This window comes from Aegilops tauschii, chromosome 1 (genome assembly GCF_002575655.3).
Source record: "Aegilops tauschii subsp. strangulata cultivar AL8/78 chromosome 1, Aet v6.0, whole genome shotgun sequence".
Classification (NCBI taxonomy): Eukaryota; Viridiplantae; Streptophyta; class Magnoliopsida; order Poales; family Poaceae; genus Aegilops; species Aegilops tauschii.
The window spans coordinates 197899488-197971576 of NC_053035.3; positions in this window are offsets into that span (position 1 = coordinate 197899488).

Sequence of the window (72089 nt, forward strand, 5' to 3'; positions counted from 1 at the left end):
AGTCAGAAGCATTCAAGGTATACCATCGTCCACTCGACTAGAAGCATTCCACTCAGAAGATTCAAGTTCACTCGACCGTAACAAGAATCACTCGACTGCCAAGAGACTTAAAGTCACTCTGAATAGCAACGGTCGGACGTTTACTCTGTAGGCTTAATTGACATTTATGCACTTTATTACTGGCGTTACCAGAAACGCCCCATCTTTATGTACCTTAAACCCTGTGTAACTGAGGGCGGGAGGGGTCTGGCGAACTCTATATAAGCCACCCCCTCCTCAGGGACAAGGGTTCACAGCCCCTGTAACTCCACACACATATAATCCAGTCGACCGCCTTCGGGCACCGAGACGTAGGGATTTTACTTCCACTGTGAAGGGCCTGAACTCATAAATCCTGTGTGTACAACTTCGCCATAGCTGGGATCTTGCCTCCTCATACCTACCCCCATTCTACTGTCAGCCTTAGAACCACGACAGTTGGCGCCCACCTTGGGGTAGGTGTCTTAGCAACTTTTTGGTGAAGTTGCGATTTTTTCGATTCCCATCATCATGGTTTCTGGCGGAGGATTGGCTGAGGGCCGCGAGATCCGTCTCGGCGCGCTCGTCTTTGTTGCCGACGACTCCACCTGGCTTCAGGAAGCTCCCCTCGACGTCGAGACGCTCCCCGTCCACGGGGCGACGCACTTTCGCGCGTGCGTCCGCGGCGTCCTTCTCCGGCATCCGTCGACCCAGTATCGGTCAGCTCCTGTGGTGTCCTCGCTCCCCGCTGTTCGCCGACGCAAGCGATCCGGTTGGTCGCGGCTTCAGCGGTGGGTAAGACACGCGGTGGCCCGTCAGTCGGCCACCCCACAAGTCGCGGCAATCGAGCCCGATGAAACTCTCTACGGCCTGTTCGACCCGTCGACTAGCTTCGTCGAGACCGCATCCGAGTGCGATAGCAGCGATCCTACAGCTGAAGTCTTGATGGTCGACGGAGCACGTAGTCCTCCTGGCTTCCCCCGTGACGACGGCGGTGATGGTGGCGGCGATCCATCACGCATCCATGAGGAGTACCGCCCCGAACCCCTTTCTTCGTAGTAGAGGGAAGAGCTTCGCCGCTGCAACATGGATGCACTCCACACGCCCATCGTTGGAGAAACCCCCGAGGCCCGGGCCTTGGAGGAGGCATGCCTGGCCAAATTGGCTGAGCGCACTCGACTATAGAACCTTCAGCATGCACTGACGAGCGTGCTCGGCAGCGGATTCCTGAGTCCAGTCGACGACAGCTTTTTCCGCCTGAACCTCAGGTATATCGCACTCCGATTCAAAATCTCACAGCTGCAGCCCGTATCGCAGAGTGAATTCAGCCTTCCCAGTCGGGGGCTGGCAGAGGTTTGATGCAGATCTGGGCCTTACTCCGGGCAGCTGGAGAGCAGAACACAGCAGTGTCTCAGTCGCGGCATAGGATTCATAGCAGATCTGTGATGGCAGATATAGTTCAGTCGGCCGCTCCGCGGCGTGAGGGACGTGGGCACCGGCAGGATCAGTACAGGAACCACGAGCAGTATGATCACCGACTCGGCCATGATTACCATCGTCGAGTGCCCACACCTCCTCCGAGGAGTGGATCATATGCACCTTGGCAAAATGATGACAGACGCCCTCACAGTGGCGAGCGAAGAATACCAGTCGACCCAAGGGAGCCAGGCTTTGATGCGAGATCTATTCTCATTCAAGGTCTAGTTGACAGGAACAAAGCACACAGAGAGGGCCTTGACAGAGATCACCCGACTGGCAGCAGAGTTCATGTTTCAGGTCCAGAATGTTTCAGCAGAGCCATCAGGGCCGCAGTGATTCCTCCCAACTTCAGGTTGGCGACTGGAGTCAGAAGGTTCACTGGTGAGTTCAAGCCTGACACTTGGCTTGAGGATTACCGAGTGGCTGTACAGATTGGTGGCGGCAATGATGAAGTTGCCATGAAGCACCTTCCCCTGATGTTGGAAGGATCAGCCAGAGCATGGTTGACTCAGTTAGCACCTGTCAGTATATTCAGTTGGGAAGAACTTGCGCGAGTGTTTGTTAGAAATTTTGGGGGTACTTGCAAGCGGCCAGCAGGGTTAATAGAATTCCAGCATTGTGTGCAAAAACCGAATGAAACTCTGAGAGATTACATTCAGAGGTGGACCACTTTTCATCACACAGTGGAAAATGTGTCCCAACATAAAGCAGTTCGTGCCTTCAAGGAAGGCGTTAAGTATCAAGAGCTGGTCTTGAAATTCGGTCGGACGGGGGGATGATGGAAATAGCCACTCGATACTCAAACGGACAAGAAGAAGATCGACTCCACTGTGGAAAGGGCAAGCCAGTCGCCCAGGACACCGGAGGGGGTCGGAACCAGAAGCGCAAAGCCGAGCCAGCTGCTCCTGGTGAAGCTTTAGTCGTGGCTCAAGGAAAGTTCAAGGGGAAGCCCAAAGGGCCCTGGACCCCCAAGAAAGTGAAAGATCAAGCCAGAAATGATGTGTTGGATTTGCCATGTCATATTCACACCAAGAAGGATGAAGAAGGCAATCTGATTTATCCTAAGCATACCACTCGACAGTGTCGGGTTCTGATCCAGCAATTCCGAGAGAAACAACCTAATGAGAAGGAAAAGGAATCGGACAAGGATGAGGACAAAGAGGAAGATGGCGGTTTTCCCAATGTCAATTCCACCCTAGTGATTTTTGCTGATGTTGAGAGCAAAAGTCGACTGAAAGTGATCAACAGAGACGTGTATATGGTTGCTCCGGCAACGACAACATACCTGAAGTGGTCACAAACAGCTATCACATTCGACCAGTCTGATCAACCTGCTCGCATAGCCACCCCTGGGAGGCAAGCGTTGGTGGTCGACCCAGTTGTTGGTGGCACTCGACTGACCAAAGTGCTAATGGATGGTGATAGCGGCCTGAATATCCTTTATTTTGAAACCTTGAAGGGGATGGGCATTCCGATGTCCAAACTTAGTGAGAGCAACATGAGCTTTCACGGCGTCATCCCTGGCAAGAAGGCCGAATCACTCAGTCAAATAACCCTTGACGTGGTTTTCGGTGATTCCAAGAATTACCGTAAGGAAAAGTTGACATTTGAAGTAGTGGATTTCCAGAGTGCTTATCATGCTATTTTGGGGAGGCTGGCGTATGCACGATTCATGGCTCGACCATGTTACGTGTATCTCAAGTTGAAAATGCCTGGTCCCAGAGGAGTGATCACAGTCACTGGCAATCGGCAGAAGGCAGAAGAATGCTTCCAGAAGGGTTCTAAAATCACCGATGCACAGATGGCAGCAGTCGAAATGCAAGAATACTAGAAGAACGCATATCCGAGTGATTTGCTGCGAGCCAAGAAGCCTGCCACGGATTCTGCATTTCAGTCGTCCGGTGAAACAAAGCCGATTCATATTCACCCGACCGATCCTAATGCTGCTCCTACACATATACCAACATCACTCGACAGCAAATAGTAAGAAGCGCTCATCCAGTTCCTCCGTGAGAACTGGGACATCTTTGCATGGAAACCTTCTGACATGTCGGGTGTACCCAGGGGACTGGGTGAGCACCGTTTGCGAGTCGACCCGAAAGTGAAACCAGTCAAGGAACATCTTCGACGGTCCGCCGTATAGAAGAGAAAGGCAATTGGTGAGAAGTGGCTCGGCTCCTGGCAGCTGAGTTCATCCGAGAGATTTACCACTCCGAGTGGCTCGCCAATGTTGTCATGGTCCCCAAGAAGGACGACTCACTTCGCATGTGCATTGACTTCAAGCATATCAATCGGGCCTACCCGAAAGATCATTTCCCTCTCCCCCGCATCAACCAAATCGTCGACTCGACTGCGGGGTGTGAGTGTTTGTCTTTTCTGGACGCCTATTCCGGGTATCATCAGATCCGACTCTATGGACCCAATGAGATAAAAACAGCTTTCATCACCCCATTCGGGTGCTTTTGTTATGTCACCATGCCATTCGTCTCAAGAACGCTGGTGCCACATTTATGAGGATGATTCAGAAGTGTCTCCTCACTCAAATCAGTCGGAATGTGGAAGCATATATGGATGACATTGTGGTCAAGTCGCGTAAAGGTTCCGACCTGCTGACTGACCTCGCTGAAACCTTTGCCAACCTGAGAAGATATGATATCAAGCTTAATTCATCGAAATGCACATTCGGAGTTCCAGGAGGAAAGTTACTCCGTTTTCTCGTTTCCGAACGAGGGATCGACGCGAACCCAGAGAAAGTTGGGGCCATACTCCGGATGAAACGCCCTGTGCGTGTGCATGACGTTCAGAAGCTTACTGGTTGCTTGGCCGCCTTGAGTCGATTCCTCTCTCGCCTCGGTGAAAAGGCATTGCCTCTTTATCGACTGATGAAGAAATCTGATAAGTTCAAGTGGACTCCTGAAGCTGACGCAGCGTTTGCAGAACTCAAAACTCTGCTTTCCACCCAGCCGGTGCTTGCTGCCCCAATCAGCAAAGAGCCTTTACTGCTTTATATTGTAGCCACTGGACAAGTTGTCAGTACAGTGCTGACGGTCGAGCGAGAAGAAGATGGAAAAGCCTATAATGTTCAGCGCCCAGTGTACTATATTTTTGAAGTCTTGACTCCATCCAAGCAAAGATATCCACATTATCAGAAGCTTGTCTATGGAATTTACATGACCACGAAGAAGGTTGCGCATTATTTCTCTGATCACTCGATTACAATCGTCAGCGATGCACCGTTGTCAGAAATTCTGAACAACAGAGATGCAACTGGTCGAGTGGCAAAGTGGGCGATTGAAGACCTTCCCTTGGAGATCAAGTTTGAGGCAAAGAAAGCTATCAAGTCCCAAGCAATAGTAGATTTCCTCGCCGAGTGGGTTGAGCAGCAACAACTGACTCAGATTCACTCGGAGCATTGGACCATGTTCTTTGATGGATCAAGATGCTGAATGGTTCTGGTGCTGGGGTGGTATTGGTATCCCCCCGAGGAGACAGACTCAGCTATGTTCTTCAGATTCATTTTAATTCCTCCAACAATGAAGCTGAATATGAAGCACTTCTGTACAGGTTGCGTATGGCCATTTCACTCGGCGTTCGTCGCCTAATGGTCTACGGCGACTCAGATTTGGTGGTTAATCAAGTAATGAAGGAGTGGGACGTCAGAAGCCCGGCTATGATTGGTTATTGTAATGCAGTGAGAAAACTGGAAAAGAAGTTCGAGGGGTTAGAGCTCCACCATATACCCCGACTGAAAAATCAAGCTGCTGATGACTTGGCAAAGATAGGTTCCAAGAGAGAGACCATTCCCAGCAATGTGTTTTTGGAGCATATTCACACACCTTCAGTTCAGGAAGATCCCTTCACTGAAGAGCCCCCACAGCCTAAGAGAACCATTGATCCGACTGAAGTCGAAGTCCCAGCTGTGGTCGACTTGATCATGGAGGTTTTGGTCGTCACTCCCGACTGGACAGTGCCATACATTGGATACATTCTTAGGAAGGAACTCCCAGAGGATGAAGAAGAGGCTCGACAGATCGTCCGTCGATCCAAAGCCTTTACTGTGATAAGAGGATAGTTGTTCAGAGAAAGTGTAACTGGAGTCCGCTAGAAGAAGGCCGAATGATCCTCAATGATATTCACCCAGGGACCTGTGGTCACCATGCGTCCTCTCGGACCATCGTGGCCAAAGCATACCGAGCCGGATTTTACTGGCCACATGCCAATGAGATGGCGAAAGAAATAGTAGACAAATGTGAAGGCTGTCAGTTCTACTACAACATGTCCCACAAACCTGCATCAGCCTTGAAGACCATTCCACTCGTCTGGCCTTTCGCTATTTGGGGACTAGATATGGTTGCGCCCCTGAGGACTGGCAGAAGTGGTTTCACTCATGTGCTCGTAGCAGTCAACAAGTTCACCAAATGGATTGAGGCTAAGCCCATCAAGAACCTCGAAACGAGTACCGCTGTCAGCTTCATCAGAGAGTTAACTTTCAGATATGGAGTCCCACACAGCATTATCACGGATAATGGATCAAACTTCGATTCAGATGAATTCAGAGCTTTCTGTGCTTCACAAGGCACTCGGGTCGACTATGCTTCAGTCGCCCACCCATAGTCGAATGGACAAGCAGAAAGAGCAAACGGATTGATTCTCAAAGGACTGAAACCCTGATTGATGCGTGACCTCAAGCATGCAGCTGGCGCCTGGGTCGATGAACTTCCATCAGTGCTTTGGGGATTGAGGACAACTCCTAATCAGTCGATTGGCCGAACTCCATTCTTCTTAGTCTATGGGGATGAAGCTGTACTTCCGAGTGACTTGCTTCACAATGCACCCCGAGTCGAACTTTTCTTAGAAGATGAAGCGGAACAGGCTCGGCAAGATGCAGTTGATCACCTGGAGGAGGAAAGAGAGATGGCCTTGATCCGGTCGACCATTTGTCAGCAAGATCTCCGTCGATTCCATGCTAGAAACGTGAAAGGTCGGACATTTCAAGAAGGAGACCTGGTTCTTTGAGTGCATCAGCAGAAACCACACAAGTTCGCTCCTGCTTGGGAAGGCCCCTTCATCATCACCAAAGTTCTCCAGAACGGAGCGTATCACCTCTACAACGTCGAGAACAAGAAGGACGAGCCACGCGCTTGGAATGCAGAGTTGCTCCGCCGTTTTTATACTTAAGCACTCAGTCTTTTGAGATGTAATAAGAAATTATTTTTAGTTTGTTTATCAAAGACAGAGTTTTAAAGTCCTCTGAAATGATTGTCGTTACTTATTCATATGTTTAAAATCCCCCAGTGGGTGGCTTAGCTGCGAATTTGTTTCGCCTAAGTCTAAAAAATCCTACCGAGTGGTGAGCAAGTCTCTCACTCGGGGGCTTAGCTGCGAATCCGTTTCGCCTAAGTTTAAAAAATCCTACCGTGTGTTGAGCAACCCTCTCACTCGGGGGCTTAGCTGCAGTCCAGTACTCGCCTAAGTCTAAAAAATCCTACCAAGTGGTGAGCAAGTCTCTCACTCGGGGGCTTAGCTGCGAATCCGTTTCGCCTAAGTTTGAAAAATCCCACCGAGTGAAGAGCAACCCTCTCACTCGGGGGCTTAGCTGCGAATCCATTTCGCCTAAGTTTGAAAAATCCCACCGAGTGAAGAGCAACCCTCTCACTCGAGGGCTTAGCTACAGTCCAGTACTCGCCTAAGTTTGAAAATTCCTACCGAGTGGTGAGCAAGTCTCTCACTCGGGGGCTTAGCTGCAGTCTAGTATTCGCCTAAGTTTGAAAAATCCTACCGAGTGAAGAGCAACCCTCTCACTCGAGGGCTTAGCTGCAGTCCAGTACTCGCCTAAGTTTGAAAAATCCTACCGAGTGGTGAGCAACCCTCTCACTCGGGGGCTTAGCTGCAGTCCATTACTCACCTAAGTTTGAAAAACCCTACCGAGTGGTGAGCAACCCTCCCACTCGGAGGCTTAGCTATAGTCCAGTACTCGCCTAAGTTTGAAAAATCCTACCGAGTGGTGAGCAACCCTCCCACTCGGGGGCTTAGCTGCAGTCCAGTACTCGCCTAAGTTTGAAAAATCCTACCGAGTGGTGAGCAACCCTCCCACTCGGCGGCTTAGCTGCAGTCCAGTACTCGCCTAAGATTGAAAAATCTTACCGAGTGGTGAGCAACCCTCCCACTCGGGGGCTTAGCTGTAGTCCAGTACTCGTCTAAGTTTGAAAAATCCTACCGAGTGGTGAGGAACCCTCTCACTCGGAGGCTTAGCTGCAGTCCGGTACTCACCTAAGTATAAAAAATGTTCCGAGTGAGAACCGATCTTCTCGCTCCATCCCGGTCCGCAAGGACGACGAGGTGCAGGTCGACTGCGACCTTCTCCTCAGAGCTGCGCCATAAGTACAATGTGCGCTTCATCCCGGTCCGCAAGGACGACGAGGTGCAGGTCGACTGCGACCTTCTCCTCAGAGCTGCGGCATAAGTACAATGTGCGCTTCATCCCGGTCTGCAAGGACGACGAGGTGCAGGTCGACTGTGACCTTCTCCTCAGAGTTGCACCATAAGTACAATGTGCGCTTCATCCCAGTCTGCAAGGACGACGAGGTGTAGGTCGACTGCAACCTTCTCCTCAGAGTTGCGCCATAAGTACAATGTGCGCTTCATCCAGATCCGCAAGGACGACGAGGTGCAGGTCGACTGCGACCTTCTCCTCAGAGCTACATCACAAGTACAAAGAATATTCCGAGTGAAGAGCAAGTTCCACTCGGAGACAAACACGAGCATATTCAGAGATAAACCAAGTTTAGATAAATCCTAAGGTTCCAGACCATGGATTAAAGTACTCGGGCATCAAGCCCGAAGGAGTTTTAGTGATTACAAAATCACTCGGCATTCCGAGGCAAATTTAAGGCGAGGAATAAAGTTTGTTCACTCCGCAGGAGGAGGGCTAGCAGGCTCGACGAACTCGTCCAGGTCGATTCCGTCAGCAATCCGAGTGGCAGCAGCAATGAAAGTTTCCATGAAAGATTGGAAGTCGTGCCTTTTGGTACTGGCAACCTTGATCGCCGCCAACTTCTCTTCTCGGGCTTCCTTGCAATGGACTCGAACCAGGGACAGAGCCACATCAGCACCGCTTCGAGTAGAAGACTTCTTCCATTCCTGCACTCGACCAGGAACCTCATCAAGTCGAGTCATCAGACACTCAAGGTCATTTTGGAGCATCACCCTTGGCCAGAGTGCTGTGTTGATCCGCGACACCGCGACTTTCAGTCGAGCAAGGTAGTCGACAACACCAGCGACACGGGATTCCAGTCAAAGCACGTTCATGGCAGCTTTGTCCTTCACAGGAGAGGATGGGGTCCTAGCTTGTCTCAACTCGCCCAGTTTCTTCCTCGAAGTTCTGGCAAAATTCTGCACACACGATGCAACAATGAGTCAATGGTTATATATTGAGTCGACAGCAACAAGCCAGTCGAACAGAGAAAAGCACCTTCAAGCATGATGAACAGCTTCTTGGCAAGCCCTCCCAGATATATCTCCAGATCGTCCCGCTTGCGAGCAATGCCTTCCATCTTTTCAGTCAGATTGCTCTTGTCCTTCTTCAGACGAGTTGCCTCCTTGTTGGCTTCATCAAGGGCAGTTTTCATCTTGGCATTCTCGTCCTCCAGTTTGCCGACTGAAGCTAGCTTCTGGTCAGCGAGTGCAGTTTTCTCTTCGGCTGCTTTCTGCGTGGCTGCGAGGTCCAGATCCTTCTGTGCTAGAGCCTGGTTCATTGTTTCTGAAAGAATTGACACTTGATTCAGAAAAAAATAACACCCGGATCAGAAACAAATCAGTCGACAAGTTTTTCGTACCAATGGCTTCATCCTTGGCCTTCTGCAAGTTTGTCTTGGCCAGCTCCAGGTCAAGATTGAGCTGAATCTGCTTCTGATCCAGGTCAGCAAAACGGGCTCCAAGCTCACAAGATTTCTGTAATCAAAATACGATCAGTCGACGGATGGAAAGATTGGTTACTTCAGAGCAATAGAGTGATAAATTCAACAAGTTCTAAGACTACTGTAGAATCAAACATCCAACAATAGTCTCGGGGACTACACCCAGTGGGTGCACTTAGCGTGCCCCCACTTGTCCAGTTTTCCACTCGACACGATCCGTCGAGACCGAGTGTAAAAAAAGAAGGAGGTTGTTCTCGGACCATAGTCGACTGCCCGCAGTCAACCATGGTCTCGGGGACTACACCCAGTGGGTGCACTTAGTGTGCCCCCACTGGTTCAAGATCCACTCGACATGGTCCGTCCAGGCCGAGTGAGAAAATTCCGATTCTCAGACCACAGTCGACTACCCGCAGTCAACCATGGTCGGGGACTACACCTAGTGGGTGCACTCAGCGTGCCCCCACTAGTTCAAAGACTCAATCGACACAACTTAGTCGACTCAAGATACAAATTTACTCAGTGGCAAGTCAAAACACCCACTGGGTGTACAAATGCAAAACGCAAATTGATAGAAAGACCCCTCAAGGAAAGTTTTCAGGTAGCATATCCTAACAGAACAAGCGACAAGCTAAAAGAATCAGTCGGTGATAAGCCTACCTGGACGTTGCTCTGGAGAGCTGAGCTGGCATCATAAGCAGCTTGGCTGGCTTCCCGGACCACCTTCGTCTGCTCCATCATGATGCCCGTTTGGTGTATGGCCACCTTGGCAGCACCCACTTGGTCCTCTGGGATGTGATGTGCAGTAAAGAGTGAAGGTGGATCGGCTGGAGTCTGCGCAGTCGATGCTGAGGGCTGCGCAGTCGAAAGCCACCTGGATTACCGGTTTCGTCACCGGTGTAGACTGAGACGCTTTGCCAGTTGACGTCTTCCTATTTCTTCTTCCCATAGGCCTGAGCGGCACATCCTCGTCGTCGTCTGGAAGGTCAATGACATTGGGAGGAGCTGCAAAAAGAATCAATCACCAGAATTCAATCGACCAACAAAACGACCGAGAAAGTAAACAAGATTACGAGAGTCATACCCGGGTTAGAGGTGACTTAATCTTCTATTTCCTCGTCTTCATTCCTGTAAGCAGAAGTCCCAGAGGTAGCAGCACTGCAAATCTCAAGATTCAGTCGATCAAGTTTTCCGAAATAAGCCGACCAAAGGTCAAATCATGCCAAACCAAGAAATCAAGTCCAACTATTACCCGGAAGCAATGGGAATGACCACTTTGATCTTGGGCAAGGCCTTCTGCGGTTTTGACGGCGTAGCTTTTGATTGCTTCGGGGCCTTCTCAGTCGGCACTGGGGAAGACGTCCGAGGGCGCTTTGAGCTCCGTCCAGTGTGCGCAGTCGCTTTGCCACAGATACTTGCCGGGTCCTGAGTTTGTTTGGATCGCCTTTTGGTGCGAGGGGGTGAGTCGACTTCTTCACCGTCATTAGAGTCATCGCTTTCATCGCCTACTCCCCCATCAGAGTGCCACTCGCCGCTCTCGCCTCCGCTCGCCTCCCCTTCCGGATCCTGCTCCTGCTCTCCGTTGGGCATCGAGTACATCTCAGTGTGGGCCTGAAAGTAAACAAGTGGAACAAAAGTCAGTCGGTTGGCAACAAGCAATTACATGATAAGATCAAGAAAACACTCGAAAATTTAGAGTTGGACCTTGTCTGGTTCATACGAGTTGTCGAGTGGAGGGATCCTCCTGGACCCGCTGGGGTTATCCTTGTTGCTAGTGATGCCCCTCAACCACTGCTCCACCGTATCCTCGTCGACTTCCTCTGGATGGATCCGAGTGGTATCATCGATGCCCGAATACATCCACATCGGATGGTCACGAGCTTGAAGTGGCTGAATGCGTCGTTTGAGGAAGACTTCCAGTAGATCCATGCCAGTCACGCCATCACGAACGAGCTGGACCACTCGCTCGACCAGCACCTTCACCTCCTCTTTCTCTGCCGGAGTCACTTTCAAGGTAGAGGGTTTCTCTACTCGAGCCATGGAAAAGGGGGAAGCCCAATCGACTGACTTGGAGTCGGCTGGTCTTTGCAGGAGAACCAGGTCGACTGCCACCCTCTGACTGACTCGGGAAGAATCATGGCTGGGAAAGTACTCTTACCTCTCATTTGGATCCCAAGAACCCCACACATATGGATCACATGCGTCCTCTCGTCACTCGGCTTGGCCTTTTTGACCGACTGAGAACGACAGGTGAAAATGTGTTTGAAGAGACCCCAGTGTGGTCGACAACCCAGGAAATTCTCGCACTCGCACATGGACACGAATGCAGCGAGGTACACGATGGTGTTGGGGGAAAAGTAATGAAGTTGTGCTCCAAAGAAGTTCAAAAAGCCTCGAAAGAAAGGATGGGGAGGCAAAGAAAAACCACGGTCGACATGGGTGGCGAGGAGGACACACTCACCCTCCTGCGGCCGCGCCTCGGTCTCGTCCTCCGGGAGCCACCCCGATCCATGGGGAATCAGTCCCCCCTCGACCAGATCATCGATGTCGTCTTGTCGGATCGTTGACCGAATCCAATCGCCCGAGTGGCTGACTTGTGGGTCCAAGCAATCCCGTCAAATCCCGCAATAGTCGCGCGCGCGGTACGTGGCGAAAAAGGTGGCACGGGGATCGAGGCGCCCCTGCCTAATCATCTCCGATTACCGCGGCCTCCTCCGCCCCGTGCACTTCCCGAAAATTCAAATCCCGCAAGATCCGCGAGCAGCAGAGCAACCTGTCAGACTGAAGATTTTTTCCATATCAACACTCGAAGCTTAGCAGTAAAAGTTGACTCGACGAACTAAGAATGGATCAAGGCGACTGAAAAAGAAGTTGAAGTCACCATGTTGTTCATTGATCCCAGCGTAACGCATCCGAAGCGCAAAATTTGAGTCGGAAGTATTTTCAACTCCTTCTCCACTCGAATCCTGAACCATTCGGGGGCAAATGATGAAGCTATGTACCTAGGGTAGGGTCATAGGCCTGACCTAGACGCCCTCCCCTAGGACATTACCCAAAAGTCAGAAGCATTCAAGGGATACCATCGTCCAGTCGACTAGAAGCATTCCACTCGGAAGATTCAAGTTCACTCGACCATAACAGGAATCACTCGACTGCCAGGAGACTTAAAGTCACTCTGAATAGCAATGGTCGGACGTTTACTCTGTAGGCTTAATGGACATTTATGTCACTATATTACTGGCGTTACCAGAAACGCCCTATCTTTATGTACCTTAAACCCTGTGTAACTGAGGGCGGGAGGGGTCTAGCAAACTCAATATAAGCCACCCCCCTCCTCGGGGACAAGGGTTCGCACCCCCTGTAACTCCACACACATATAATCCAGTCGACCGCCTCCGGGCACCAAGACGTAGGGCTTTTACTTCCACCGTGAAGGGCCTGAACTCGTAAATCTTGTGTGTACAACTTTGCCATAGCTGGGATCTTGCCTCCTCATACTTACACCCCATTCTACCGTCAGCTTTAGAACCACGACACTGGCTTAGCCAGGAAGCAATCCTGGACTAGCTCGGAGGCGAGGACGTACTTGGTAACCATGTAGCAGGACACGAATGTTGCTACCACATTATTATCAAGCGGACGGAAAATATCCGTACTCGTCCAAGAAATAAGGATAGTGGGGAAACTGAGTCTGCTGGCATAGCCCTTTCTTGATGACTGAGACCATTAAGGGTTGCCAACACGACAAGATAAAAAGAACGATCCGGGGTAGCAACATGTCTACCACCAAAACGTTAGGCGGGGCTGAAAGAATGAAATCGGCGCGATACCTGAGCAACATTTCTGCAAATAGTGTCGGGATCACTTGGCATCAGTCAGCTGGGACAGAAATGACGCCAAACACCAAAGAATGAGAAAGAAAATAAACTGGAAGAAATGCAGGGGCTAAGCTGTAGTGGATCCGAACCGATACCAGCTACACACACCAGATAAACCATTAGCAACAAATAATAAGGCTATATGCATGATATGCAACAAACAAATGCAGCAACCAAATGCAACAATCAAGGCAGACTCTATACTACCGATTTCTACTAGTTTCTACCGCTCGCGCTGACTAGGACGTCCTACAGCCAGACCTGTTCTGATACCAAGCGTTGTGGCACCCCGGCTCAGAGAAACCGGAACGCCCCGTATTCCAGCCCAGAGATCGAGGAGAAGTCTCTAGAATACGGCACGGCTTAACGTAGAACAAATCAGCTCTTATTACAAGAATAAAAATACAAGGGTCTGATGTTACAAAGAAGCACATCAGCACGGCGATACTACGCCTGTGATACTACATTTGCTCTATGCTAGCAACGGAACAACTCGATGCAGTGGAATACTTCTAGCAGCGGAACAACGACAAAGGTGGTGAACTCCACTCCACAGGGACTCTGGCTGGGACACGATCTAGGTCGCACGCACGGCAACCTCGACAAGCAATCAAGAAATCATGACATCACCTGCAATCTGGCATGACACGCTAGGTCAGCACATTGAATGTACTTGCAAGCTCACAACAACCAAAAACATCAAGGCAAGACAATCACATAGCATTAAACAGGTTAACTAAATTAGCAACTACTATGATGAAGCAACTACTAAGCATGGTATGAAACTACTATCATACTGATAAACCAACATCTTAGATCTCCATAACCATATCACTCTTGGCTAACTGGCCAAGTAATATACCATCTCGATCACCTCGTGATTAAAACCAAATGGTGATCACTCATGGATCACAAACGGAACCACACTTAGTTCAATGGGTTACCTCATAACCAAATGGTGATCATTCATGGATCCCAAACGGAACATCCACATGATCACCTCGTGACCACAACACAAATTGAATGATCATCCTCAAGATCATCCCAACATCATCATCAACATCCTGCCAATCTGTACTGCTCAATATATCAACATATAAATCACCTATAAGTCATTCCGTCATGTGAGTGTTGATCGAATGGCGTGACCTAGTACGAACCCATGCCCATGACTGAGGACACGGCTATCGATAGATTCAACAAACACACTCTGCAGAGGTAGCGCACTTTACCCACAACACGGAATCCATGGCCTCGCATTCCCATTTCGATGGACCAACGGCATTCCGACAAAACCGATCTACTGCCATGACACTCTCCCAGCCACTCCGACCAACACCCCCTTTGGGTTCAGTCCTGGGTGGCCCCGTGCCTACCAAAGGCACCAACGGACACCGTCGTGGCATGTCAGGACCCCGATTTTAAGTCACACCGATCTAGCCTGTAACACCTCATATCGCTTTGCGGCCTCACGCACGGTATTCCCACGGGTGTCGCCTTACCATGGCCCGGGATCGTTTGCGCCTTTTGGCTCACGTATATGATCATGTTGCTAGCATCCATATGACAGAGAACCCGGGCCGACATGACTAGTCGTGAACCCAAAGTGGCACTAATTTACGGGGACAGGCATACATGAATCAACATCGAGCATGTCGGTCAGCAGCGTGCGAATCCGGGCTGTAGCACCGGGCTAACAGGACTCCGGGAACCCGGGCTGTAGCAGGCTAGGCAAGACTCCGGATGTCACCGCGTGACATTTCCCGAAGGGACAGACACAGGAACGAAGTGAAACACATGCCGGCCAGTCAAGTGTTCCGGAACAGTAGTGCTGGGCTAGCAGGACTCCGGTGAACCGGGCTGTAGCGGACTACTATGGCTCATGGAAGCACAGGACTACATTTCCCCATAAGAGAGGCTACCAAGGATAAACAACTAGGTTGTCGGATCCCACACATACCAAGCATTTCAATCATACACACAATATGCTCGATATGTGCAAATACAACATGGCATCACAACAAGACTCTACGCCTCAGAGTATTTATTCATTAGGCTCCGAAGAGCCAGATATTACAAACATGGGTCTCATGACCCATCATTCAGAGCATACAAGAACAAGCACATGCGGAAGCTTAACTTGTCTGAGTACAGACAACTACAAATGAAAAAGGCTGAGAAGCCTGACTATCTACCAAATCCTGCCGAGGGCACAAGATCGTAGCTGAGGTAACAAGCTAAACGTCGAAGTCCACACGGAACTACTAGCGAGACTGACGTCTCTCTAGAAAACATAAAATAAGCAAACGTGAGTACAAATGTACCCAGCAAGACTTACATCAGAACTATCTACATATGCATCGGTATCAACAAAGGGGGTGGTGGAGTTTAACTGCAGCAAGCCAGCTTTGACTCGGTGGCTATCCTAAACTACGACTGCAAGTAACTCTTTTGAGGTGGCGCACACGAGTCCACAAATTCACCATACCAATACACCACTATGGATCCGCTCCCGTCTCCCTACGAGAACGCCATCCATAGCACTCACGGTTATCTTGCGCATTTTACAGTATCCACTTTCACTTGTCTATGAACTGTTATAGGCAACCCAGAAGTCCTTTACCGCAGACACGGCTATTCGAATAGATGATGTTAACCCTGCAGGGGTGTACTTCGTCACACACGCTCTCACCACTTACCGCCGTTTACACAGCATGTACTCAGCAACCTTCAAGCGGAAGCCCAGCGAGGGTGTCGGCCACAGCCTACTTAAACGCTCAAGTCTCTAGTCCAGGATTATCGCCTATTCAGGTTCCATCCGCAGGGAGTCCGGCCGAGGTTTCCACATACGGCCCCGAACGATGTGTGCAGGATTCCCGAGACACCAAACGGGCGCCCGGTACACCGTGCCACGTGTCTACCGCATCACAGCCCACCCCTCGGTCAGCGCTGTCCATGGCCTCCAGCATACTACAAACACCAGAAACTACTTGCAACTCCTGGACAGAGGACAAGGGTGATTAAGAAGCCGAGAGGGTCCATTGGTTTCGGGCCCAATGCATGGTAGTAACTGTATCATGGATCACAAAGACAGAACTCAGTTCCTGAGGACGGCTTCAATGAGACAACCCACCATGTACTCCTACATGGCCTCTCACCGCTACCTTTACCAAATCGTGTTGACACACTTAGCTCACACGTAGTAGGACATGTTCATCACCATTCCAATTCATCCCCGATGAATCAGACCTGACACAACTCTAAGCATAGCAGGCATGACAAACAATCATGAATGAGTAGGCACATCAGGGCTCAAACAACTCCTACTCATGCTAGTGGGTTTCATCTATTTACTGTGGCAATGACAGGTCATGCAGAGGAAAGGGGTTCAACTACCGCAACATGTAACAGTTGAATCGATGTTGTCCTAATGCAGTAGAAGAGAGCAGGAGCGAGAGAATGGGATTGTATCGGAATGAACAAGGGGGTTTTGCTTGCCTGGCACTTCTGAAGATATTATAGTTCTTCATCGGTGTCATCGATCACGTCATCGGAGCATCGGCTACTGAGAGGGGACGGTTACCGGCAAACAGAGAAGGACACAATCAATGCAATGCAACAATATGATGCATGGTCATGACATGTCAAGAATGTTATGATTTACACTAATGCATCTAGCAACAGTTTAAATGAGGTCCATATGAACTAAGGGTTCATATGCAAACTCCATATTTAGCATTTATAATGTCATTATCATGTTTTCACCTATACAGCAGGTATAACTTAGTTTGACATGCATGAAAATTATACATATGGACAGATTGCATTTTTCTGATCATTTTTCATATATAAATTATTTCATTCTGAGCTACGGTTGATTTTATATGATTTTTAGAAGTTTATACTATTTTCTGGAATTTTCTGAATTATTTTAAATCCAGAAAACCAATACTGCGTCAGCATGACGTCATCACTGCGTCAGCGAGTCAACAGGCTGGCTAGGGTCAAACCTGACCCGTGGGACCTGCTTGTCAGTGACTAACCTAACTAATCCAGATTAATTAGCGCTAAACTAATACTAATCTAGTTTAGTTAAGAGCATGGGCCCACACGTCAGTGACTCAGGGGGAGTCAAACTGGGGTCAAACCGGGTCAAACGAGGTCAAACCCGCCGGCGACTCGACGCCGGCGAGGCCCGAGACGGCGGCGCGGCTCGGAAAACGCCCACAGGGCACGGACGAGGCCGTTCTTGGGCTCATTGGAGAGCTCTTGCAGGCGCACGTCGGGTGGTGGTGGCGGCCGGGCCTATGGTGGCTGGAGCCGACGACGGCGAGCTCCAAGGCGGCGGCCGGTGTTCGGACACGCACGGGTTTGATGTTCCGGTGCGCAGCAGGACCAGCTGGTGGTCGGGATCGTCTCCTAGGAGCAACCCGAGCACGATGACGCGCCCAGGCGCAGGCTACGGCGTCGGTAGCCATGACGGCGTTGAAGCACGGCGCCGGCGAGCTTTGGAGATCATGGGGACGACGTCTATGGTGAGGGATAGACCACGGGGTCAGGGGAAACGGTGGTAGAGCTCACCGCGGTTCTGACGAGCAAGCTAGCTAGGTCGGGGAAGCACAGACGGCGGCGAATCGACGATGAAGTTGCCGGCGGCCGAATATTGAAGATGAGCTCAGGGACGGCGCTGCGGGGCTTCTAGCGGGGCGTGGCTCGGTGAGGTGGTCGAGGACGACGTCGCGGAGCTCGGGGATGCGTCGGAGAGGCGAGGGGTGGCTCTGGCTATGGGTACGGCGATTGGCGGCGACGAGCTCCGCTCGGGCAGAGAGGAAGAGGGAGCAGAGGAGGGGGAAGAGGTCGGGAGAGAGAGCGAGTGAGGGAGAGGAGAGAGGGGTCTCTGGGCGTCTCCGTGGCAAACTCAGGAGAGCCGGCGTCGCGGTGGAAGCAGGAGCTGGCGCGTGCGCGGCGACCACGCGCCCCTGCTCCTACTGGCAGGAGGAGGAAGGCGACAGGAGCCGGGGAGGTGGGCTGGCCTAGCCACTTGGGCTGCAGGTAAGGCGCAGGTAAGGTTATCTCTCTCTCTCTTATTTGTTTTGGTTCAGTTTTTCTATTCTGCTTTTCTGTTTTTGATTTAGTAATAATACTAAACCATTTTTAAAATTCCTGAGAAAATTTGTGGGCACTTTTAAAATGTTTACTAACAGCCCTCAAATGTTTTCAGAATTATTGAAGCATTTAACATATTTATAGCCATTAAATGCTCCAATTCAAATACTTATGATTTAATCCAAAAACCTGAAATGACCTAGGGAAAATATGCACCACATTTTGTCAGAGGTTTTCACCAATTTCAAAAATGATGGACTTTTCCTGAAGTCACTTGGGTTTATTGGAAGTGATTTTATTTGAGCCTATTTGAATACATTTGGTGCTAGGGTTTGGTCAGTCCCCATTTCAAGTTTCTGAGAATTTAAACATGATGCAAGTGTTGGGGAACATAGCAGAAATTCAAAATTTTCTACGCATCACCAAGATCAATCTACGGAGTAATCTAGCAATGAGGGGAAGGGGAGTGCATCTACATACCATTGTAGATCGCGAACGGAAGCGTTCAAGAGAACGGGGTTGATGGAGTCGTACTCGTCGTGATCCAAATCACCGATGATCCTAGCGCCGAACGGACGGCACCTCCGCGTTCAACGCACGTACGGAGCAGCGACGTCTCCTCCTTCTTGATCCAGCAAGGGGGGAGGAGAGGTTGATGGAGATCCAGCAGCACGACAGCGTGGTGGTGGAAGTAGCGGGGATCCCGGTAGGGCTTCGCCAAGCACTAACGGGAGGGAGAGGTGTCACGGGAGGGAGAGGGAGGCGCCAGGGGCTAGGATATTGCTGCCCTCCCTCCCCCCCACTATATATAGGGCCAAGGGAGAGGGGGCGCAGCCTTGGCCCTTCCTCCAAGGAAGGGTGCGGCCAGGGAGGAGTCCTTCCCCCCCAAGGCACCTCGGAGGTGCCTTCCCCCTTTAGGACTCTCCCTTTTTTTCTTATCTCTTGGCGCATGGGCCTCTTGGGGCTGGTGCCCTTGTCCCATATAGGCCAAGGCGCACCCCCTACAGCCCATGTGCCCCCCCGGGGCTGGTGGACCCCCTTGGTGGACCCCTGGACCCCTTTCGGCAATCCCGGTACAATACCGATAAAGTGCGAAACTTTTCCGGCGACCAAAATAAGACTTCCCATATATAAATCTTTACCTCCGGACCATTCCGGAACTCCTCGTGACGTCCGGGATCTCATCCGGGACTCCGAACAACTTTCGGGTTACCACATACTAATATCTCTACAACCCTAGCATCACCGAACCTTAAGTGTGTAGACCCTACGGGTTCGGGAACCATGCAGACATGACCGAGACGTTCTCCGGTCAATAACCAACAGCGGGATCTGGATACCCATGTTGGCTCCCACATGTTCCACGATGATCTCATCGGATGAACCACGATGTCGGGGATTCAATCAATCCCGTATACAATTCCCTTTGTCTATCGGTATGTTACTTGCCCGAGATTCGATCGTCGGTGTCCCAATACCTTGTTCAATCTCGTTACCGGCAAGTCTCTTTACTCGTTCCGTAACACATCATCCCGTGATCAACTCCTTGGTCACATTGTGCACATTATGATGATGTCCTACCGAGTGGGCCCAGAGATACCTCTCCGTTTACACGGAGTGACAAATCCCAGTCTCGATTCGTGCCAACCCAACAGACACTTTCGGAGATACCTGTAGTGCACCTTTATAGCCACCCAGTTACGTTGTGACGTTTGGTACACCCAAAGCATTCCTACGGTATCCAGGAGTTGCACAATCTCATGGTCTAAGGAAATGATACTTGACATTAGAAAAGCTCTGAGCAAACGAACTACACGATCTTGTGCTAGGCTTAGGATTGGGTCTTGTCCATCACATCATTCTCCTAATGATGTGATCCCGTTATCAACGACATCCAATGTCCATGGTTAGGAAACCGTAACCATCTATTGATAAACGAGCTAGTCAACTAGAGGCTTACTAGGGACATGGTGTTGTCTATGTATCCACACCTGTATCTGAGTTTCCCATCAATACAATTCTAGCATGGATAATAAACGATTATCATGAACAAGGAAATATAATAATAACCTATTTATTATTGCCTCTAGGGCATATTTCCAACAGTCTCCCACTTGCACTAGAGTCAATAATCTAGTCCACATCACCATGTGATTAACACTCATAGGTCACATCACCATGTGACCAACATCCAAAGAGTTTACTAGAGTCAACAATCTAGTTCACATCTCTATGTGATTAACACTCAATGAGTTCTGGTTTGATCATGTTATGCTTGTGAGAGAGGTTATTAGTTAACGGGTCTGAACCTTTCAGATCCGTGTGTGCTTTACGAATATCTATGTCATCTTGTGGATGCTACCACGCGCTATTTGGAGCCATTTCAAATAATTGCTCTACTATACGAATCCGGTTTACTACTCAGAGTCATCCGGATTCGTGTCAAAGTTCGCATCGACGTAACCCTTTACGACGAACTCCTTTTCACCTCCATAATCGAGAAAATTCCTTAGTCCACTAGATACTAAGGATAAGTTCGACCGCTGTCATGTGATCCTTTCCCGGATAACTATTGTACCCCTTGACCAACTCATGGCAAGGCACACTTCACGTGCGGTACACAACATAGCATACTGTAGAGCCTACGTCTAAAGCATAGGGGACGACCTTCGTCCTTTCTCTCTCTTCTGCTGTGGTCAGGTCTTGAGTCTTACTCAATACTAACACCTTGTAACACAGCCAAGAACTCCTTCTTTGCTGATCTATTTTGAACTCTTTCAAAATCATGTCAAGATGTGCGTTCTTTGAAAGTATCATCAGGCGTCTTGATCTATCTCTATAGATCTTGATGCCCAATATGTAAGAAGCTTTATCCAGGTCTTCCTTTGAAAAACTCCTTTCAAACAACCCTTTATGCTTTCCAGAAATTTTACATCATTTCGGATCAACAATATGTCATTCACATATACTTATCAGAAATGTTGTAGCGCTCCCACTCACTTTATTGTAAATACAAGTTTCTAACAAACTTTGTATAAACCCAAAAACTTTGATCACTCCATCAAAGCGTACATTCCAACTCCGAGATGCTTGCTCTAGTCCATGGAAGGATCGCTGGAGCTAGCATACCTTTTAGCATCCTTAGGATCGATAAAACCTTTCTGATTTTATCACATACAACCTTTCCTTACGAAAACTGGTAAGGAAACTTGTTTTGACATCCATCTGCCAGATTTCATAAATGCAACTAATGCTAACATGATTCCGACGGACTTAAGCATCGCTACGGATGAGAAAATCTCATCGTAGTCAACTCCTTGAACTTGTGGAAATACTCTTTGCCACAAGTCGAGCTTCATAGACGGTAACATTACCGTCCACGTCCGTCTTCTTCTCAAAGTTCCATTTATCTCGGATTTCATGGCTTCTAACCATTTGTCGGAATATGGGCCCACCATCGCTTCTCCATAGCTCATAGGTTCAGTATTGTCCAACAACATGATATCTCAGACAGGATCACGTACCACTCTGAAGTAGCACGCATCCTCGTCGTCCTACGAGGTTTGGTGGTGACTTGATCCGAAGTTTCATGATCACTATCATAAGCTTCCACTTCAATTGGTGTAGGTGCCACAGGAACAACTTCCTGTGCCCTGCTACACACTAGTTGAAGTGACGGTTCAATAACCTTCTCAAGTCTCCACCATCCTCCCACTCAATTCTTTCGAGAGAAACTTTTCCTCGAGAAAGGACTCGTTTCTAGAAGCAATTACTTTTGCTTCCAGATCTGAAATAGGAGGTATACCCAACTGTTTTGGGTATTCTTATGAAGATGTATTTATCCGCTTTGGGTTCGAGCTTATCAGCCTGAATTTTTTTTCACATAAGCTTCGCAGCCCCAAACTTTTAAGAAACGACAACTTAGGTTTCTCTAAACGGTGTCGTCTCAACGGAATTGCGTGGTGCCCCTTTTAAAGTGAATGCGGTTATCCCTAATGCCTAACCCATAAACGATAGTGGTAATTCGATAAGAAACATCATGGTATGCACCATATCCAATAGGGTGCAGTTATGATGTTCGGACACACCATCACACTATGGTGTTCCAGGCGGTATTAACTGTGAAACACTTTCCACAATGTCTTAATTGTGTGCCAAACTCGTAACTCAGATACTCATCTCTATAATCATATCACAGACATTTTATCCTCTTGTCACGACGATCTTCAACTTCACTCTGAAATTACTTGAACCTTTCAATAATTCAGACTTGTGTTTCATCAAGTAAATACACTCAGCATCTACTCAAATCATCTGTGAAGTAAGAACATAACGATATCCACTGCATGCCTCAGCACTCAATGGACTGCATACATCAAAATGTATTACTTCCAATAAGTTGCTCTCTTGTTCCATCTTACTGAAAACGAGGACTTTCAGTCATCTTGCCCATGTGGTATGATTTGCATGTCTCAAGTGATTCAAAATCAAGTGAGTCCAAACAATCCATCTGCATGGACTTTCTTCATGCATATATACCAATAGACATGGTTCGCATGTCTCAATCTTTTCAAAAACGACTGAGTCCAAAGATCCATCTACATGGAGCTTCTTCATGCGTTCTATACCAATATGACTCAAGTGGCAGTGCCACAAGTATGTGGTACTATCATTACTATCTTATATCTTTTGGCATGAACATGTGTATCACTACGATCGAGATTCATTTTAGGTGCAAGACCATTGAAGGTATTATTCAAATAAACAGAGTAACCATTATTCTCCTTAAATGAATAACCGTATTGCGATAAACATAATCCAATCATGCTCAACGCAAACACCAAATCTCGATGGTAGAGGGAGCATGCGATGCTTGATCATATCAACCTTGGAAACACTTCCAACACATATCGTCATCTCACCTTTAGCTAGTCTCCGTTTATTCCGCAGCTTTTATTTCGAGTTACTAACACTTAGCAACCGAACCGGTATCTAATACCCCGGTGCTGCTAGGAGTACTAGTAAAGTACACATTCATATAATGTATATCCAATATACTTCTGTCGACCTTGCCTGCCTTCTCATCTACCAAGTATCTAGGGTAGTTCTGCTTCAGTGACCGTTCCCCTCATTACAGAAGCACTTAGTCTCGGGTTTGGGTTCAACCTTGGGTTTCTTCACTAGAGCAGCAAATGATTTGCTGTTTCATGAAGACCCCTTTTGCCCTTGCCCTTCTAGAAACTAGTGGTTTTACTAACCATCAACAATTGATGCTCCTTCTTGATTTCTACTTTCGCGGTGTCAAACATCGCGAGTTGCTCAAGGATCATCATCTATCCTTGATATTTATAGTTCATCACGAAGCTCTAATAGCTTGGTGGCAGTGATTATGGAGAACCATCACTATCTCATCTGGGAGATTAACTCCCACTCGATTCAAGCGATTGTGGTACTCAGACAATCTGAGCACATGCTCAACGATTGAGCTTTTCTCCCTTAGTTTGCAGGCTTAAGAAACTTGTTAGAGGTCTCATACCTCTTGACGTGGGCACTAGTCCGAAATCCCAATTTCAGCCTTCGGAACATCTCACATGTTCTGCGACGTTTCAAAAAACGTCTCTTGTGCCACAATTCTAAACCGTTAGCATTACGCACTGAACTATCACGTAGTCATCAAAACGTGTATGTCAGATGTTTCGTAACATCTACAGATGACGCTGAGGTTCAGCACACCGAGCGGTGCATTAAGGACATAAGCCTTCTATGCAGTAATGAGGACAATCCTCAGTTTACGGACCCAGTCCGCATAATTGCTACTATCAACTTTCAACTAAATTTTCTCTAGGAACATATCTCAACCAGTAGAACTAAAGTGCAAGACATAATTTGTAAAGACCTTTTGACTATGTTCATGGTAATGAAGTTCATCTGATTATTTAATGAACTCCCACTCAGATAGACATCCCTCTAGTCATCTAAGTGATACATGATCCGAGTCAAACTAGGCCGTGTCCGATCATCACGTGAGACGGACTAGTCATCATCGGTGAACATCCCCATGTTGATCGTATCTTCTATACGACTCATGTTTGACCTTTCGGTCTCTTGTGTTCCGAGGCCATGTCTGTACATGCTAGGCTTGTCAAGTCAACCTAAGTGTTTCGCATGTGTTCCGAGGCCATGTCTGTACATGCTAGGCTCGTCAACACCCGTTGTATTCGAACGTTAGAATCTATCACACCCGATCATCACGTGGTGCTTCGAAACAACGAACCTTCGCAACGGTGCACAGTTAGGGGGAACACGTCTCTTGAAATTTTAGTGAGGGATCATCTTACTTACTACCGTCGTTCTAGGCAAATAAGATGTAAAACATGATAAACATCACATGCAATCAAATAGTGACATGATATGGCCAATATCATTTTGCTCCTTTGATCTCCATCTTCGGGGCACCATGATCATCTTTGTCACCGGCATGACACCATGATCTCCATCATTGTGTCTTCATGAAGTTGTCACGCCAACGATTACTTCTACTTCTATGGCTAACGCGCTTAGCAATAAAGTAAAGTAATTTACATGGCGTTATTCAATGACACGCAGGTCATACAAAAAATAAAGACAACTCCTATGGCTCCTGCCGGTTGTCATTCTCATCGACATGCAAGTCGTGATTCCTATTACAAGAACATGATCAATCTCATACATCACATATATCATTCATCACATCCTTTTTGGCCATATCACATCACATAGCATACCCTGCAAAAACAAGTTAGACGTCCTCTAATTGTTGTTGCATGTTTTACGTGGCTGCTATGGGTTTCTAGCAAGAACGTTTCTTACCTATGCAAAAGCCACAATGTGATATGCCAATTTCTATTTACCCTTCATAAGGACCCTATTCATCGAATCCGATCCGACTAAAGTGGGAGAGACAGACACCCGCTAGCCACCTTATGCAACTAGTGCATGTCAGTCGGTGGAACCTGTCTCACGTAAGTGTACGTGTAAGGTCGGTCCGGGCCGCTTCATCCCACGATGCCGCCGAATCAAGATAAGACTAGTAACGGCAAGTAAATTGACAAAATCGACGCCCACAACTACATTGTGTTCTACTTGTGCATAGAAACTACGCATAGACCTAGCTCATGATGCCACTGTTGGGGAACGTAGCAGAAATTCAAAATTTTCTACGCATCACCAAGATCAATCTACGGAGTAATCTAGCAACGAGGGGAAGGGGAGTGCATCTACATACCATTGTAGATCGCGAGCGGAAGCGTTCAAGAGAACGGGGTTGATGGAGTCGTACTCGTCGTGATCCAAATCACCGATGATCCTAGCGCCGAACGGACGGTACCTCCGCGTTCAACACACGTACGGAGCAGCGACGTCTCCTCCTTCTTGATCCAGCAAGGGGGGAGGAGAGGTTGATGGAGATCCAGCAGCACGATGGCGTGGTGGTGGAAGTAGCGGGGATCCCGGTAGGGCTTCGCCAAGCACTAACGGGAGGGAGAGGTGTCACGGGAGGGAGAGGGAGGCGCCAGGGGCTAGGATATTGCTGCCCTCCCTCCCCCCACTATATATAGGGCCAAGGGAGAGGGGGGGCAGCCTTGGCACTTCCTCCAAGGAAGGGTGCCGCCAGGGAGGAGTCCTTCCCCCCCAAGGCACCTCGGAGGTGCCTTCCCCCTTTAGGACTCTCCGTTTTTTTTCTTATCTCTTGGCGCATGGGCCTCTTGGGGCTGGTGCCATTGGCCCATATAGGCCAAGGCGCACCCCTACAGCCCATGTGGCCCCCCAGGGCTGGTGGACCCCCTTGGTGGACCCCCGGACCCCTTTCGGCAATCCCCGTACAATACCGATAAAGTGCGTAACTTTTCTGGCGACCAAAATAAGACTTCCCATATATAAATCTTTACCTCCGGACCATTCCGGACCTCCTCGTGACGTCCGGGATCTCATCCGGGACTCCAAACAACTTTCGGGTTACCGCATACTAATATCTCTACAACCCTAGCGTCACCGAACCTTAAGTGTGTAGACCCTACGGGTTCGGGAACCATGCAGACATGACCGAGACGTTCTCCGGTCAATAACCAACAGTGGAATCTGGATACCCATGTTGGCTCCCACATGTTCCACGATGATCTCATCGGATGAACCACGATGTCGGGGATTCAATCAATCCCGTATACAATTCCCTTTGTCTATCGGTATGTTACTTGCCCGAGATTCGATCGTCGGTGTCCCAATACCTTGTTCAATCTCGTTACCGGCAAGTCTCTTTACTCGTTCCGTAACACATCATCCCGTGATCAACTCCTTGGTCACATTGTGCACATTATGATGATGTCCTACCGAGTGGGCCCAGAGATACCTCTCCGTTTACACGGAGTGACAAATCCCAGTCTCGATTCGTGCCAACCCAACAGACACTTTCGGAGATACCTGTAGTGCACCTTTATAGCCACCCAGTTACGTTGTGACGTTTGGTACACCCAAAGCATTCCTACGGTATCCGGGAGTTGTACAATCTCATGGTCTAAGGAAATGATACTTGACATTAGAAAAGCTCTGAGCAAACGAACTACACGATCTTGTGCTAGGCTTCGGATTGGGTCTTGTCCATCACATCATTCTCCTAATGATGTGATCCCGTTATCAACGACATCCAATGTCCATGGTTAGGAAACCGTAACCATCTATTGATCAACGAGCTAGTCAACTAGAGGCTTACGAGGAACATGGTGTTGTCTATGTATCCACACATGTATCTGAGTTTCCCATCAATACAATTCTAGCATGGATAATAAACGATTATCATGAACAAGGAAATATAATAATAACCTATTTATTATTGCCTCTAGGGCATATTTCCAACAGCAAGATGATGATGCAATGACAAGCAAGGCCAAGCTAGGGCTGTGACAACTCACCCCCACTAAACAAAAATCTCGTCCCGAGATTTAAGACGTGAGGTGAGAAGACAGAGGGGATGCAAAGCTAACACGATCTTCACGATCCAGGTTGCACTTCATAAGAACGTTGATTCGATCATCATCTTTGTCCCGACGTCTTGCTTTGAGAACTCCATCCAACATGACAACGAGAAGAAATGGGAAATCTAGAAGAATCAATCTTCTCAAAGATCGAGCAACTGACAAACAACTCACGAAATGAGACATAAACCACCTCTTGAGCTGAGACACAAAACACACATCAGGGTGATGGGAAGAGACAGATGGCGAAAGTTCAAGTTGGTAGGCAACAATTCCACGCTTGGGTAAGATGGGACAAAAGTTCAATGTAGCGAGGGAATAATTGCTACGATTCCATAACGGGGCACCTTGGGGAAGGTGACTCATAGAGTTATTCCCTTAAGCGGCAAAAAGAATTACTTTTGATACAAAGATCATTGAAACTCTCTAAATCGGCCCAAGGAAAATTGCAAATGATCATTTGAAGGAGTTCAGAGAAATGGCATACTCAGATCGGAAAGGAAACTATGGTTATGGAGCAACTCAGCAAACGGAAGGCACATTCCCGTTGATACCGGGGATATAACCTAGTGTCTGAGTATGCTCTCCAGAACTTGAGCATTTCATATTCATCAAGGTTTTACCAACATCCGTGCCGAGGATCCTGGCAACACATCATACTACCATGATGAACGGTGATGGAGGATGCAGGTGCAAAGGAGGACAGCACTTTCTCAGATTTCACCTTAGCGAAGCCAAGGGAGCAAAATCTGGATGATCGACCGAGAGACATTTAGCACTCCTCTTCTGATGTTCTCCTTGATGTTCTAGCGTAAACCATTAGATGTCGTTTGGTATCTTGAACATCAAGTAGTAGGTCGGACTTCGGGAGCGCGGGAATCCATAAGGAATAACTAGTGGAATAAATCCTAAGAAATCCTTATGGGGAGGTGGCCAACTTACTCAATCAAGATACTACCATAATAGGTCTTCCGGCTGGGTGTGTTGGCCATGACATCCACTTTACCGGTTATCGAGAGACCAATATTATAATTCTTGGAAAATGTTCCAACCATCATATCTGCCCGAGATTCAGATCTGGTTGGTGTCAGGATATTCCAGACTCATCAAGTCTAGAAGGAAATTGAAAGTTTGCAACACAAATCGACGAGATGACGTTGCGAGATTCTCAGGGGATGAGCTACGATAGCAAGCTCCAAAACATGAGCTAGTTCTGCTACAAACACATGTGAACACGCTGTCCCAGACAAGCATGACCACATAGTAGTCTTATGATAAAACACTATCGAGTTCAGGTGGGGAACCATCATCTAGGGTAACAAAGTCTTGTGCATGACCTAGGATTTGCACAACAACTCCTTTTCCTTGAACAAATCAATCAGTGGCTTGGTGTGCTAGGAACACATATAGAACGAAGGTGGCAAGTCTCCGAACCACAGAATACTTCGCACATGTGCATGACTGACTTGGGATGATTCCAGAGGAAGCGAAACAAAAACTTTCTCGAATCCATGGCGGCAACTTACATCAAATGCACGTGAATTAGAGGAAGTCACTACTTTCATCCAAAGTATACCTCATGAGCAGAACATGAAGGCAATGCTTACAAAGTTTCCAATACTAGCTGGATGTTCAACACGAGTCATGGAGAAGGTAGCAGTGTTGCTGATGGGCTCAACAACAATTCATCCAGGTTTCCATGGAGATGGAATTCCATAATTATGTGAACAAGTGATAGCATTGGTCAGACCCAAAAGATATAATGGTGTATGCTTGAGGGATCAACCACGAGTAAGACAACATTATGAACATCGTTGGTTCTGATTTGATTTGATGATAGCTCATACTCAAATCAAAGTCTTGATACGACAATAGGTTCAACAACTGATCACAGGGACCAATTGATGAAGATATCATCTATCTTCAACACACGCAAATATATCCCCTGAAATGAACTAAGCTGGCAAGCTTTTATCTTCCAACTCTCCAAGTTGTTGTTTAGCTTGACCAACTAGCTCAGGGGTATCCAACACAGATTCTTGGAGAAGGGGTGGTTTATAGGAAACCAACTTGATCACGAGCTCAACATGACGGTCAGGGAGCAACCTGGTGATAATTCCGAGAAGATATTCAGGAAATCACGAACCAACGATATGTTACTAGGCTCGAGAACAATCTCGCCTTTCAGAGCAAGACGATATGATCAAATAAGCAAGGGATTGAATAATCCTAACTCATTGATCGAAGAGTGCACACGAAATAAGGACTAGGTAGCACGATCAACCTTAGGATGTGATTCAGTATCCAACACGCTAAGGATGAAATTATTGTCCTTTAACTACCAAGCAACGGAGTTGCTAGGAGTATTGATTTCACACATCATAGTTCACTTGTCGACATTCCGGTTGCAACAACACGGGACCAAGAAATGAGCGATGATGGCGAGGAGTATCACTGCGTCAAGAATTCACAAAAGGTGGTGCAATTCCTACGATATTCTCGACATAAAGGGGGTAATACTCGAAGGTAGAACAGAACAAAAGCTGGTTAGGCATTTGATCTGCGGAATACAACTACTTTGACCCAATCCCAGAGATGGACGAGGTACTGGAGTTTGTTTCTCCTAGTCATTCCGGATTAGAATGGCTTGACAGACCACAAGAATAATAGGCATCGATAACACAAATGCACAATTGCTCCTGAGTATGAATTGATAGACGAGGGCCAGAAAATAACTAAAGAGGGACAACCCAAAGGAACATATGTTTTTCTGAGTTGTGGATGCATGAATTAGTATGTCGAACAAATTCAACATATTTCTTCCGGATAACCCATGTAGAGGAGGAAGGACTAGCAGGGTCACAATATGAATGGAGTACTCCTCAAGAGCGCCCTGGTTCTGATCTTTTGGTTAAAAGAACTTCTGCCATAATGGTTCATGGTATTTGGAAGAAGGAAATACCACGGACCTCGAGGACTATCGCAAAGGTTACTAATATCCTAAAGGAATGGGCAAACACTATCAACAGGAGGTAAGTGGAGTGAATCTCGAGTTCAGAAACCCGGGAATAGAATGCCTACTAACTAAGTGGCATCACGGGATGCTTTCAAGAATGATGGCCAGAATCCGTACACTGGGAAAGCAAAGCATTGCTAGATTACTAAGTGGTTCTCTAAGACGACTGGGGTCATAATAATAGCTCCAACATATATGTCAAGGCAATAGAGTACCTCAACTCAACGACTAGTGTGGTTAATCTGGCCCAAAGGAACATCGAGAACGGAAAGAAGGGATTTGCAAATGCATCAGATTATTTAGAAGCCTGGGATGACTCGGACAGCATAACGGCTGTAAATGCTCAAAGGATTTGAGACATCCTACAAGATGGTGGCATAACCACTTAACATCACAATATCAAGATTCCGAGACCAACTGTCAACACATGGAAGTAGTAGAAACTGAACTGAGGCTTAAATCCATGAATCCTACGAGTCTACGGATTAGTAACACGTGATCCTGATAGAAAGATGACAAGCCTAGTTCTTAATCCCCGTAGAAGAGAAGAGGGTGACTCAGATCAGAGGGGCATAAGGTAAAGGAGTAAAAAGAGCCATACGTTCCCTCCCATAATCAATTCCCTTATATAACTAAAGCATTTCTAGACACAACTTCGACCAGTTTGGCTTGGTAAACCTACAGGCAGTCAGGCTCTGATACCAACGCTGTCAGGACCCCGATTCTAAGTCACACCGATCTAGGCTGTAACACCTCATATCTCTTTGCGGCCTCACGCACAGTGTTCCCACGGGTGTCGCCTTACCATGGCCCGGGACCATTTGCGCCTTTTGGCTCACGTATATGATAATGTTGCTAGCATCCATATGACAGAGAACCCGGGCCGACATGACTAGTCGTGAACCCAAAGTGGCACTAATTTACGGGGACAGGCATACATGAATCAACATCGAGCATGTCGGTCAGCAGCGTGCGAATCCGGGCTGTAGCACTGGGCTAACAGGACTCCGGGAACCCGGGCTGTAGCAGGCTAGGCAGGACTCCGGATGTCACCACGTGACATTTCCCCGAAGGGACAGACACAGGAACGAAGTGAAACACATGCCGGCCAGTCAAGTGTTCTGGAGCAGTAGTGCTGGGCTAGCAGGACTCCGGTGAACCGGGCTGTAGCGGACTACTATGGCTCATGGAAGCACAGGACTACATTTCCCCATAAGAGACGCTACCAAGGATAAACAACTAGGTTGTCGGATCCCACACATACCAAGCATTTCAATCATACACACAATATGCTCGATATGTGCAAATACAACATGGCATCACAACAAGACTCTACGACTCAGAGTATTTATTCATTAGGCTCCGAAGAGCCAGATATTACAAACATGGGTCTCATGACCCAACATTCAGAGCATACAAGCAACAAGCACATGCGGAAGCTTAACTTGTCTGAGTACAGACAACTACAAATGAAAAAGGCTGAGAAGCCTGACTATCTACCAAATCCTGCCGGGGGCACAAGATCGTAGCTGAGGTAACAAGCTAAACGTCGAAGTCCACACGGAACTACTAGCAAGACTGACGTCTCTCTGCAAAACATAAAATAAGCAAACGTGAGTACAAATGTACCCAGCAAGACTTACATCAGAACTATCTACATATGCATCGGTATCAACAAAGGGGGTGGTGGAGTTTAACTGCAGCAAGCCAGCTTTGACTCGGTGGCTATCCTGAACTACGACTGCAAGTAACTCTTTTGAGGTGGCGCACACGAGTCCACAAATTCACCATACCAATACACCACTATGGATCCGCTCCCGTCTCCGTACGAGAACGCCATCCATAGCACTCACGCTTATCTTGCGCATTTCACAGTATCCACTTTCACTTGTCTATGAACTGTTATAGGCAACCCAGAAGTCCTTTACCGAGGACACGGCTATTCGAATAGATGATGTTAACCCTGCGGGGGTGTACTTCGTCACACACGCTCTCACCACTTACCACTGTTTACACAGCATGTACTCGGCAACCTTCAAGCGGAAGCCCAGCGAGGGTGTCGGCCACAGCCTACTTAAACGCTCAAGTCTCTAGTCCAGGATTATCGCCTATTCAGGTTCCATCCGCAGGGAGTCCGGCCGAGGTTTCCACATACGGCCCCGAACGATGTGTGCAGGGTTCCCGAGACACCAAACGGGCGCCCGGTACACCGTGCCACGTGCCTACCGCATCACAGCCCACCCCTCGGTCAGCGCTGTCCACGGCCTCCAGCATACTACAAACACCAGAAACTACTTGCAACTCCTGGACAGAGGACAAGGGTGATTAAGAAGCCGAGAGGGTCCATTGGTTTCGGGCCCAATGCGTGGTAGTAACTGTATCATGGATCACAAACATAGAACTCAGTTCCTGAGGACGGCTTCAATGAGACAACCCACCATGTACTCCTAGATGGACTCTCACCGCTACCTTTACCAAATCGTGTTCACACACTTAGCTCACACACAGTAGGACATGTTCATCACCATTCCAATTCATCCCCGTTGAATCAGACCTGACACAACTCTAAGCATAGCAGGCATGACAAATAATCATGAATGAGTAGGCACATCAGGGCTCAAACAACTCCTACTCATGCTAGTGGGTTTCATCTATTTACTGTGGCAATGACAGGTCATGCAGAGGAAAGGGGTTCAACTACCGCAACATGTAACAGTTGAATCGATGTTGTCCTAATGCAGTAGAAGAGAGCAGGAGCGAGAGAATGGGATTGTATCGGAATGAACAAGGGGGTTTTGCTTGCCTGGCACTTCTGAAGATATTATAGTTCTTCATCGGTGTCATCGATCACGTCATCGGAGCATCGGCTACTGAGAGGGGACGGTTACCGGCAAACAGAGAAGGACACAATCAATGCAATGCGACAATATGATGCATGGTCATGACATGTCAAGAATGTTATGATTTACACTAATGCATCTAGCAACAGTTTAAATGAGGTCCATATGAACTAAGGGTTCATATGCAAACTCCATATTTAGCATTTATAATGTCATTATCATGTTTTCACCTATACAGCAGGTATAACTTAGTTTGACATGCATGAAAATGATACATATGGATATATTGCATTTTTCTGATCATTTTTCATATATAAATTATTTCATTCTGAGCTACGGTTGATTTTATATGATTTTTAGAAGTTTATACTATTTTCTGGAATTTTTTGAATTATTTTAAATCCAGAAAACCAATACCGCGTCAGCATGACGTCATCACTGCGTCAGCGAGTCAACGGGTTGGACAGGGTCAAACCTGACCCGTGGGACCTGCCTGTCAGTGACTAACCTAACTAATCCAGATTAATTAGCGCTAAACTAATACTAATCTAGTTTAGTTAAGAGCATGGGCCCACACGTCAGTGACTCAGGGGGAGTCAAACTGGGGTCAAACCGGGACGACGGCGAGCTCCAAGGCGGCGGCCGGTGTTCGGACACACACGGGTTTGATGTTCCGGTGCGCGGCAGGACCAGCTGGTGGTCGGGATCGTCTCCTAGGAGCAACCCGAGCACGATGACGTGCCCAGGCGCAGGCTACGGCGTCGGTAGCCAGGACGGCGATGAAGCACGGCGCCGGCGAGCTTCGGAGCTCATGGGGACGACGTCTACGGTGAGGGATAGACCACGGGGTCAGGGGGAAACGGTGGTAGAGCTCACCGCGGTTCCGACGAGCAAGCTAGCTAGGTCGGGGAAGCACAGACGGCGGCGAATCGACGATGAAGTTGCCGGCGGCCGAATATTGAAGATGAGCTCGGGGACGGCGCTGTGGGGCTTCTGGCGGGGCGTGGCTCGGTGAGGGGGTCGAGGACGACGTCGCGGAGCTCGGGGATGCGTCGGAGAGGCGAGGGGGTGGCTCTGGCTATGGGTATGGCGATTGGCGGCGGCGAGCTCCGCTCGGGCAGAGAGGAAGAGGGAGCAGAGGAGGGGGAAGAGGTCGGGAGAGAGAGCGAGTGAGGGAGAGGAGAGAGGGGTCTCTGGGCGTCTCCGTGGCGCCCTTAGGAGAGCCGGCGTCGCGGTGGAAGCAGGAGCTGGCGCGCGCGCGGCGACCACGCGCCCCTGCTCCTACTGGCGGGAGGAGGAAGGCGACAGGAGCCGGGGAGGTGGGCTGGCCTAGCCACTTGGGCTGCAGGTAAGGCGCAGGTAAGGTTATCTCTCTCTCTCTCTTATTTGTTTTGGTTCAGTTTTTCTATTCTGCTTTTCTGTTTTTGATTTAGTAATAATACTAAACCATTTTTAAAACTCCTGAGAAAATTTGTGGGCACTTTTAAAATGTTTACTAACAGCCCTCAAATGTTTTCAGAATTATTGAAGCATTTAACATATTTATAGCCATTAAATGCTCCAATTCAAATACTTATGATTTAATCCAAAAACCTGAAATGACCTAGGGAAAATATGCACCACATTTTGTCAGAGGTTTTCACCAATTTCAAAAATGATGGACTTTTCCTGAAGTCACTTGGGTTTATTGGAAGTGATTTAATTTGAGCCTATTTGAATTCATTTGGTGCTAGGGTTTGGTCAGTCCCCATTTCAAGTTTCTGAGAATTTAAACATGATGCAAGATGATGATGCAATGACAAGCAAAGCCAAGCTAGGGCTGTGACATGGCAAAACAAAAACGGTCCCAAACGGGGACAAAGGTATACCAATCACAACAACGGGCACACAAGGCTTATGCCGTCCTACCTGATCAGGGTAGCGCCCGTGCATAACCTTCCCTCGTTGGAGGCACCGGCGGGAGGCATGACAATAGCATCGCATTAGGGCCTTCCCATAAAGGCAAATGTGGTTGCACTGGAAAAGCCCGGTTCGGTGGCACCTGACCAACTTAATGACAGAATTTAACCCCAAAAATATAACTGTGCTAACTGATACTCCGATACCATCTATCAACCTACAATCCAAGTCATAGCATATCCAACAAATAATCCAAGCATCATAACATCATAACAAGATATTTCGAGGATATTATAGCACTACTATCATGATGAATCCAAGAACGATACTACTACTTCTCAAATATCAAGAACAAACTATCCAGCTAAGATCCACATGAAAACATCATCTACGAAATCATACTCCAAAACATAATAGCAACTAGCATCATGATGAAAACAATTCTAGCCACTAATAATCCGAAGGCAGCATGACATCCAAAGTAATACTCCAAAATAACATATCCAACAGCACCATGAAAATAATCATAAAAGCCACTAATAATCCAAAGGCAACATGACATCCAAAGTAATACTCCAAAATATCATATCCAACAGCACCATGAAAATAATCATAAAATCCACTAATAATCCAAAGGCAACATGACATCCAAAGTAATACTCCAAAATATCATATCCAACAGCACCATGAAAATAATCATAAAAGCCACTAGTAATCCAAAGGCAACATGACATCCAAAGTAATACTCCAAAATATCATATCCAACAGCAACATGAAAATAATCATAAAAGCCACTAAAAATCCAAAGGCAACATGACATCCTCAATATCATCAAAATATAAGTCCTAGAACTCCAAGCGAATATCATGGCAATAGCAAGATCAAAATAATACTCCAAGTAAATGCCATGAACAAGATCACATGTAGCTAAAACAATATTTTAAACAAGTTCAAATAATTTAAACCATGTCACTCCATTGCAATCATGCAAATGGAGGGTGTGGCTTGCCTGGGATGAACGGATTCATCGGGAAGATGTGCGAGAAACTCGCGGAACAAATCACCAAAAAACGTTCTCTCTCGGAGGGGGCTGATTAAGCGCAAGGGAAAAATGGTCATTTTCATCATGTTAAAACATGGTGAAAATGATACCAACAGAACGGGCTCGACGAGATGAAGAAGTGGGCTTTGGAATCACCTCATTTGGAGTTGTGGGCAAAAAGTTATGATGGTTTTTCTGCCAAGGACCTATGGGTAATAAAATCATCACAAACAGGCCCTTGGCTGGAAAAACAGAACGCACCTTTGTGAAATACGTTTTCTACAAAGGAAAATGCATTTTAGCCCGACGCAGAGGAGAAATGCGATTTCGTGTGCGGGAGACGTATTCGCAGGAATACGCCTCCACTTATCCACGTCAGCTCCGCCGGGTCAACGGGCTGGGACGCCGACAGGTGGGGCCACAGGGGCCACCGGCCAGCTGGAGGGGACGGCCTCATCTCCTTCGTCCCGCCCTCGCCTGGCCGCGCCAGAGCCAGCCCTGACGAGGCCTGCCGGAGCTATGATACGTCTCCAACGTATCTATAATTTATGATGTATTCATGCTATTATATTATCTGTTTTGGATGTTTATGGGCTTTACTAAACACTTATATATTATTTTTGGGACTAACCTATTGACCCAGAGCCCAGTGCCAGTTTTTGTTTTTTCCCTTGTTTCAGTGTTTCGTAGAAAAGGAATATCAAACAGAGTCCAAACGGAATGAAACCTTCGGGAGCGTGATTTTTGGAACAAACGTGATCCAGGAGACTTGGAGTTGAAGTCAAGGAAGCTTCGAGGTGGCCACGAGGCAGGGAGGCACCCCTGCCCCCTGGGCGCGCCCCCACCCTCGTGGGCCCCTCGTGGCTCCCCTGACCGACTTCTTTCGCCTATATATATATATCCATATACCCTAAAAACATCGGGGAGCAGAATAGATCGGGAGTTCCGCCGCCGCAAGCCTCAGTAGCCACCAAAAACCAATCGGGGCCCTGTTCTGACACCCTGCCGGAGGGGGGATCCATCTCCGGTGGCCATCTTCATCATCCCGGCGCTCTCCATGACGAGGAGGGAGTAGTTCACCCTCGGCGCTGAGGGTATGTACCAGTAGCTATGTGTTTGATCTCTCTCTCTCTCTCTCTCGTGTTCTTGACTTGGCACGATCTTGATGTATCGCGAGCTTTGCTATTATAGTTGGATCTTATGATGTTTCTCCCCCTCTACTCTCTTGTAATGGATTGAGTTTTCCCTTTGAAGATATCTTATCGGATTGAGTCTTTAAGGATTTGAGAACACCTGATGTATGTCTTGCATGTGCTTATCTGTGGTGATAATGGGATATCACGTGAGCCACTTGATGTATGTTTTGGTGATCAACTTGCGAGTTCCGTGACCTCGTGAACTTATGCATTGGGGTTGGCACACGTTTTCGTCTTGACTCTCTGGTAGAAACTTTGGGGGACTCTTTGAAGTACTTTGTGTTGGTTTGAATAGGTGAATCTGAGATTGTGTGATGCATATCGTATAATCATACCCACGGATACTTGAGGTGACATTGGAGTATCTAGGTGACATTAGGGTTTTGGTTGATTTGTGTCTTAAGGTGTTATTTTAGTACGAACTCTATGATAGATTGAACGGAAAGAATAGCTTCTTGTTATTTTACTACGGACTCTTGAATAGATCGATCAGAAAGGATAACTTTGAGGTGGTTTCGTACCCTACAATAATCTCTTCGTTTGTTCTCCGCTATTAGTGACTTTGGAGTGACTCTTTGTTGCATGTTGAGGGATAGTTATATGATCCAATTATGCTATTATTGTTGAGAGAACTTGCACTAGTGAAAGTATGAACCCTAGGCCTTGTTTCAAAGCATTGCAATACCATTTGTGCTCACTTCTATCATTAGTTACCTTGCTTTTTTTATATTTTCAGATTACAAAAACCTATATCTACCATCCATATTGCACTTGTATCACCATCTCTTCGCCGGACTAGTGCACCTATACAATTTACCATTGTATTGGGTGTGTTGGGGACACAAGAGACTCTTTGTTATTTGGTTGCAGGGTTGTTTGAGAAATACCATCTTCATCCTACGCCTCCCACGGATTGATAAACCTTAGGTCATCCACTTGAGGGAAATTTGCTACTGTCCTACAAACCTCTGCACTTGGAGGCCCAACAACGTCTACAAGAAGAAGGTTGTGTAGTAGACATCAAGCTCTTTTCTGGCGCCGTTGCCGGGGAGGTGAGTGCTTGAAGGTATATCTTTAGATCTTGCAATCGAATCTTTTAGTTTCTTGTTTTATCACTAGTTTAGTTCATAAAAGAAAACTACAAAAATTGGAATTAAGGGTGCCTCATATGCTTCTTTTTAATGTCTTTCATGAAAATGATGGGAAGGAAAATTGTGCTCAAGTACTAGAAGAAGAATTACATAGAATGCTTGGCATAAAATATGTGAATGATGAGCATGATTGCAATGTTGTTAGTAAGAATTCTTTGAATATCCATGATGCTAATGATATGCAAAGCCACAAGCTTGGGGATGCTATGTTTGATAAAGATGATATTTTTTGTCCCCCAAGTTTTGATGAGCAAATTTATTATGATGAAAGCATGCCTCCTATTTATGATGATTATTGTGATGACACGTATGCTATAAAGAATAAAGATAACCATGAAACTTGTCATCATGATTTGAATTTTCAATTGGATTATGCTTCACATGATAGTCATTTTGTTGAGTTTGCTCCCACTACTATTGATGAGAATAAATTTGCTTATGTGGAGAGTAGTAAAATTTCTATGCAAGTAGATCATGGAAACAATGCTTTATGTGCTGGTTATATGGTCGAATTCATTCATGATGCTACTGAAAATTATTGTGAGGGAGGAACATATGCTTGTAGGAATTGCAATAATATCAAGTTTCCTCTCTATGTGTTGAAAATCTTGAAGATTTGCTTGTTTTGCCTTCCTATGCTAGTTGATTATTGTTCCCATAAGTTGTTTGCTCACAAAATCCCTATGCATAGGAAGTGGGTTAGAGTTAAATGTGCTAGTCATATTCTTCATGATGCTCTCTTTATGCTTCAATTCTTATCTTCTATGTGAGCATCATTGAAATCATCATGCCTAGCTAGGGGCGTTAAACGTTAGCGCTTGTTGGGAGACAACCCAATTTTATTTTTGTTTCTTGCTTTTTGGTTCTGTTTAGTAATAAATATTTGATCTAGCCTCTGGTTAAATGTGGTTTATGTTTTAATTAGTGTTTGTGCCAAGTAAAACCTATAGGATCTTCTTGGATGATAGTTATTTGATCTTGCTGAAAAAATCAGAAACTTTCTTCTCACGAAAACAATTGTTAAAAATCACCAGAACGTGATAAAATACTGATTCCAATTGAAGTAGATCAATAAACAAATTATCTAGGTCCTCCTATTTTGGTAGAATTTTTGAGTTACAGCAAGTTTGCGTTTGATACAGATTACTACAGACTGTTCTGTTTTTGACAGATTATGTTTTCCGTGTGTTGTTTGCTTATTTTGATGAATCTATGGCTTGTATCGGAGGTTATGAACCATATAGAAGTTGGAATACAGTAGGTTTAACACCAATATAAATAAATAATGAGTTCAATACAGTACCTTGAAGTGGTGTTTTGTTTTCTTTCGCTAACGGAGCTCACGAGTTTTCTGTTGAGTTTTGTGTTGTGAAGTTTTCATGTTTTGGGTAAAGATTCGATGGACTATGGAATAAGGAGTAGCAAGAGCCTAAGATTGGGGATGCCCAAGGCACCCCAAGGTAATATTCAAGGATAACCAAGAACCTAACCTTGGGGATGCCCTGGAAGGCATCCCCTCTTTCGTCTTCGTTCATCGGTAACTTTACTTGGAACTATATTTTTATTGACCACATGATATGTGTTTTGCTTGGAGCGTGAATATATTTTGTTAGGGTTTGCTTGCTGTTATTTGGAACAATGTTTTGTATCTTTTATTTCAATAAAAGTGGCATTGATAGCCTTTACTATGCCTATTTTACAAGTCTACATGTTGCTTTTTGAAAACAGAAAGTTTACCTCTGTTGCAAAAATTCCCTAGAAAAGTCAGAATATGATAAAATGTTGAAACTTTTTGCATATTGAGCTCTGATAAATGTTCTACATTGTGGTAGAATTTCATAATGTTTGGAGTTAGGTAAGTATGATGAATCTTGCATTCTTTACAGACTGTACTGTTTTGGCAGATTGTTGTTACGTTTGCATATGTTTGCTTGTTTAATGATTCTATTTGAGGATAGGAGTATTAAATATGCAGAGGCATTTAGTATGCAATGTTGAATAATAATTTTTGTGATTTCCTACAGTAGAGAATGATAAGGTTTTTGCATTGGTTTATACTAACTTATCTCACGAGTTCTTGTTGAGTTTGGTGTGGATGAAGCTTTCGTGATTTAGGAAACCGTGATATGAGAGGAATTAAGGAGACACAAAAGCTCAAGCTTGGGGATGCCCAAGGCACCCCAAGATAATATTTCAAGAAGTATCAAGCATCTAAGCTTGGGGATACCCCGGTAGGCATCCCACCTTTCTTCTTCAAACAATTATCGGTTAGTATCGGTTGAGCCTAAGTTTTTGCTTCTTCACATGATGAGTGCTATCCTTGAAATGTCGTTTTATTTTGTTTTGCTTGCTGTTTGAATAATATCCCAAGATCTGAAATTCTTAAATGAGAGAGAGTCTTCACATAGCTACATAATTATTTAACTACTCATTGATCTTCACTTATATCTTTTTGGAGTAGTTTGTTATTTACTCGTGTGCTTCACTTATATCCTATGAGTAAATAGTTTAATGATTTGAATATCATAAATCTGAAATTATATATGTTTCATATGCTTATCCCATGGGGAGTAATGACTTCACATATAAGAAGTAGAGGTGGTAAATTTATTGAAGGTTAGCAAACATTGTATTTCTCACTTGAACAATTCATGAAAGAATATTGAGGGAAGAGAGATTTCACATATAAATATACTATGTTGGACATCTTTTGTAATTGTGAGCACTCATTAAAATATGACATGCTAAAAGGTTGATGTTGGACAAGGAAGACAACGTAATGGGTTATGTTTTCTTATATCCGAAATAAAGTATATTGTCATGGATCATTCAACATGCTGAGCTTGCCTTTCCCCCTCATGCTAGCCAAATTCTTTGCACCAAGTAGAGATACTACTTGTGCTTCCGAATATCCCTTAAATTAGTTTTGCCATGAGAGTCCACCATACCTACCTATGGATTGAGTAAGATCCTTCAAGTAAGTTGTCATCGGTGCATGCAATAAAAATTGCTCTCTAAATATGTATGATCTATTAGTGTGGAGAAAATAAGCTTTATACGATCTTGTGATGTGGAAGCAATAAAAGCAACGGACTGCATAATAAAGGTCCCTATCACAAGTGGCAATATAAAGTGACGTTCTTTCGCATTAAGATTTTGTGCATCCAACTATAAAAGCGCATGACAACCTCTGCTTCCCTTTGCGAAGGGCCTATCTTTCATTCTTGTCTTATACCTTATGCAAGAGTCATGGTGATCTTCACCTTTCCTTTTTACATTTTATCCTTTGGCCAGCTCATTGTGTTGAAAAGATCCTAATATATATATATATATATCCATTTGGAGGTAAGGCATCATGAACTATTATTGTTGACATTACCCTTGAGGTAAAAGGTTGGGAGGCGAATCTATAAGCCCCTATCTTTCTCTGTGTCTGATTAAAACTTTGAACCCATAAATATCACGTGAGTGTTAGCAATTGTGAAAGACTAAATGATAGTTGAGTGTGTGAAGTTTGCTGAATCAAAGCTCTGACATAGACTCTTCCTGAAAATAAGATGAATTGTAATTGTTTGATGACTAATAACACGGTTTGTTAATTTTCAAGAAAGTTTATGGTCTATGCTTTAACATGTGAATAGCTTGTTACTTGATCATGAAAAGTTTTATGATATGAGCTACTGTTATGATATATAATGATGCTAGAAAAGGTGATTGGAATTATCATTTATCAAATTTGTGCACCTGCTAGCATTCACACTTCATAAATTATTTCTTTTATCATTTACCTACTCGAGGACGAGCAAGAATTAAGCTTGGGGATGTTGATACGTCTCCAACGTATCTATAATTTATGATGTATTCATGCTATTATATTATCTGTTTTGGATGTTTATGGGCTTTACCAAACACTTCTATATTATTTTTGGGACTAACCTATTGACCCAGTGCCCAGTGCCAGTTTTTGTTTTTTCCCTTGTTTCAGTGTTTCGCAGAAAAGGAATATCAAACGGAGTCCAAACGGAATGAAACCTTTGGGAGCGTGATTTTTTGGAACAAACGTGATCCAAGAGACTTGGAGTTGAAGTCAAGGAAGCTTCGAGATGGCCACGAGGCAGGGAGGCGCCCCTGCCCCCCTGGGCGCGCCCCCACCCTCGTGGGCCCTTCGTGGCTCCCCTGACCGACTTCTTTCGCCTATATATATATATCCATATACCCTAAAAACATCGGGGAGCAGAATAGATCGGGAGTTCCGCCGCCGCAAGCCTCAGTAGCCACCAAAAACCAATCGAGACCCTATTTCGGCACCCTGCCGGAGGGGGATCCATCTCCGGTGGCCATCTTCATCATCCCGGCGCTCTCCATGACGAGGAGGGAGTAGTTCACCGTCGGGGCTGAGGGTATGTACCAGTAGCTATGTGTTTGATCTCTCTCTCTCTCTCTCTCTCGTGTTCTTGATTTGGCACCATCTTGATTTATCGCGAGCTTTGCTATTATAGTTGGATCTTATGATGTTTCTCCCCTCTACTCTCTTGTAATGGATTGAGTTTTCCCTTTGAAGTTATCTTATGGGATTGAGTCTTTAAGGATTTGAGAACACTTGATGTATGTCTTGCATGTGCTTATCTGCGGTGACAATGGGATATCACGTGATCCACTTGATGTATGTTTTGGTGATCAACTTGCAAGTTTCGTGACCTCGTGAACTTATGCATAGGGGTTGCCACACGTTTTCATCTTGACTCTCTGGTAGAAACTTTGGGGCACTCTCTGAAGTACTTTGTGTTGGTTTGAATAGATGAATCTGAGATTGTGTGATGCATATCATATAATCATACCCACGGATACTTGAGGTGACATTGGAGTATCTAGGTGACATTAGGGTTTTGGTTGATTTGTGTCTTATGGTGTTATTCTAGTACGAACTATATGATAGATTGAACGAAAAGAATAGCTTCGTGTTATTTTACCACGGACTCTTGAATAGATCGACCAGAAAGGATAACTTCGAGGTGGTTTCGTACCCTACAATAATCTCTTCGTTCGTTCTCCGCTATTAGTGACTTCGGAGTGACTCTTTGTTGCATGTTGAGGGATAGTTATATGATCCAATTATGTTATTATTGTTGAGAGAACTTGCACTAGTGAAAGTATGAACCCTAGGCCTTGTTTCAACGCATTGCAATACCGTTTGTGCTCACTTTTATCATTAGTTACCTTGCTGATTTTATATTTTCAGATTACAAAAACCTATATCTACCATCCATATTGCACTTGTATCACCATCTCTTCGCCGAACTAGTGCACCTATACAATTTACCATTGTATTGGGTGTGTTGGGGACACAAGAGACTCTTTGTTATTTGGTTGCAGGGTTGTTTGAGAGAGACCATCTTCATCCTACGCCTCCCATGGATTGATAAACCTTAGGTCATCCACTTGAGGGAAATTTGCTACTGTCCTACAAACCTCTGCACTTGGAGGCCCAAAAACGTCTACAAGAAGAAGGTTGTGTAGTATACATCAAGCTACAGGGCATGCGTCGAGGCTCCGCACATGGACGAGCTCAGCGGGCTCCGGCGCACCTCCAGGGCCAATCCACGGACGGCGGGGTGGACCAGGGCGATGGCAACACGGGCGCCGGTGGACGGGGTCTTCGGGCTCCGGTGAACTCGAGGAACAAAGCCACCGGGGAAGGAGGAGGGGTATCGGGGCAGCTTCTAGGTGGAGTAGGAGGCGTCTGAAGTTGCTAGAGTGGGGAGGGGAGGTCTAACCCACCGGAATCGAAAGAGACAGACGCGGCGGCCGTGGCGGCATAGGGCAGCGAGGAGGGCCGCTTCGGCTGGATGGAGTGGACAAGGAGGGTGCTGGGAGTGGCGTGGAGCGGATGAAGGGCTCGGGAGGGCTTGGGGCTGCCTTAAATAGGCAGCCACGAGAGGTGCTGCGTTGGCGTCGCCACTGACGCGTGGCCAGCGCTGCGGACGTGTGTGCATGCGCATGAGCTTGGATTTGGGCGATGAGAAGGAACAGGAGGCCAAGCACTACTAGGAAAAGGGCTATAGACGGAATGGCCACTAATGGCGCACCAGACATGTGGTGCGCCATTGCTATATAGCAATGGCGCACCATGTGCTGTTGCGCCATTAGTGTGAAAGACACTAATGGCGCACCAGACAAACAGTGCGCCATTAGTAACAAATTTTTTTATTCTATTTTTCCAAACATACTAATGGCGCACCAAGGCATAGTGCGCCATTACTAGTTCTAACTAGTAATGGCGCACTAGCCACATAGTGCGCCATTACTATATATTTTTAATTTTTTATTTTTTTGCAAAACTACTAATGGCACACCAGGGAACAGTGCACCATTACTAGCGATCCCCCTCCATCTCGATCGCTATCCCACCTCGCCAGATCCGGCCCCCCTCGCCGCCGAGCACCCACCGCACCCTCCCCGGCCCGCTCCACCGCCGCCGACGACCCCCTGCACCCTCTCCGGCCTGCTCCACCGTCACAAATGAATGCTATAGCTAATTCCTCCCTCTCCCTCGCCAGTTCCCCTTCGTCCCTCTCCCCCGCGCCAGTTCCTCTCCGTCCGCTCCCAATCCGTGCCCCCGCCGCCTCCCTCTCCACATCCTCCCCTCCGACCCCACCCCACTCTCGCCGGAGCAGCGCCGCAGGGCCGACACCAACCTCGCCCTCGCCCGCGCGCGCCGCAACCTCCGCCTCGCATTCAACAGCTACACATTCTACACCGAGGACAAGGACATGAAGGGCGATGGTTATCAGAACTCCGGGGTAACGATGGAATCCTACACCGGTAACGACAAGGACAGAGCACCCCCCACAACCCCCGACGACCCACCGCACCCTCCCCCGCTCCACCGCCGCCGAGCACCCCCCGCACCCTCTCCCCCGCACCCTGTTTTTATAAAAAATATTACTGTTTTTATAAAAAATATTACTGTTATGATTTAAACAAGTTTCAACATATTTAAACACAAATAAATATCAAACAACATTTTAAATGCATTTTTTATAAAAATTATTACTGTTTTTATAAAAAAATATTAATGTTATGATTTAAACAAGTTTGAACATATTTAAACACAAATAGATATCAAATAGCATTTTAAATGCATAAAAACAAAAATTTGGGAGCCTGGGAATCGAACCCAGGACCTCCTAGTGTGTGTGCTGCGTGCTGACCAGTCGGGCTAGTGGGCGTGTTCTGATGGAGATAGGGTTAGGTGGAAATATAACCTGAGCAGTCGGGCTAGTAATTTCTAATGGCGCACCAGGGTGAGGTGCGCCATTGCTATCGTCGTACTTATGGCGCACTTGGGGGAGGTGCGCCATTAGATAGACATCCCGCACTGCACCTACTCCCTCGCACTGTGGCCTCCCTTCCTCCCTCGCCAGATCCCCCACTCGACCCCAACCGTACGCCGCCGCCCCCTCCGTCCGCCGCGCCTGCACGCCGTCGGCGCCGCCGCAGCCGCTGTGGTCTTGCGCTGCCCCGACGCCGCCGCCCCGACCCCCGCGGGACTCCACCCCCACCGCCCCCGACGGCCGAGCGCTCCTCTCCTCCTCCCTCCGACGAGCGAGGGCCTCCTCCGGCCCCTGCAGCAGCCGGCGAGCAAGGGCCTCCTCCTCCTCCGACGTGCCCACACCCCGCCTGCCCCTGCCGTCCTCCGCCACCCGGCGACCAGCTGCGCCCGCCCAGGTACCCCTCCTCCTTCCTCCTTCCTCCCCCTCCACTCTTCCTCCCCATTCCCTTTCACCCATCTCAAATGAACAGATGCATGATGCTATCTTATTAGGGCAAACACAAAGGTTAAATCCTATATGCACTTTATTTCTACTTGCAGACATCAAGTTCAGTCAAATATGTCATGGTTAGCTGAATGATAAATTTTATTGATAATATCAAATCAAGAAGGTCCAGTTGAATTTGCATGATGAAACTGCAAGTTTGAATCTCTAGGTGTTAGCTGCCTCTTTAGTTTGTTATCTACAGGGAATTGAAAATGAATTCCTTTTTTTATTTCTAGATCATAGTGGCAAATACATGCAGGTTCATGTTCATGCACACAAATCTGTATTTTTGTATCGTTTAAGTTTGTTTTTTGCTTTTTCAAACTAGGCTACTTGCGGAGACAAATTTACACATGGCATATAATTATCCAATATACGTAAATGTTTACATATATATAGGTAGTCAAAGTGCTGTGTCGAAAATGAGAGCTTTCCAAGAACTAAATGAGGGTTCTTGAATATGTTAATGTTATTCCCCCCCTATAGGAAGTGTTTGCTTCTATTGGCGTTTTTGTTATGTTTCCTCCAGTGCACTATTTGTCTATTTAAACCCCTGCACAAAAGTATGCACCAAAGTATGGCTCCAGATCTGACTTCCGGGCCAGTGAATGTCTTAAAATAAATTGTTGTAGGCCCTGTTCTATATCATCAACTCAACACTAGTGTTGCATTAAACAATTTGCATAGGCCGTATCTGCTAGAGAATAAATATGTCATGATTGGCAGAGAAGATCTGCTAGCTTTTATTGATAAAATTTTAGCCAAAATAGCTAGATGGAGAGGCAGACTTCTTTCTTATTTGGAAAAAATTACCCCAATTAGGTCCTGCCTAGCTAGCATGAATCTAAAGGGACCTGCTCTTATAAATCTCTATATGTTCTAGTGAATTTTAGGGGGGGGTGCAACCTTTGTATCTTCCTGTAGTATGGAGTATTAAATTGCCCCCTAGGGTATAAGGTTTCATTTGGATGTTCTCCCAGAACAAAATCATGACTTGTGACAATCTAAGGAAAAGGGGGATGGCAAAACCCCTAGAGTGTGTTCATTGCAAAGAGATACAAACTGTATATCATTTATTTTTTGACTGTATTGTAGCTAGTAAAATCTGTGAAGATGTTGAAATGCTTTTCTAGGTGCCAATCGTTAACTTTGAATCTATTGCTAAATTGTGGCTTTGCAATAAAAGATACATTCACTTGAATGCAGTGTGCCTTTTTCTTTTCCAAAGGAAAAGAAAATGTGGTGTATAACAAATGTATTATTTGGTGGAAATTGAGATATCATATTAATCATTGACAAATTGGCTTTGAACAAATAATCTTAAATCCATGCATACCTACACAATTCATCTATTTGCAATGTGATGTTGTAAGGGTACTAATTGGTCTCTTCTGCTGCTTATCAGAGATGGGGGGAAGCAGCCACCGCCGCTCTGCGTCACCGGAGTACGAGTTGGATGCTTTCGAGTTCTTCAGTGTCATACTTGGGACTTCAGTATCAGCCACGAGGCAGGTATATAAAACGAGAGATCTCCCCTTCACCCATCTCATTATGATAACTCTGTTGTTTGCTACATCACTCCTTGTCCCAAATTGCAGAGGCTGCCTGACACTTTTATGAACATGCTGGGTGAAGATCCGCCACATAATGTGAAGCTCCGACAGGCCGGCAGCGGGGTTCGCAGGCTGTGGGACGTGGAGTTGGTGATCGAGGAGGGCCACATGTACCTGTGCCGTGGCTGGGAGAAGTTCTACAGTGCCTACGACCTATGGACCGGGTACTTTCTTCTCTTCAGGTACGACGATGACGCCACAATGCTCATCGTGAAGGTTTTCAACACGACTATGTGTCCCATGCGCTACACTGATGACGAAGATGCCAGTGCGTTCTGCCTCTTCTTATTCCTCTACATTTGGCTTTGTCTCACATCGATTGTTAACGGCCATTGTTGCATTTGGACAGGCAATGGGAGCAGCAGCAGCGACACTGGGTACAGCCAAAGCAGCAGCGATTATGGTTGTAGCAAAAGCAACAGCAATTCTGGCTTTAGCGAAAGCAGCAGCGATTCTGGCAGCAGCAAAGACAGCAAGAAGGATGATCCGGACTGGAGTGGGGGAGAAGAGGAGCAGAGTGGGCCGCTGCAGGATGACGATGGGCATCAGGCTGAGGATGACCTAGAGCTGGTGGTGGCTGACCAAGGGCAAGAGATGGTGGTGGCTGACCATGGGCAAGAGATGGTGGTGGCTGACCATGGGCAAGAGATGGTGGTGGCTGACCATGGGCAAGAGATGGTGGTGGCTGAGGATGACCTAGCGATGGTCGTGCCCGTCCTGCCTGAAGGTGGCCTCACGATGGTGGTGGTGCCTGACAATGACCACGCACCGGTGGTGGCGCCGGCGATCCCACAGCTGGGCGACATGACCACGCCAATTGTGGTAGAAGACTACATCCCACAGCTGCCTCCACCGCCTCGCCGCTCTTGGCGCATCAGGCTGAGGAAGGAGAAGGAGAAGAACATTGAGAACTGAACTATGTGAAACTTTTGTAATATGGTGTTGGATGGATAACGATGTTGGATGAACAATGTGAAACTTTTGTAATATGTAACGATGGAACTATGTGTTGGCTATGTATGTATATATGATGAAACTTGTGTGTTGGATATGATTGTTATATGGATGCTTGTTGTATATATATGTGTTGGATATCTCATATGTGAAATAGTGACCTGAGATTAAGAAAAAACGATTTTTTTAAAATGTTACTAATGGCGCACTTCCATCTGGTGCGCCATTAGTATACTAGTTACTAATGGCGCACCTGTGGGATACTAATGGCGCACCCGTGGTGCGCCATTAGTATACCAGATAATAATGGCGCACCTACGGTGCGCCATTACTAAAATATTCTAGTGGCGTGGTGCCAGTGGCGCACCGGTAGTGCGCCATTAGTAGGCAAAACTGGTGCGCCACTAGTAAGCCTTTTTCTAGTAGTGAAGGGAGCGTAGTGAGGAAGAAGACGGCAAGCCCCGAGCCAAACCGCCACTGTTCGTCCATGGCCGCGCGGCGACTTTCGTCGGTGAGCATGCTGCCGGTGGGGGAGAGGGGTCCAGGGGAACGGCGATGACGAGGTGAAGCCAAGGGACATGCTCACGCACGCGAAGACGACGAGTGGGGAGCGGACGAAGCAGAAACGACGCACTGGACGCGGTCACTGCGCACAGAGTGCGCGACAGGCTTGCCAGTGGCGCGGTCACCACGGGACAATGCACAGGGAGCTCACGAGATGCAAGAAAATGGTGTCTAGCGTTATGTCCTTCCAAGATGGAGGATTTATGATGCCCTGGCTTGATCTGGGGTGCTATGGTTAAATGGTAATCATCGTCTGAAGTTTACTGTAGTAAACTTGGCCATGCACTGGTGATCAACAGGAACTTTATTGGAGCCAAAGAGTTTGTCTGGGGTGATCAGCTTAGGAAGGACTATAATCCTGTTAGCTTTGAGAAGATTTGGATCAAGGTTTAACATAGTTGCTATGCAACTGACCCAGATGGTCCAGAAAATGGATCAAGATGATGCACTCTAATGGTGTAGCCACTTGAGCTCAAATTTGGCAAGGCTTAGTGATTTGGACAGATAAAGGTGCTGTAAATATTTCATACTAATTGGATTCACCAAAATGGTACTTCCTTCACAGCTATTCTCTTTGTCCAGAAACTTGTAAAAATCCTAGAGAAATATTGGGTTGATGAATTGGTCCCAAATTTGGTGGAGAGAGGTTTTATGGTCAATAGAATGCTCTAGTAAATTTTCAGCCAAAATGAAGCAATATAAAATATACTTGCTTCACAACATGAAAATATTAACAGAATCAAACATTTGATCCGGTGCTCACATAGATCAAGGGATGGAGCTGAAACTTGGAGGGGTGTGCTAATATGAGCACATGAAGGAGTGTGCAAAGTTTCAACTCATTTGGATACTCCTAGCTAGTACTTCCTTCACAATACCTTCTGTCTGACAGAAAGTTTGAAAAATTGCTGAGGAAGATTGGCTAGGCAAATAAAGTTGAATTTTGGTATGAGGCAATGATTTGGTCATAAGAGAATACCCAAAAGGTTTGGGAGCAATCAGGAAAGTATAGGTGGCACTTCCTTTTCAGAAAGCCACACTGGACAGAAATGAAGAATAATTATTAGGGAATTATTCTTGGGCTAGGACAGGAAAGTTTGGGCATATTTGAGCAACATATGACCCAAAGAAATTATGAGAATTAATTGGGATTTTTGGGAGTGACAGAAATATAGGTTGCTTCACAACCTAGGGCAGACAGGGTTATTCCTTTAATAGAAAAAGGAATATTCCTGAGAAAAGAATTTTAGGGTCTGGGCTAGAATTGAAATGGAATGATGTTGGGAAATTTTTGAGAATGATGATCCACATGGGAGGGAAATGAGGATGATTTGTCAGGTGGCAAGGCCACAGAACCACTCAAAAAAAAGAGAGCAAAAACCAATAAATCAAAAAGAAAAAGAAAAGGGCCAAAAACCAGGCTATTACATGTGTTTTAGATCCCGAATGCACAACTTCGATGGTCCACCAACTACATTACAAACCGAACACCTTACCCGGCCCCAAGCCTGGTTCAATACGTACGATGTTGGTTTCCCAACTTCGAGGTGGCGGGGTGTGGGTGTCGTCCGACGCATGCAATCAAACTTTATTTGGTCTAATATGGCACACATAGCAATAGGAAACCAGCATGGTCAAACCCTTCTTGGTGTTGGGTCAAAGGGATAGATTGTGTGGGCCCCCTTCATTATCGGTAAAGGATAATATATATACCTTGGGGAGCCCACAGATATGTGCAGCGTCTATAAACCGCACAAGGGAGACATACTCGATCAGAACACCCTACCACCTATACCCTACATGCGACCTGAAAAAGGTTTATATAATCGCCATGACAAGTCACTATAGAGTCAATCATTCTTTAATTTTTAGAGCAAAAAATAACCAATAAAAACATAGTCTACAAATTAGAAAAACAAGGATCCCAACGTTTATATAATCGCCATGACAGGTCACTATAGAGATATTTACCTCTTTGTCTCTATAACGACCGTGTCATAGCATTTAAATGAAGCTTGAGATATGCAACTTCCCACCGGGTCACCCATCCTTGGACTACTCCAGCCCGAGCATGCTTAACTTCGGCATTCTATTCGACTTGGCTAGCCGATGGGAAGCCACACCTTGCTGATAGGAATTACCTCCTTGACTTTAAGGCGTTTCACGCTGGTCACCCTATGAGACAACACCCTTCCTATCACACACATTTGTGCTTTTAGAAACTGTGTGCGATATTTACATGACCAGTGTGTCGCCGCCTAGCCTTCAATGAGCACTGACACTAGTAGCGGGAAAACGATGGGAGAAGAGGCGGGAAACAGATCAGAGGAGTGGCGGGAAACAGTAGCCTATTTGGATATATAACAACATTAATATAGAAAACATAGTAGAGAAGGAAGCGTGAGCTAGCACGACGCACGTGCACAGTGCTACCTATATACTACATGTGCTGTCGAAAGGGCTGAGGATTGCCGCCTGATCTGGGAGCATCCAACAGTGCAGACGTACGATCCATGGGGTTTGGGTTCTGGCCAATGAGAACACATGACTTAGATCGCGCGTGCAGCAGGGGAGGGGGCATCGACCACGGTTTGGTAGGTGCATGACTTTCGTTAGTGAACCGTGTGCTATTTGAAAACATTCCCTGAGAAGAATCTTGGTTTTTAAATCCCCGTAAATCCAAAACTCACCCGAAAATCGTGAAACTTGGCCTTGTGTCACGACATGGCACATATATGTCGAGGAATGTTTTTTATCCATTTTGGCATAAATTTTATTACAAGCCTCTTACAAATCGGTGCTTCTCTTAAAGAAGCCTCGTGGTTCCGATAGGGAAATGTGTCTGCCTTGTGGGAGAAACGATAATTACTACCTCTTTTCGCCTTGTATTTTCTTCTATGGGTAACATGGAACGACAAGATATCTGTGCTGAAATTTAAACTTATTCGGGGTTCGTTTGACCTTTTTATATACTAATTGAGTTTCCTAGGCATTTAATGTCCATAATTCGTATCTGAACTACAAATACATGCTCCAGTTCACCAAAATGGCTAGAAAAATTATACATGTGTCCTTGGGTGCATGTTTAGGTCTCATGCCAGGAATGTGAATGAATTACAACCGTACGGGCATCCTGGCTCGTCCTCAAACATTAGGAATCTTGGTTTTTAAATCCCCGTAAATCCAAAACTCACGAGAAAGTCATCAAAGGTGGCATGGTGTCACGTCATGGCACATATATGTCGTGGTAAAAATATTGTCCAATTTGGGCCAAGCTTTATTACAAACTTCTTACAAACCGTAGCCTGTCGCAAGAACCCTCATGGTTTCGATAGGGAAACGTGTCCCCTTGTGGGCGAATCGATAATCGCTCCCTCTTCTAGCCTTGTATTTTCTTCTACACGCAACACGGAACAACGGGAGATTCGTGCTGAACTTTGAAATTATTCAGGGTTCGTTTGATCTTTTTTATTCATTAATTGAGTTTTCTAGGCATTTAATGTCCATAATTCAAATCCGAACTACAAATACATCCTCCAGTGCACCAAAATGGCTAGAAAAAACATACATGTGTCCTTGGGGTGCATGTTTAGGTCCAATGGAACGCATGGGAATGAATTCAACCATCTCAGCATCCTGTGCTGGTACGCGTTGGTGCTATACAAACGGTTTTTGACCCCTTTCTGCGACGGCATTTGGAACCGTCGCCAAGTGAGTGTGGGCGATAGGGGGTCCTTCCCACATGACCCAGAAACCATGGGGGATAGGGAGCCAAGATGCATATACAATACTCCTACTTGTTTGTGCCTGCATTGCCATTGCTTTCGGTATTCTGTGGTGCTACGTTTACGATGCGCGGCCCATCACAAATGGTTCACTATTATAGAACATGTATGATGGATGACCGCCCATCCTTCACGATCTTCATGAAAACATCTAGATAATCATCGTGTTCTGGTAGAAATACTTTAACCTTTGCACGCCCACCAATCATGTAGTTTCAGAGGTAATCTTGAGTAAACTCCTTTTGCAACCACTGCAAAGGAAAAAATTCAGACATTGTCATCTAACACAACTCATTATGGGCAGTAAAAAGAAGGGTGCAGAGTTCTTACTTACCATCCTGCAGTTCGCTGTTGTCTTGGATAAAGTGTAAACAAATAGTTTAATTGCCATCTTTTGACCCATTTTAGTAGCAATCTTTATTTGCTTCCTCACTTGGTGTTGGTTCATCTATATCTCATTGCCCCATACGCAGAAAGGGTTGAAGCGCGGATCCTTACCAATGACATATGTAACTAAAAGCACCAACTTAATATTAGAAGCTAAACAGCAATTGCACAATGATGTAGTACAACACTCTTATAATATCTTATAACATCCAATATACTCATGTATTAGATGAATTAACATCTTATATTATGGGCCGGAAGGAGTTTATTGCATTCTTACAAATTATCGGCTGCAGTATCCATGGGTTAGAGTTAGTTTGAGCTAGTTCGGGATCAAATAGCCCTAACGTATATCCAAACATGAGGGCTAGTTTGAGCTAGTTGCATCTAACCCACCCAAAAAAACTATCCAACCCAAGAGGTGCTAATTGGAGCTAGTTCTCCTAGTGCATTTATTGTCAATCTAACCCTGTCATCCAAACACCTCTTTGGATGGAGTTATTTCAGGGTTAGTCATGAGCTATAAATTAACTCTAACCTCTACCTAAGTTGAGTATCCAAACATGGCTGTGTTGTTGTTGTTGTTGTTGTTGTTGTGGTTGCTGCTGCTCTTCTACGTATATCCAGACATCATCAGAACATTAAGGTAATACTCTTCCTTGTTGCTATGTAGCCTAGGATTGCATATTTAGACATTAAGTACATTGCATGTTGTTACGTAGCCTCAGATATATTACAGATATATTGAGTTTAAAGTCCGATTGACCGATTAGTCCCTTATCAGAGCCCCCGGCCTATGGTACCAGCTACCGATATCCTGAACAGTGAGTATATATAAGCCATGGGATGAAACTAACCTCGATGGAAATCATCAGTCGTTCCCAAAATTGTCCTGTGTAGGTACATCAAGAGGCATATTAAGCACAACACGCTAAACATCAACCAAAAATTATCCATGGCAGACAAAATAATCTCCAAAAGATGGCTTCAGTGTGCAGGTTTAAGCATGCTACTAAAGCAAAACAAGTGGAAAGGTGTGTTAACTGCAACAGGCCTAACATTTAACAACAAGCAAACATAGTCATTCAAACTGGTATTGTGCTAGTCTAAGTACACTGGTTATTGTTAAATAAAAATGGAAAGGTGTGTTAACTACAAGATGCAACAACCAAATGTAGTCATTCATAATGGTATTGTTGAAACTGGTACTGATGAAATTGAACTGCACAGTTCATACTTGCACATATAGAACATCATTGTGAGTAACTGGAATAAACAAGGCATACTACGAACAACCAAAGATAGCATTTGAAACTGGACATATGCTAACTACAAACAACCGAACAATCAAAAAACTTTAAAAGAGGCATATGCTAGCTATGACAGGCTTAACAGCAAGCAATATATGCATTCCTATCGGTATGTTTAAAACTGGATTGATGAAATGTACTGCACCGTCAATAATTGCACATATAGAGAATCACATTGTGAACAACTGATATAAACAAGGCATGCTGCAAACAACCAAATATGGCAATTAAAACTAGACATATTCTCACTACACTACAAAAGGGACTCGACAAAACAAATCATGGGTTTCCCCCTATGAAGACGCACGACAAAACAAATCATAGGTTTCCTCACTTGTCACAGATGGGCTCGTTCCCATGGGAAAAGCACGGACCCTGGATGCGCACCATGTTGTCGCAGATGGGCTCCTTCCCCTTGGAAGAGCATGGCTGTATGGTGCCCTCCCTGATGTCGGAGACAGGCTCTTTCCCCTTGGAAGAGCCGAGGAGGGTGCCCTCCTCGTGGTCACCGTCGATGAGGTCTGACTTGGAAGGTGAGAATCCCAAGCCAGCATCACAGAACGTGTCCTTCAGAAATGACAAAAGGGGCTCGATGGCGATGTAGGATGGCAAATTCTTGGCAGTGAGCTAGAGGAGATCAGCGGCGGGGCCATGGATGAGATCGACGACGGTTAAACCTGAGGGGTTGGGGGTGCGCCACTTAACCTGTGACCTAGCCCGCCTCAGGCCATCGTTGTCGACGACCTCGATGTTATAGCCGGCGTTCGCTACATACCCGCATACTCTAGCCTGCTGATTGAGTACCTGCGGCCAGTAATGGTCGTCAGCTTCCTCGGTGACGTCGGGTGAAGAGACCGCGATACACCTCTTTTGGTCCAGTCGCTCCTCAAGCTCCATGAGAAGTGTAGCCGGGCTTAGGCTGCGATGCTCTGAATTGGGGGATGGGGATCTGTGGGAAAGGGGGCGTTTGGCAGGCGTAATCTAAGAAACTCAGGGCGGCCTAGGTATGGAGATCGGTCGGTAAGCTGCATGGGCAAACCGGCAGATGTTGACAATGGAGGCCATGTGGCGGCGGCGGCGGGGACCTTGCTAGGGTTTCGAGCAAGGAAGGGTGTGTGCGTGTGTGTGTGTGCGTGCGCCCGAGGAGGTTTTGGTGTGTGGGGGTGTTTGAGGAAATGACGCGGCTACTGAAAGTTTTACTATGCGGGAGTGAAATGCCGGGGCTATTAATTTTTTTTGATGATGGTGCATCGCACACGGTCCGGAGATAACAACTGGTTGTTATGAAACAGAAAAACCCTCGAAGCGGGTAGATATTTTTGAGGGATGCAGGCGGGATTGGGGACAAGAAACATCACACACGGTCGAAACACAATAACTGTGTGTTATCAAACAGAAAAAACCTGCAGACGGGTAGATATTTTTGAGAGGGGAAGCCTCGTGCCCTCGTGGAGCCCAATGTACTATGCGGATGTCTGCGTGACAGGGGCACCGGCGTGGCACACAGTTAGTTTGAGTGAACCATGTCTGTTGCGTCGTCCGAGTTGTCTAATGTTCATAAATTTGCGAAAAATGATGCGGGAGAGAACACGATTGCATGTGGACCAAATTTATGTATGAAAAGGGTGGTTTGATGTTCAAATACCAAATGCAACTAAAATGTGGCACCTATATTGCAAAGCGCACGGTATTGCTTGCCCCCCTCGTGTCGGCACGAAGGGAATCCTAAGGTATGAATGCATGCCCCCCCCCCCCCACTCGAGGTTGACCTAACAAAGTGCGAAGTAGCTAGCAGCCCCCCTCGTGTCGGCATGAAGGGAATCCTAAGCTATGAATGCATGCCCCCGAACCGAGGTTGACCTAGCAAAGTGCGAAGTAGCTAGCAGCCCCCCTCGTGTCAGCACGAAGGGAATCCTATCTATGAATGCATGCCCCCCCCAACAGAGGTCGACCTAGCAAAGTGCAAAGTAGCTAGCAGCCTCCCCTCGTGTCGGCACGAAGGGAATCCTAAGCTATGAATGCATGCCCCCCAACTGAGGTTGACCTAAAAAAGTGCGAAGTAGCTAGCAGCCCCCCTCGTGTCGCCATGAAGGGAATCCTAAGCTATGAATGTATGCCCCCCAACCGAGGTTCACCTAGCAAAGTGCGAAGTAGCTAGCAACCCCCCCCACTCGTGTCGGCATGAAGGCAATCCTAAGCTATGAATGCATGCCCCCCAACCGAGGTTCACCTAGCAAAGTGCGAAGTAGCAGCCCCCCACACACACTTTCAGTCGGCGGGCCAGAGAGGCATCTCACCAAGATGATCGTAAAACGGACCAAGAATAATCCACCTTGGTCGTACAACCTCTCTCTTGTTGTTGGTCAAAGTGCTGGCCGTCCATGCGACCCCAGAGATGGGCCAGCTTGCCAATAATCACACAAGTAGCTAGTCCCTGAAGACAACGACTGCATGCGTGTGGCCCAAACATATGTATGGTGAGGTGTGTTTTTGAATACACAATGGAACAACTTTGATGTGGCACCGTGATTTCGAACCAGAAATCCCCACAATGAATGAGGATTAGGTTGACGATGGATACGTATGTTACACCACACATCAAGCCGACGACGGGGATTCATGCATGCATGCATGCGTGCATAGTATATGCGCTCAAACTTAATTAGGTATGAATCTCACCATGACCTATACTACAATAACACGAACCGAAGGAAGAATCCACCATGGTAGCCAATCTTGTTGTCGGTCAAGGTGATCATGGATGTCCACGTGGGCCCACGAATATATAGGCTTGTGATACGTCTCCAACGTATCTATAATTTTTGATTGCTGCATGCTATATTATCTTCTGTTTTGGCATTATTGGGCTTTATTATTCACTTTTATATTATTTTTGGGACTAACCTATTAACTGGAGGCCCAGCCAAGAATTATTGTTTTTTGCCTATTTCAGAGTTTCGCAGAAAAAGAATATCAAACGGAGTCCAAACGGAATGAAACCTTCGGGAACGTGATTTTTGGAACGAACAAGATCCAGGAGACTTGGGCCCTACGTCAAGCAACCAACAAGGAAGCCACGAGGTAGGGGGGCGTGCCTACCCCCCCAGGGCGCGCCCTCCACCCTCGTGGGCCCCCTGTTGCTCCATCGACGCACTTCTTCCTCCTATATATATACCTACGTACCCCCAAACGATCAGAGGCGGAGCCAAAAACCTAATTCCACCGCCGCAACCTTCTGTACCCACGAGATCCCATCTTGGGGCCTGTTCCGGAGCTCCGCCAGAGGGGGCATCCATCCCGGAGGGCTTCTACATCAACACCATAGCCCCTCCGATGAAGTGTGAGTAGTTTACCTCAGACCTTCGGGTCCATAGTTATTAGCTAGATGGCTTCTTCTCTCTTTTTGGATCTCAATACAATGTTCTCCCCCTCTCTCTTGGAGATCTATTCGATGTAATCTTCTTTTGCGGTGTGTTTGTTGAGACCGATGAATTGTGGGTTTATGATCAAGTTTATCTATGAACAATATTTGAATCTTTTCTGAATTCTTTTATGTATGATTGGTTATCATTGCAAGTCTCTTCGAATTATCAGTTTGGTTTGGCCTACTAGATTGATCTTTCTTGCAATGGGAGAAGTGCTTAGCTTTGGGTTCAATCTTGCGGTGTCCTTTCCCAGTGACAGTAGGGGCAGCAAGGCACATATTGTATTGTTGCCATTGAGGATAACAAGATAGGGCTTTTATCGTATTGCATGAATTTATCCCTCTACATCATGTCATCTTGCTTAAGGCGTTACTCTGTTCTTATGAACTTAATACTCTAGATGCATGCTGGATAGCGGTCGATGTGTGGAGTAATAGTAGTAGATGCAGGCAGGAGTCGGTCTACTTGTCTCGGACGTGATGCCTATATACATGATCATACCTAGATATTCTCATAACTATGCTCAATTCTGTCAATTGCTCAACAGTAATTTGTACGCCCACCGTAAAATACTTATGCTCTTGAGAGAAGCCACTAGTGAAACCTATGGCCCCCGGGTCTATCTTCATCATATTAATCTTCCAACACTTAGTTATTTCCTTTGCTTTTTACTTTGCTTTTATTTTACTTTGCATTTTATCATAAAAATACCAAAAATATTATCCTATCATATCTATCAGATCTCACTCTCGTAAGGGACCGTGAAGGGATTGACAACCCCTTATCGCGTTGGTTGCGAGGATTTATTTGTTTTGTGTAGGTGCGAGGGACTCGCACGTAGCCTCCTACTGGATTGATACCTTGGTTCTCAAAAACTGAGGGAAATACTTACGCTACTTTGCTGCATCACCCTTTCCTCTTCAAGGGAAAATAGCAGCTTGTCACCGATAACCACGCGAGGGAGTGTACCATTCGAAGACAACCACTACATGCATATTTATGGAGGTGATGTGTGCATGCATGTTTGAATACCATTTCACAAAATTGCTGTGGCGCATGCGTCGAAAATCGTACAGTCCCCACACACAGCGAGATCGGTTCATGACGTGTTGTACTAGCCACTTCGACTCGATGGGAGGGATTCATGCGTACACATTCATGTGTGTGTGCTCAAACGGTATGATGTCATCCCAGAGCATGACCTATATATATATCGTATTACAAGCAAAAAAATAATCCCCTCCTAAGTCAAATTAACCTCTCTCCTTGTCAGGCAAAAAGTAGTGATGGACCAAGCGGGCCCATAGATGGAAAGCATCGACATCGCTGATAACCGCTTAAGTGGATGCGAGAGGACAACCACCATCGCTTTGCATGTGGGCCAAACATATGTTGAATGCCCAAAATGCACAACTTTGATGTGCCACATGCCTCAAAAACCGTAAACCCCCCGCACGGAGCGAGGTTCATGAAGAGTGCTAGATATGATGGTCCCCTTCCCCTTCTTCGACACATACTATATGCTCCTACCGTAATACAACCCAAAAAGAATCCTCCTCGGTGGTGAAATTAATTAACCTCTCCCGAATTAGGTCAAAGTGATGCATGCATCGACAATGGCCTCATGGGCCCACAGATGGAAGCGTCACACGTGAGTATCCTAGCTACGATAACCACCGCCTGCATGCATGTGGCCCAAAGAGGTGTTGTGTGATGTTTGAATAGCCAATTTCAAAACTTTGATGTGGCACGTGCCTCAGAAACCAAAAAGTCCCGACACTAAGTGAGGTGTACTTGTTCACAACGCGTACGTATAGTATATATGTTAGTCCCCTCCCACCTCTTCGACGCGTACTATATACCAACATAACACAAATAAAAAAGATTCTACCTTGCTGGTCAAATTAACCTCAGTGCTGGCTGTTCGTCAAAGTGATGGATGACGACCTCGCGGGCCCACAGAAAGCGTCACACGCGAGTATCGAGTGTCGTGTAGGACAACCATCGACTGCATGTGGCCAAAACATGTATGTATTAAAGGGTTGTGTAATGTTTTAAATCACAAATTCATGACTCTGATGTAGCACTTGCCTAACAAAAGGGCCAACCCACACGGTGGCTCACAACTCCTAGTGTACTGCGAGCCACCCGCCACCCCCCAGACGCACACACCAACACACACACCGCGAATCCACCGCAACTACGATGCATGTTAAATTATCCCACGGTGAACATATCGAACCAAAGGAGGGAAGTTTTAATTTTGAAAAAAAAACAGAGATCATTAAGACGTTTTAGTACATTAAGTGATTGATTTTCTACGGGTATAATGTGCAAAAATCAAATTTGAGCTACATGCACACGTGACAGTGCACCTAAATGGATTGCAAAAACACATGTGTCTCACTGGGTGCATGTTTACTCCCCGTGCAAGAAATTTCAAACATTGAGAATCTTGATTTTTAAATTCTAGTACATCCAAAACTTATTTGAAGTTCATGGAACTTATCATGTTATCATATGGACACCAATACAAAGTGGCATTGTACTTTTTTTTGTCAAATTTGAGACGAGTTTTGACGTAATCTTTATCTAATTACAAACGGGAGATTATTAATAATTGGGAACCAATATCCCAAACGGATTATTTATTTGAACCGTGAGCGTTAGACCCACAATGGACACGTGTCATGCTTCGGTTAAGCAATAAAGCGGCATCATTAATCATCCAAATACAAAAACAATATGCGTGCCACCACGCGACCCATGTGCCGTGCGAGCAGGCGTGAGTTGGCGAGAAGCATGCGAGGGTCCGCCGCGTAGGCAGACTGGGAGGCATGCGTGTAGGTGTGTGAACTGATGGAGGAGTGCTCGCTGTGCAATGTCACCGGGAGGCGTGCGAGTAGCTATGTGAAACAACGGTAGGCATGCCAGCAGTCCGGTGCGCAGGCTCATCGGAAGGCGAGCCAGCGGTTTGACCCCCGCCCACCTCTCTCCCACTACTCCATATTAATGGTGCGCCCAAAGCGGCCGCACCCCCCATCCTCACCACACACAATCCTCTCTCTCCGCTTGCATCCTCGACGCCGCTCTCAGTCCTTAAAGCCATCAATGTATGAGGATGTCGCTGAAGCGCCCCATCGGAGGGAGTGGCGACGTCGGGCTGTTGAAGCACCGGAGCACGGCGTGGAGATGGAGACAGAGGTTGCCGTCACTGCCGGCAAGTTATTGCAGCACCCTGACATCATCGACGGTGTCAAGCTTCCATAGCCGGAGGCAGAGTTCCACACCGACTCTGGTGACGACTCGGGCGACGACCCTGGCGACGACTCCGACGGCCACTCTGCCGATGACTCCGACAAGGACAGACAACTGGTTAGTCATCTATACCCATTTATGTGTCAAATATATCCTAGGGTTTCTTTGCTTACTCCTGCCTCCCCCCTTTTTGGAATAGAAATCCTATGGTTATGTTCTCCCAATCCATGAAATCTGAGTAAGTTTTGTTAGATCCGTGTAGTGCATTGATTGTTTGAATGGTACAAGTGATAAGTGATTAGTTGTTTCATCTGTGCAAATGATTTCTGTTAGTAATCCTACTAGGGTCAGTGTCCGTGCTAATAATTCCTAGCCAGGACTTGACAATTGATTTTGAATGACCTACATATGTTTGTGCCATTATTTTCTTCAAGATTGGTCTGTACATAGATGACTGTGCTTGCAAATCGAACCATAATATCTGGATATGTATAAATAAATAAATAGCCATACATTCCTAATCCTACTTCACGGCATGTAAACATGGATTTGATGCCAAATTTGTTTTACTATTTGTATAGGTGTTGTCTGATGATGTGGACAGCAAGGATGAAGATGGCAAGAGGAGGTACAAGACGCAAATCCTGAGGGAGCTTTATGCGGGAATGCATAACAGGCGTATAAGGACCTGGAACATCGGCTATCGATGCCCATTTTGCAACCACAAGCTTCATGACGCGTATCTAAGTGTTATGGCGCATGCAAGAGGACAGTCCGTTGGCTCCTTCAAGCAGAAGTATTCTCGTAGGGTGGTGCATGGTGCGTACGCCGAGTACCTAGAGAAGATCCAGGACCGTGCCATCATGTGAGATGAGATGTGGGATTGAACTATGTACGCTTAAGTATGCTTAATGACGGTTGAACTATGGACTTACAGTTGAACTATGCTTGTGTACATGTATGCCTATTATCTATGTCTGAGTATGTTTAATCTATGTTTACTTATGTCTAACCAAGGGATATGGATGCAATCAGTTCGGTTGATGAAATCTACCTCCGTCCTGGTTTATTGGTCCCCTTTGTAATTTGTGTTAAATTTTGACCAAAGGTTTAACTGACAAAATGTTAGTGGAGGTCAGCAAAAATTATATCGTTGGATGGGTATTTTAGCATAGTGTTCAATTATATAATTTTTGGTGACATGCATAAACATTTCTTAGTTAAATATTTGGTCAAAATTTGGTACAAATTACAAAGGGGACCAATAAACCAGGACGCAAGTAGTACGTCAATCACACGCGGTTCCCAAAGTTGGAACCGTGTGCAATGACTTTCATTTTGACTATTTCGTCAATCACACACGGTTGGCTCTAGCAAACCGTTGCCTCCAAAATTCTTTGTGGGACAGAAAACCCTCATCACCCAATTCAAAAAAGAAAAAATAAAACCCTCACCATCCCCACGTCACAAAAACCCTCACCCCGCCAGCCACCCCCTCTGGTCCCCATTCACACCTGCACAAGCTCCTCCGCGTCTATGCATGGCACCGCCTATCGCGTCGGTAACCACTTAGCTCGACGCCTGCCACCGCAGCCAGGCTGCCGGCAAAGCCCACCGCATTTCGCCACTTCTGCTTGACGCCGCCTATCGCCATCGACTTTCTCGACGCTGCTCGCGGTCGACCCAGCTCCGCTCGGTTGGGGAATTTGCCGTACTAAGGGTTCTTTCTCATGGACAACAAGGTAACTAATTTAATGAGATATTATCTCATCTCTTATCCTAGTTCATCCGCCTAATCACCCGGCCAAAATCGCCGTGAATTCATTTTTATTCGAGATGATTTGAGGGTTTTCTTCCATTCATAGAGTGTACAGTGCGCGGACACATCAGGACTTTGCGGCCTCCACCAGACATTCCATCTCACTGTACTAGATGACTTGAGGATGCGCGCGGTATGTTCAATCTCACCCTAAGTCGGTTGGCATGGCCTACTTTCCTGAACATATTCTAAATATTGCTACATCTGGTTAAAAGGTGCCACATGCACAATATACGTCAAAGGGATTTTCTCCCCTCTTCTTTCTATATTAGGCAAATTAATGATGTATTGTCCTTTCGATTACTCTCATATTTCCATGACATCATGTTTACCCTATCTGTTTAATTATAGATTTTTGTCCTTCGATTTCAACTACTGTACAGTTCTTTCAATTCGGGCCCATATTTGCATGTTACCATATTTTCTTTAACAATCCTACCATTTTCTGCAGCGTGTCCCTTGCTATGTAACAGAATCTGTAGTCCACAATCTTTCCCTTTACATAAATCAAGACTGAGGGATGTCATACTGAACACAAACCATGGATTTACAATCGTTGCTACTATAAGACTTGATGAACGAGGTGAGTCCTATTTTGGCACTGTCCTTTGGAAAGAAATTTCTATGTTTTATGTACTGAAAGCTAGCACTATAATTGCACTGCACATAAAGGGCCTGGTCATGAGATATATGCTAACTTCCCCGACGATATCATCCGTCCAGACTTTGTTCGAAGTAAGTTTTCTTTTCAAGTATCTGCATGTTGACTTACCCAACAATATCAAATTAATTGTGTAGTATTTAAGAAACCAATTGTTATTACATTTTCTTACTATATTCCTACCTAATAACTTCTAGTTACCAATACACTTTTCTATTGCCCCATTTTAACTAAATATTCCATGTACCCCCACTTCTATCAGAAAGCGCCGCTGACAAGGAGACTCCGGAGGTGGAGAACGGGGCTGCTAACAAGCGGAGGTGGGGCGACCAAGAACCGCAAGCGACTCCAGCAGGCCTAGACTTCATCAGCAACCTCCCCGATGATATGTTGACAGTCATCATCTCCCTCCTCCCAATCAAATATGGGGCGCGGACAACCGTCCTTTCCCGGCGGTGGCGCCCCCTATGGAACTCCACCCCTCTCAACCTCATCGACACCCACGAGCTCTGCCATGGCTATCGCAAAAGCTTGGATGCGTTCTCCAAGATCCTCGGTAGTCACCTTGGCCCAACCAGAGGCCTTAGAATGGGCAAGGTCCGTTCCAACAGCATGGACCGAGCCAAGCTTGATGACTGGTTCCGATCACCCGCCCTAGATCAGCTCGAGGAGCTCACTTTTGGTGATGGGCATATGCGCTCGCTGCCAACGTCTGTGCTCCACCTCGCACCCACGTGGCGCGTCGCCAAGTTCAGGAACTACCATCCCCCTTAATGATGCGCCTACTCTTATTCTACCACGACTGAAGCACCTCGAGCTCGTTGCCATCTGCCTCCCAAATGGTGACATGGAGCGCCTGCTCCGTGGCTGTACTGCACTCGAGTACCTTCATCTTCTGGCGGTCAATGGGTTGAGTAGCATACACATCACCTACATGACTCTCCGGGCTATTTATGTGTGTTGCTAGTGTCGCAGGAAGACATCACAAGATGTGTACGACGGTATGGTCATTGAGGACACACGTGTACTTGAGAGATTACTTGTAGTTGATTAAGAAGGTCCAAAAAGAATCAATGACATTTCTGCGCTGGAATTGACAGTGGTGGGCTACTCGTCTGACAAATACTCCGAACTTGTTATTGGATCCACACCCGTTCAGGTACGACAACCGCCTTCTACCTCTCCTTCTAAAAATTAACATTATTTCTAATTTTGAAGATGTTTGTTCGTCTGTCATCCAGAAAATGATTCTGACAAGCTTGACCCGAAAACTGTGCATAGTGAAGGTCTTGGCACTAGAATCTATCAGCCCCAACCTGGAAAAAGTTGTCAATTTCCTAAGATGCTTTCCGTGCCTGGAGAAGCTATATATCGAGGTGATGTTCCTTTCCTGTTGAATGTTAACCATAAGGGAGTTCAATTTGTGATACCTTTTTCCAAGTTTACAATGACAATGTACTATGATTTTTGAAGGATTCTTTTGGAGGATTTCAGTACATACATGTGCCCCCCATATTGGTTGCTTGATCCATATGGTTACAATCCATCAGTATTTCTCCTTTGGATTCATCTGTATTAGTTTTCTTAGGGAACTTTTCATCCATTCCAACCTCTTGTGAAGAAGGTTACATTTTTCTAGAATGTAATCAAATGCCCATGTTAATCATGTCAGATCGAAGATGGCATATTAGTGCATTTTTGTAATCCTGCAAACAAAATAGGCCTATAGTAGTGTTCAAAACTGCATGTAGGCATTAATAGGTTTTCTTCTTTTGCAGATAAGAGGCCCAGTGGTGGATAATGTGATACAAACTAACAATCACGTTGAATGCCTTGATCTGCATCTCTCAGAAATTACTTTGAATTCCTATCGAGGGACCTTACCGGAGATTATATTTGCCAGCTTCTTTTTTGTCAGAGCAAGGGTGCTAAAGGTAATGAGGTTTTCCCTACATTTATTTGGCAAAAATGAATGGCTTGTTGATCAGCGCCGGCGCCTGCGGTAGAATGGAATAGGCTCCGAAAATGCTGAATTTCATTTTGGAACATCAGATGACAGAGTAATCGGAAGTCATCGTGTCAACCCCATACATGACTTCTCAGTGGCTGACCCCTTTGCGAGAATTATGAGGTTTCGAAACCAAACTTAGAAGTGGTAATATTAGTTTGAACCTCTCTGATATCCATGTTCAGCGGATCAACGCGAGCATTTGCACCAGATGAGATGAATTTCATTTCTAATATCAGTTTGAACCTTGTAATCTTCGAATTTGAGCCACATAACTCTGGAATTTGAACCTTGTAATATTTCGAGCTTTTGCGGTACAATCTTTGAAATGGCATCGTATGAGACTCGTGTATTGGTAGCACTATTTTGACCTTAATACGCAATGGTCTTAGATTTCATAAGCCATTCTCGAATATTTTTTCCTTGTCGGTCTCACAGCACACCATTTGTATAGCTAACTGGACTGCGATCTTCGACATTGGTGCACATAGTTGGTTTCTTCAACCGTGTGCCCTGTAGAGCGCCTAATTAATTATCGCACTCAAGTGTCCGTCATCACCCTTCCATGTAACTTTGACCTCATCACCCAGGGGTTATGACCGAAGTCATTCCACACTTCGTTTTTACAACGCCTTTTGCCAATAAACACCCATGATTTGTCCCTCTTCTAGCTGACGCGTGGCCAAACTAGCCGGGCGGGAAGCTTGCGCGGTAAACTGTGTGGTAGTGGGGGAATAGGCTCACTGATGATACATTTGGCGCTACTTCGAGCCCACGCGTGGTCAAACAAAATGTGTGGTGTGCGGTGTTGTCAAGCGTGCACTGGAATCCTCCGCTATGAACGCCGTGACAAGACGTGATGATGAGTGTTTATTCACTTGTGATTGCACGGAAGTAAGGCAAAGGTATTAGGGATGCCCAGTCCCCAAATAAAAAATGAATTTACTTTATGTTGTCAAATAATAAATTCCTTGGAAAGTGTTGGTATGGAAGGAACCCATGGATACGGCTAGCCATGGACAGTGAAAGTATGGTGGAAAATGAATAAACATTAATTTCTATTTAGGAACCGCCTATGATATGTCTAATATGGAAAGTATTGGGAACTACTCGATCGTTCTCGTTGACAGGAAAAGCATGCCTCCCAAAATGTTTTTATCTCTATGTTTTTCGCTTTGAGCTCTGGCACCTCTACACACTACAAAAAAAATACACTTCCGTGATGATATGTGTTTGTCACAGTAGGTCGCGTTTTTGGTCATGCATGTACATCCATGATGATTTTATGACAGAATCAAGATAGTCATACTTGTGCTGTCGTAGAAGTGTTCCATGACATTACCAAAATTATCATCACGGAAGTGTCCACTTCCATGACGATAAATCGCGCGTCACAGAAGTGCTTTCGTCAAGGGTGACCGACATGTGGCATCCACCGTAACGGAACGCCGTTAAGCTATCGGGTCGGGTTTTGGATCCGATAAACCATTAACAGCCCCGACCAATGGGAAATTACCATGTGTAAAATTCTTATTGGCCGGACGAAACACGTGTCAGCTCGTCAGTGGGTCAGATAGGCGCCTATGATATGTCGACACGTGCCACGGCCCACCACTGGTCCATTTAGCTTACAAAGCCGGCCCGTTTGACTTGGTCAAAAGTTAACGGGCTGGCCCATGAAAAGCCTGTTAACGGTCTCTTCGCAAATAGCCCATTTTACGGCCCGTTAACTCACGGCCCGTTAGGCCCTAAAGGAAATCGTCCCAACAACGTCATGTGGGCCGTCGAATATAACACCAGCCCATTTCACATTCGTCCCATGTATGGCCCACGACGTCTTTCGGCCCATATGAGGCCTTCGTATCTTTTGGCCCTTTACAGGCCCACGGTGACTCTAGCCCATAATGAACAGTAATTTTCTTTATACCCATTAACGGCCCGTGATTTACATGGGCCGTTTCCAGCCCGTGTTAGCTTTCGGCCTATTGACGGCCCCTACGTTCTTGGGCTCCTTTTCGGCCCTCGATTACTTCCGGCCCGTTACTGGCCTATTCCCCTAATAGGCCAAATTCGGCCCATGGCAAGAGTCGGCCCCTTACTGGCCTATTCCCCTAATGGGCCAAATTTGGCCCATGGCAAGAGTCGGCCCATTACTGGCCTGTTACCCTAATGGGCCAAATTCGGCCCATGGCAAGAGTCGGCCCGTTTCTGGCTTGTTAACCCTTTGCGCCATTTCTAGCCCCTATATTCTGGCCCATTAACGACCCATTATGCCTGTGACAGAATTAAGCCTTTGTTGTCCTATGGCCTGTTAACGGCCTGTAACCGTGCTGGGCCGATACCAATTACGCCCGATTACGGCCCATGTAGACCCATTTATCCGATGGCCCGAGGCCCACCGATTACAGGCCCATTTAACGACGGCCCGTAGGAGACACATGGATCCTACGGCCCGTATATGGCCCATGGTAGTTGCGGCCACTAGCAAACCAATGAAAAAGAAGACTAGGAAATAAATAAGGCCGAAACTAACGCTAGGCTATTAAGGCGATTGCACAGATTACATCCACTCGGCATCAAAGATCGCCACCAGTGCAAATATAGGGAACACCCTACACTATACAAAAATGGCTTGCTATTTTCTTCAGCCGGTGGCTACACGTTAAGAATAAATTTTGTATCGCACCAAAACAAATTACAACTATATAACAAAAGGAAGGTTGGCATAAAACTTAACAGTCTAGCAGATAAATGCACCACCAGAAGTTCAGAAGCTCAGTTCATTTGACCTGACTGTTATGTTTTCATGTTGTATTGTCCGATGGAGCACCATAACCCTCGCCTTCATTTCCCCTAGGCTCCTGAACAACATAGCAAATGTCTGATAGTCTGGTTTCAAAACCATGCATATCTTGACGACATTGAGCAATGTTTCTCCTTGTTTCACAAAGGGTCTCTGTTAGGGAATGGACTTGTGTCTGGAGCGCAGATACAACATTGCTTTGAGCTTGCATATCTTGATCATGAGGCAGTTTGGACGATATTGCCTTAACAACCAACCCAGTATTACGCAGGAACGTGCTTTTGGCACTGTTAGTGGACAGGTACTGACCCACTGCACCAAGAGCTGACATTGCGGTTATAGTTGCCTCGCCACCTTCAGAAGGTGGCGGTTCCACCATTTTTCCATAGCTTGCTGAAAAGTTGAGGTTTTACATTAGTAGTACCAGAACAGAAGATATTAAGGAGGCGGCAAAAACAAACAAAATAGCTTTGGTCTATATACAGAACTTATTCTGGTGAACCCATGTAAAATATTAGTTGTATTTTATTGCAAAGTACATAATAAAACCAGGTTCCAAACATATGACCATGTACCATCGCTAATGTATTGTCTATTTCTTCAAATTGTATTGAGGGCTAAGGATAAAGAGACGAAGTTTATAATACGGTAAGCATAGTATGACATCATTCATATCACAAAACAACTGAGAACAGACAAACAAGCAATTGTAACATTGTGTGGGCAAGTCCAGCACGGAACTAGATTACAGGTGAAGATCAAAGGAACATCACTCCTCTCTTTTAAACCTTGTAAGGTGCAATGATACGCTAAGACAATTGTGTATAAAATTGAAAAGAGTAATAGACATTGGCTGCAAACCATGCAGTTCAGGGCACAAGTCAGAGTAAGTAGTAGTTAAAAGGCATGAGGATTAAGGACTTACAAAAGCGGCTTTGACTGGTGTAGTCATGCCCTTCTTCTTGCTGGTGTGACGGTCCTTGAAGATTTCCACAACATTTGGTTCAGGTACTTTTTGGTCCTTGCTGGCTTTCCTCTGCATTTCGAACAAGTCAATATAGATCTGATAATATGGTACATTGAAAAGAGTGAAAGAGCAGCTAATTACAAGAGCCTCGCACTGTGCAATATAGCTACGAGATCCTGTCGTCTGTTGGAATTTCACTTTCATACGGTTGGCCTTGTTCATTGAACTGTTCACCTACAAGAAGATAGATTTGTGTGGCATATGCGTAAATAGGACTTCAACATGTGATCTGATCACATATATATAATGTACCTGATACTTTGGATCAGACCAGTGTTTAACAAGGTCCCTCCAGTCTTCATCCGATATATTTTCCACTGGAGATGTTTGGGAAAGTTCACTGTTAGCCTTGCCTTCAAAGTGAGTTTTCCTCAAGTTATACTGATACTGTCGCAGAGCAGACTTGAAAACATGGGTGCAAGCTTGTCTGGTTGCATCATCTTGGCTATCCAACTTGAACCTCATCTGTTGAAAATTATGGGAGTCTCATTATCAGCAACCTAGAAAGTATGGGACGGAGCAAGACGATATTACTAGTTTCCATACAAAACCATACTTGCAGATAAATGGTCGAGGAAGGTGTTGAACTAGGTTTCGTCTTTGTCATTCCTGTAATGAATCCATGTTGGGAGGATACGTACATGACACCTAACGGCAACCGCTGCCTCTGATACTAACTTGGCTGACTCTGTAGCATCACGTGGCCTTTTTAAACCTGCCTCAAAATGGATCTCCATTCTTCCTCCTCTAGATTTAGTTAACCTATCGAGCATTATCCCTTATGTTTGTTTCCTCTTGCGCCTAGGTGCTAGTCCAACAACAAACATAGGAAGTGTTAGTGTACATCAAACTGTGAGACTACATATAAAGAAGCATGCAACTGTAACTTGACTCCAGCAACTACCTTCATGCTGTTGAAGCTCACAAGGTTCATCTGATATTGCCAACTCGTCTTGTGTCAAGAGTGCTTGGGAAGTAGTGTCAGGTGGCAAGGGAGCTTGGGAACGTGCTGCTAGCTCAGTTGACGCACGAGTAAGGCGTGTAGCGGGTAGTACTGTGGTAGGTGTTGCAAGAACTAGGGCTGTCTCTGCTTGTTTGGTGGCAGCTATTTGTTTCTGTTTGGCTTTTTTTGCAACTCGTGTAGCATGGGATGCCGTGTTTGTAGAATTTTTCGCTGGACTTTGACCTTCTATTGCACCATCAGTACCAGCAGAATCTGCAGGATTCATCCGCTTCTCATTCCCTGCCATTCTGTGTTTCTTCCTCTTTCTCTGTGCCATGTTAAGTCAAGCCGACAAGAAAAACGAATAACAATTTAGTTCTTCAGAACAAATTGATGTGTGATGCAGACGAACTGAACTTTGATGTTAGACAACCACATGATAGGAGGATGTAATATGTATGAAAACAGAAAGGAAGAGATAACCAGAACTATGATGTGTAAACTAAGAAGAAGACATTTCACCAAATTAGAAGCAATGCAATGGAAGGTAGACACCATATGAAAGATGCTACAAATATCGCTCTGCCAAGTTAACAGTGTCTCATCATAAATGGCATTTAAACAAATGTGAAGCAGTACAAGAAATAAATCATATGCAAGATGCAAACAACATCACACTACCATGTTAGAGGTCTCTCGTGATTAGTGCCATTACATATTCACAGCTTATGATGTGTAAACTAAGGAGAAAGCATTTCAACAAATTAGAAGCAATGAAAGCTAGACACCATATGAAATATGCAACGAATATCACTCTACCAAGTTAAAACTGTCTCGTCATAAGTGCCATTTCAACAAAATAGTAGTACAAGCTAGAAAAGAATGTGAGATGTAACCTATATCACACTCAGAACTCAAACGTGTCTTATGATAAGTAATTGTTGCAGGTTACACAACAGTAGTAATTTGATGTAAGAACATGGTGTGATAGACAGATATCGTATGTTCTAGAAACAGGAACACGTGTCTTATTCAAGTATAATGTGTAAAGTAAGCAGATGGAATTCAACAAAATTAGAAGCAATACAAGCTAGACATCACACATAACATGCAACCACATATAATAGTGCCAAGTTAGAGGGAGCACCGGTGATGCTGCACTAGGGGAG